We start from the raw sequence: 72,089 nt of genomic DNA on the forward strand, positions 1-72,089 counted from the left end.
TTGTTTTGTTTCACATGCAGGTATTTAAATTTTTTATTAAAGGTATTATGCATAGTCTGTGTTTTAATTTGTTAATTAAACATATTCTGTGTTTTGATTTGCTTATTCAATACTATATTTTTAAGATCCCTTCATGGTGCCCTGTATATATTTAATCAATTACATCTAACTGGAGCATAATGTTCTCTTTAATACAGCTGCCACAATTTGCCTATTTATTCTCACAAGGATATTTTACTGGTTGCTTCCAAATTCCCATCACCACAATAACTAAATAACAAGCATTCATTTGCAAATCCCTTTAGATTGTGAGAATTTGTATGTGTGTGTGTACAATGTTTATACATATAAATACATACACATATGTGTATAATGTATGTTTTTATGTATACATGTGTTATATATACATACATGTGTGTATAAATATAACTATCTCCTAAAAGCTGTATTGCTGGGTCACAGGAAACTCACATGTTTAATTTGACTAAGTAGTGCAAAAATGCTCTCCAAAATAGCTGAACCTATCTCCTCTCCTACCAGAAGCATATGAGAATATCTATATGCCAATGTCCTCACCAACACTTGGCATTACTTACCTTCCAAATTTTTAGCTGTCTAGCCATGTAAAATGGTATTTTGTTTTTTATTTTGCATTTCTCTGATTACTGATATATTTAAGAATCACTTTACATACTTCTCAGCCTTTTGGGCGTTCTTCTTTTCTGTATCACTGTGCATTCTTATTGGATTGCTGTTTTTTGTTAATGTTGATGATTTTCAGGACTTCCTTGTGTACCTTATATATGAAGAAATTTCCAGAGTTAGACATTTGTAATATATTCTCCCATTTTGCCACATGTCCATTACCTAATCCATTAAGTCCCTTACTGAACAGAAATACTTATTTTGATATAAAACAATCAAGTTTACCTTATAGTTTGTACTTTTTGAAGCTTTGTTTACAAAGTTCTTCCCCACTTCTTCTCTTAATCAAAAAGATATTCTCTTATATTTTTATTTTACCAACTTCCAGATTTGTCTTTCATATTTTGGTATTTAATTCATCTGGACTCTACCATTGTATGTGGCAATAGGTAGGAATCCAGTTTTATTTTTTTCTCCATATAGTGAATCAATTTTCCCAGGTCATTTTCTAAACGACTAGTTTTTTCCCATTATTTATGGTGCCTTGTTTATTATAAGTACATACACAAACCTGTGCGAGCTTTTTATTATATCTTATTGTGTGTGTGTGTGTGTCTTAACTGTTATTATTCATCATGTCAATCTCTATATCCTGGGAATCTGATGGAATGCCTAGAATTATTGTGTAGAATAAATGACAATGACCCATTTATACTAAAGCCTTTTTAACCAGTGTTCACTTAACATAATTGTCAAATCAAACAGAGCTCTCTTCCCACTTTAAACATAGCCTGATGCTCATAGTCTCTAAACACTCACCGCTGAAATCTCACTTGCTCTTGAATTTTTGTATCCACCAGCCAAATTGTATTCTTTCTTTCTTTCGATTTTTTTTTTTTTTTTTTTTTTCTGAGAAAGAGTCTCGCTCTGTCACCAGGATGGAGTGCAGTGGCACGATCTCTGCTCACTGCAACCTCTGCCTCCCGGGTTCACACGATTCTCCTGCCTCAGCCTCCTGAGTAGCTGGGACTACAGGCACGTGCCACCATGCCCAGCTAATTTTTGTATTTTTAGTAGAGACTGGGTTTCACCATGTTGACCAGGATGGTCTCAGTCTCTTGACCTCGTGATCCACCTGCCTCAGCCTCCCAAGTGCTGGGATTAAAGGCGTGAGCCACCGTGCCCAGCCCAAACCGTATTCTTATAAGCATTAGGTATCTTAGTTCCCAAAGTGTTTATGCCCACTGTACTTATTGTAACTATACAATTTAAATATTACATAAACAAATGAAATGGGAGTGAAAAGAGGGGGTTGTTTCAATAAAAGCTATTTTTGAAGTATTGCAGAAAGGAGAATTGTTAAATGATTATTGCGAAAGAGGTGTGGACTAGGCAACTGAATGATTGGGACAAAAGGATGTAAATAATAAAGATACAGAAGAATTCTTCACTTAGATGGCTTTACATTCTTGTCCACCTGAGAGTAACCAAAACTGGAAAACACAGATGATGTCTCAACGGACATGTTCTATGTAATTCAGGTGAATTACAATTATAAACAAGGTATCTGCATCCCAAAATAATGGCCTCTAATCAAAAGATTGACACAAGAATATATATATATATATATACACACACACACATACATGTACACATATATACACACACACATTGAAAGAACATGTATGTATGTGTCATTATTATAATCATTTTTATGATTTTTATGATTCCTTGTTTTAATCAACTTTTGCAATTTACTAATTAATTATGAGATTGGATAAGAGACCATCTGTAAGGCAACTGCGTAAAGGGAGTCACAGGTTCTAAATAAGCACACATTCAAAATTTGGGAACACATTTAGAAAACTATTCTCCAAGAATTTATTTAAATCATTTAACTTTTTTCCCCTTTGATTATTAAAATTAGAGGTACTAGGGTAAAGATTATATTAACATGAGGACAGAGCACATACATCCATCTTTCCTACTACCTAATTTATTTTTATTTTCTTTTTTGAGACAGGGTCCTGCTCTGTTGGTCAGGCTAGAGTGCAGTGGTGCTATCAAGGCTCACTGCAGCTTCAACCTACTGGGCTCAAGTGATCCTCCCACCTCAGCCTCCCAAGTAGCTGGAACTACAGGTGTGTGCCACCATACTCAGTTAATTTTCGCATTTTTTTTGTAGAGATGGGGTTTTGTCATGTTGCCCAGGCTGGTCTCAAACTGCTGGGCTCCAGAGATCCTCCTGCCTTGGCCTCCCAAAGTGCTGAGATTACAGGCATGAGCCACCACACCCAGTCTACTACTTAAATTTTTTAGAGGAACAAATCCAGAACAGCAGTTACAAGCAGAAAGAATACCACCAGTTCCTGGGAAATTTTGAGGAATTCTTGAAAGATGGGAGCAGATGGAGTCAGAATGTCAGAGAAGCAAAAGTGGAGAAAACAACGGCCAAAACACACAGATGAGAAAACTACTTTTAAAGGCAATTTCACTTATAATCAAAACTTGGAATAAAAAATCAAGAGGAGCTTAGGAAGTACGGTAACTGAAGTACCATATTTTGATTAACCAGGCCAATTTCACCCATCTTGTGCCCACTTATGTTAAACAACAGGCAGTAGCTATGAGTCTCCCAAATATCCTTTTTTAAAACTATCTCCAAAGAAAACCTAGGTCTTTAATAATGTGAGTGATCTTCAAAGATAAGGTTCTTCACACTACCGATGGCAGTATAGAAAAAAACAGAGTAAGGCCTAAAAAAAACTTCACCCTCCATAAGGAAACTGGAGAAAGAAAGAGAGAGACAGAGAGGGAGAGAAAAGAGGAAGAAGAAAGAAGAAAGAAGAAGAAGAAGAAGGAGAAGGAGAAGGAGAAGGGGAAGAAGAAGGGGAAGAAGAAGAGAAAAAGAAAGAAAGAGAAAGAAAGAAAGAAGAAAGAAAGAAGAAAGAAAAAGAAGAAAGAAAGAAAGAAAGAAAGAAAGAAAGAAAGAAAGAAAGAAAGAAAGAGAGAGAAAGAAAGAAAGGAGCAATGGACTTCAGCTTGCGCATGCTAAAGCCATAACTACGTTAGTTCCTGAAGTGTGTATTTTTGGCATAAAAGGCTCCCAGAATAAATATTAGGCTTTGAAAAGTAGGAAAGTACCCCAACTAATTTAAGACTACTGAATTAGCAGAGAGCTCCCACACTCTGAAAGAATCTTCACAAGCTGGCAGACCACATTCTTGTCCTTCCATATAATTTTCAGAGAAGCCTACTTTAATCAGAACATATGTTCACAAACAATTAAACATTGATTATCGTATGCAAATATGAACCATCAACAATCACTGAGGATTTGAGTAAAAGCAGCACCAGATCAAAGATGCCCCATATTCACCAAATAACGGAATGCCCAATGCAGTGGAGTGAGAAGAACAAACAGAAGACAACTAACATACAGGTACAATTTCTATCTCAGACAGGTTTTAGGTGACAGTGCATTTATAAGACAAGAAAAGGATTTCATGAAAAAGAAGCAGAGATCTTGGAAAAACATGCTCACAGAAGTTAAAAATAAAAGCAATTCAATAAATGTGCTGAGTGGTACATTGGGAATAGCAGAAGACAGAATGAATAAGCTAGAATATCTCCCTGAGGGATATAGTTGGAATGCATGAGCAAAGGACAAAGAAATGAAACACATGTAAGAAAAGTTGAGAGATCTTTACACTATGTATATGCATTTATATCTATTTTCATTTGATCATTATAGCCACCTCGTAAGGTGGATTAAATTACTAATGTTCACTTGGCAGATGGGGGAAACAGTGTCGCAGTGTCACACAGTATCCTACAGCAAGTCAATAGTAGGGCTCAGTCTAGGATTTGAGTCTCTTAAGCCCCAGACCAAGTTCTTTCTGTCTTTGACAGTATGTGAATGACTATTGAGCTCAGATAACCAGTAAATTCCTGTTTTTTACATTATAGTACTAGGACATCCAAAAGGAGAGCATCAAGATGCTGGATCGGGCAAAGTTAAGGAGGCTGAAGCCCAGAGAAGGCTGCTGGATTTGGCAACTGACAAACTTTCAGAAAGGTTTTATCAGGGCTGTGGTTCTCGTAAGTCAGTAGCTTTATTGGGAACTTATGAACCTGCTGAATTCTGGGCCTAATCTTCAGAAATTACAATTCAGGTAGTGTAGATGGCTTCAGAATCTCCAGTTTAATAGATACCCCAGATAATTCAGAAGCAAGTTCAGAAATGAAAGCACAGAGTGGAGGATTTGGAGAGGTCAAGGTGGCTAGAATTCCCAGGATGGAGGGCCAGAAAGGAGAGAGAGTTCTGAAGACATAGAGTTTTCCTTAAGTCTTCAGCTAAAAACTGTCAGCACATGATTGTGAGCAAATGACTGCAGTCTTAGGGAAAAAAATGCTGAAGCAATTGGAACAATTTCTGGAGATTACCCAAGACCAGAAGTAGTTCATGTCACACTTGCCAGAGTGAAATATTTTTGTAATACAAAGGGCACTAATAGAGTACTCAGAAAAGTATTGCCTCACTAGTGAAGCCAAATTAGCCCTAACTCAAAGAGCGGTCATGTACATCTGACAAAGCAAAAAAGCAAGCCTTGGAAGGATCAACATCTTTCTGAGTAATTTAACTACATCCTAAAGCAGAACTCAAGGATATTTAAAGAAATATTCCTTATTCACAAAGGACTGTAATGAGAAAAGTTAACTAGTAGAAACAGATCCAGAAATTACACGTGATAAAATTAGTAGATAAGGACATAAAAACAGTTATTATAATTATACTCCATATACTCAAAAAGGTAGAGGAAAGCATGAACATGTTAAAAGAGATGTAGAAGTATTAAAAAGACAAATAGGACTTCCAGAGCTAAAAACAATATCTAAAGACTGAGATTAACAATGGATTAAACACTAGAAAAAAAATTAGTGAATTTAAAGTCCTAGCAATGTAAATGATCAAAAAGTAAAATATAGAGAGAAAAGAGAATAAAAAAATATGAATACATCATCAGCAAACTGCAGCCCAACTTTGAGCATGTATGTGGTTTGCAGTCCCTGGGTTGAAAAAAGAGGAAAGAAATATAACTGAAGAATTATGAATAAAAAATTTCTAAATTAGATGCAAATGATCTAAAAAGCTCAATGAACTCAAACACAAAGGACTTGAAGAAATTTACGCGGAAGGCCTAAACATAAATTAAATTGCCTATAGACTGTAATAAAGAGAAAAATTTTTAATGCAGCCAGAGAAAAAAAGACGTATTACTTGCCAAGATATAAATATAAGGATGGCATGATTGGAGCTCTCATTAGAAATAATATGAATTAGAAAATAGTGGGGCAGCATCTTTAAAGTACTGTAGTAAAAATAATGAGAAGGATAAGGCCTTCCCTATCTTTGTGTCAGAGCCCAGAATACATGTCCAGAAAACAGTCTGAGTATAATAGTTCTCGATAAATAAGTGAATATGTAGGCCTTTTTTTCTCCAATCAATGGTTGGTTTAAGGGGTAGAGTTGTGTTTTTACAAATATAACAATCAAAATTCAGAATAAAATTGTAAATGTGAATACCATGTATCACCGTACACTTCTGCAATGGTATTTTGATATATGAGAAATCTTTAAAAACCATTAAATTTATTATCTATAGGGAGAAAAGTAGAAATGATGGATTAAAGCAAGAAAAAATAACGTTTTTTAAATTCTTCTCTTAAACAAAGTGTGGTTAATATCAAGTGAAAGTCCCTATATACACTCTGGCATTCAGCTAAATCCAGTCATGCTCTACCTGGAGCTGGATGCATTTCCTTTCATTTTCTCCCTTCTCTTCATTTTCCTCGCTGGGTCTATCCTCTCATAAATGTCACCAGAAAGCAGATGAATATCCATAGAAGCAAATTCCCAGAGGGTTCCAAGGTCCCGATAGCTGTTGTTACCCTTGCTCAGAGTGCAGATGGCTGGGTGCAAACTCTCACATGAAACCCAAGGCCCAGCAGTAGAGTTCAAGCTCTTATGAATAAATCATGCTCCTCCACTCAATATTCTGGCCCTGGGTACTGGGTAGCATTTGTCATTCACCTGAGTCCAAACATGTCATTATAGAATTGAAGAAATTTTTGATTATATATTCTTTATGAACCACCTACATACAACACTTGGGACTTCTTGGGCATAGGCACATCTGTGCAAAGAATTCTAAACTTGCTTTTGATATAATGGCCTTGACAGTGACAGAGTCTCCCACCTGCCCCTCAATGAAAGGATGCATTTGACTCAATAATAATTAGCATCCATTATGGGAGAGCTCTTTCTGAGGACTGAGTATGGTCCTCCCAGGCTGCAGGTGCAGAATTATCCCCGTGACCTTTTGCTCCAGGATCAGTCATCGAGGAAAGGAGCGGGAGCCGTCAGGAGGGAATCACAGGCTGTTTATTTTCTCTAAGAATCATTGTCTGGCCTCTGCTATTCATGTCAGCAGCAGCATTTTCCTCTCGGGAAACCTACGGGAGAGGCTGAGATGCCTCATCTGTGTGCTTGCTTGCTGGAGCCTTGCGAAGAGGCACCTGGTTTTATTTTCTGTGTACCTTTATGCTCATTCTCAAAGAAAGAAAATCTACTTTATTACAAGAAACAAAAACATAATAGAAAGAACACAGGTGGCTGAAGGCTGACTGACAGGCAAGCACATAAGGAATAAGATGCCAGACAAGGCCTCTGTGTTTCCAAATGGCAGCTTCTGGCTGCCAGCGTACGTGTGGAGCCTGCTGCATTTGGAGGAACGCTAACCAAAAGTGGCCAAAACCCTGACCCTTCTTCACTCACAAGTTTCAAATAATGCAGGTATTACAAGATGCTACACGGAAACTTGTCTTTTCTCTCATTTGCTTTGTGTTTTTGCTTCATATCACAAGAACAGAAAGAAAAAATCAAAAGGCAGCTGTGAACAGCTTGTTTTCTGAAGAACTGTTCTGAGAATTATATAGATTGAATGCTTTTCTGGCTCTTTGCCATTCTTGGTGATAAACAGAACTCCTGTTTAAGAACTTCTCGGTTCCCACTGATCCGTCATGGTGCTTTACAAATAATTTTGTATCATAGATTACAATGATCTGAGTACTGCCTTCCTCCCCAGCCCCAGGAGCTCCTCCAGGAGACAGTCTGCATCTGACTCATGTTTGCTTTGTCCCCCACCCTTCCTGGTGTTCCTGAGAGTAGGTGGCAGCTGGGGGAGAAAGGACTCCAGGGGCTAGGAGAACTGGGACCAGTCAATTGGAGCCTTTTAAGCTTCAGATTTCTGTCATGAAAACTGGAGCCATAAGATCCACCCATTTACTGTAGGTCTTTATTTGAAAATCACTTTCTCCATGAACTTCACCATCAGAAATTTCAACACCCCTAATATTTTATATTGCCCTCCCCTATTTTAGATTTTTTTCTTTTGTACTTAACACAGTCTGAAATACTATTTAGTTTGCTCAGTTTTCTTGTACATTGTCCACTCACTCCATTATATGGTGGCAGGGAATTCTGCCTATTCTGTTTCCTACTTTATTCAGAGTGGCTAAATAGTGCCTGGTACATAGTAGGCTCTTGATAAATATCTGCTTAGCTAATTAATTAAAGAACAGAAGCATGTAAATTCTTTGTATATTGTCGTTGTTTAAAAATTGTTTGCTTAAAAGTGACTTGGCTGAATGAATAAACCAAATTAAATTCAACAAAAATTTTCATGTATTTGTGGAAGTTCTTTGATAAGTTACATGTTTAGTAACATTATGTCTGCTAGAGTTTTCATGCATATATGTTTAAAAAGAAGTATTATTGGCCAGGTGTGGTGGCTCACGCCTGTAATCCCAGCACTTTGGGAGGCTTAGGCGGGCAGATCACGAGGTCAGGAGGTCGAGACCAACCCAGCTAACACAGTGAAACCCCATCTCTACTAAAAATAAAAAAAAAAATGATCCAGGCGTGGTGGCACATGCCTGTAGTCCTAGCTGCTCGGGAGGCTGAGACAGGAGAATTGCTTGAACCAGGGAGGCGGAAGTTGTAGTCAGCCAAGATCGCACCACTGCCCTTCAGCCTGGGCAACAGAGAATCCGTCTCAGAAAAAAAAAAAAAAAAGAAGTATTATTAACTTTAACTACTTCAGAAATTCTCAGTGTGGCATCTATATCACTAATGGCATTAGCTGAAAGGAAAACAAAGACTCAAATTAATATGCAAATTATAAATCTTTCTTATTGATTTGGTTGCAAACAGCCATAGTAAATACAGAGGTGAATACAAGAATTGAGCAAGTGTTTAAACACAATTTGATTGTCCATGGGTTCACAGCTTCCAATAACATTTAGGTTGGATTATTTTGAACTCTCAGCTTTGACCTGTTTTAATTGCATTTACTGTTTTTAGAGTAATACTTCATATTACCAAGCCTGAAATACATTGTTGAAGCAATTGTAGCAAAGTTATTCATGATTTCAAACACCTGTGGTAGGCGGAGAAATGCCCCCCTCAACCCCCTGCAAAGACATCCATCTTCTAATTCTTGAGACCTTGTGAATGTCACCTTGCATAGAAAAAGGGGAGTTTGTGGATATGATTAAGGATTTTGAAATGGGAGGATTATCCTGGATTATCCTGGATTTTCCAGGTAGGCTCAGTCTAATCACATGAAAAGTGAAGACCTTTCCCGGTCCTGATCAGAGGGAAATGCAACAATGAAAGAGTAGTGATATGGTTTGGCTGTATCCCTACCCAAATCTCACCTTGAATTGTAATATCCCCACATGTCAAGGGTGGGGCTAGGTGGAGAAAATTGAATCATGGGGGCAGTTTCCCCCATACTGTTCTCATGATGGTGAATAAGTCTCACGAAATCTGATGGTTTTATAAATGAGAGTTCTCCTGCACAAGCTCTCTTGACTGCCTCCATGTAAAATGTGACTTTGCTCCTCATTTGCCTTCCGCCATGATTGTGAGGCCTCCCCAGCCATGCTGAACTGTGAATCCATTAAACCTCTTTCCTTTATAAATTACCCAGTCTTGGGTATGCTTTATTAGCAGCGTGAGATCAGACTAATACAAGTGGTCAGAGAGATTTGAAAGTAGAAGAAGGGAAAGGGGGCCTCAAGAAAAGACAGGGAAATGGCTCTCCCTCCAGGTTCCAGAAGGAAGCACAGCCCTGCTGGCACCTTGATATTAGCTCAATAAGACCAATATCACATTTCTGACCTACAAAACTGTAAGATAACAAATTTTGGTTGTTTCATGGCACTCGGTTTGTGGTTATTTGTTACAGCAGCAATAGAAAAACTAATATTCTACCTGTTCTGATCTCACTTCCCACCATGTCCCTCTCTGCATTTTATTCTAATAGCTATATTTGTCCCCCAAAAGCATGGGACATTGAATCAAGACAAAGATTTCCATACCTTTACTCTTACTGTTCCCTCTACTGGCACCAAGTCCCCGCCTTTAAAGTGATCACCCATTATTCACAGTCCAGACTGAATCATCTCTGGGTCCCAAGCCAAATATAATCACTCCTCCTTCATTTCTTTTTCATTGAGTTCTTGCACAATTAAGTAGCATATTTTTTACTTTGCCTTGCAGTATGTTTACTTTGGTCTCCTCCACCATAGTTCCCAAAGGACAGAGCCCTGTGCTTTTTATCTTGGTATCCTTTACAGCACCTAGCTTAGAATCATACATGTAACGCCAATTTGATATATTTTTGCTCATTAAATGATTGCAGAACGGCAGATTGTCTGTTTATTTTTCTAATCTGTGGAAAGAGTTTAGGAAAGAGTATTGCTCAGTTGTGCTCTGGGTTTGGTAGATAAACAGTCTTGGATGGACATTAAAGAATGGGTAGTAAATATCTATTACCAAGTGTCAGGAAGTTAATTCAGTGTGAGATCTCATAAGTGGGTGGAAATGCTTATAGAAAACAGCCTGAATGACTCTGAACCGCTAAATAAAAACACTATATAATGTAATCAAAGACAAAAAAACTGAATAAGTAATAAAACAGGTGGTTGTGTGACACAACCCAAAGAGAAAGGGGCTATTCCCTAAAAATAAAAATTAAAGGACAAAGTGTCAAGAGATTTGCTTAAAATGAGAATGATAAAAAAAAATACACTATAAAGAAAAACATATCCAAGAAGAAAGGATGAGAACACAGCTCAGTCATAAAAATGGCAAGCATCTTAATTCCTCTCCATGCTCAGAGAGCTCACTGGCAAATAGAACATTTAACTTATTTTTTCTTTCATTCAACAAATATTATTTCCTTACCAAATATCTGTAATATATTTTGATAATTTCTGGGGATATGGAATTAAATGAATATACTTCTTGCTATAAAGTTGCTCACACATAGTAAGGGCAGAGGTGGTTTATATGGAGTAGGTCTGAAAATGGAAAAGGGAATCCACAGTTATAATTCAGTGGAATGAGTTCCAGAGTATTTCTCAATTACTCTTTCCCACGTATGTCAGTTAGGATTTTTTTGGCTATAAAAAACCTAACTCAAAATAGATTGTGGAAAGTAGAAATGTACTGACCTCTATAACTAACAAGCTCATGGGTGGAGCTAACTTCATTCATAGCTGGATTTGGGGCTCAAGTAATATCAAAAGAGCCAGATCTTTTCATCTCTGGGATCTTCTGTCTTTCAATGGTTGGCCTCATTTTCAGGTTCCAGATGGAGGCAAGATGAATTCATTTTTTCTCTGTTTTATTTCCATTGAAACTGAACGTTTATTCTTCATGAACTTCCAATAAAATGTTATTACTTTTCATTAGTTCTTATTGGGCCATTTGCTCATCTTTAACAAATTGCCATCATGAGGGGAATGTGATGCTCTAATTGACCAAACATAGCCATGTTTGGACTCTGATTCAGGGGAGCAACCAACTCTGCTTAGAGCACCGCAACTGGGAGAGAGAGAAAAGATGGTACCCAGATGAAATTCAGGGTGCAGTTACAGCCAGAAGGGGAAAAAACTACTGAGAGGCATAATAAAAGATGAATGTCCGCTAAGCGAGAGAAGCAGAGACAAAGAATAACTGAGAGAAGTAGCAAATACAATGTCAAGAAAAATTTTATTGATAAAATAATTACTGAGCTGAATTTTGGAGGACAAGGAAGAGTAAGCTAGATGAATGTGCTCCTGTCCTTACCCCAGAGGTGAAAGGTAGGTGCAAACCACCAGGTGAGGTCACCAAGATTAAAGTCATTTAGTTCTGTTTCGATATGGGTTTTCCTTTAACTGTGGATCAAAGACTGCCAGCATATATATCATGGAAGATAATTATTTTAAAATACAACTTTATCAGGTCTCACTTCATACCACCTGAATTTTGGATCCTTGGGGCTGGGGCCTAGAATCTGTACTCTAACGAAACCAAATTAGCCTAGAGGATTTTTATACATATTAAAGTTTAAGAACCACAGTTCTATATCTAAATAATTTATCCAATTTCTTAGGAGACCATGGGTACAGTATTCATCCATCCAATGAGCAGACATTTTTATCTAGCACCTAATACATGCCAGGCAGTCTTCCAGGCACTGGGAATACGTCAGTGAAATACAGTTACTGTCAACAGGACATTTCTACATAATTTGTGAGGTCTAGTGCAAAACAAAAATGTGAGGACCTCCTGTTCAGATAGTAAGAATTGTAAGAGAGAGACAGAAGAGCATTAAACCAAGTGCAACTGCACAGGTCCCATGGCCACGAAACTGGCCCTGCCTGCCAGTATAACATCTATAATCTAGCTGAGCTAAAGACCCTCAGAAATAAGAAGACTGTAAGCTCTTAAAATAAAAACTTAGAGGTTATCGAAAACACACCCCTTCCTTATTAACTTTTTGTCTCTGTTCCTCTTATCAAAGTAGATATTATCAAAACTAACTCTGACTCTTATTTCCTAGAGTGACTGATGTTTTGAAGAGCAAAAGTATCTTTGAATTTGGTATAGATCAATAGGATTAGTCTTTCCACTTTATTGTACCAGTGGTTCTCAAAATCTGGTCCTCGTAACAGCAACATTAGCATCACCTGTGAACTTGTTAGACCTGCCCCAGTCCTACTGAATCAGAACCTCTAGCGGTGGGGCCCAGCAATCTATGTTTTAACATGCCCACAGATGATTCCAATGCATGATAAGGCTTTAGAAGCACTGTATCGCACATACAACATCTGGGGCTGAGAAGTGAGGCATTTTTGGTGTATATTTCCATTAAAAACAAATTGTACTTATAATTGACTTACTATTTATTTGTTAGCAGAATCAAGAAGGTATGTCCATTTAAGTAATTAGAAAGAAATGTACCTAAAACAAAGTGATTTGGAAAGGTGAAAAACAAAAGAATAGACAAACTTTGACAAGTGAGAACTAAAGATGCAAGGATTAAAATCTTAATAGTAGAATGTAAGCTAAAAAAGAATTAACAAAGTAAATAATGGCACTTCAAAATGCTAAAGAGCATAATTGAAGGTGAAGATATGACATTCCACCATGTAATATATCATCAATATTCATGAAACATAAATTACAGGAAAAACTGGAAAAACAGATTTTTAAAAACTAATAGAAGAGATCTTTAGTTTACCTGCTTTAAGTCTCTAGCAATCACCTTAAGAAAATATAAGAATATTTATAGAAAACCTAAATTTCATAATTGAAATAGTTTATCTTATTGATAAAATTCAAACACCATCCTGAAAATGGAGAATGTTTTTTAAGAGTACATGAAACAATTATAAAATGAATAAAAATCAGAACATATGAAAACATCAATAATTTACAAAAGGATAAATAATATAGACAATATTCTTCAATTACAATGCACACAAAAAGACACAAATAACAAAACTGAAAACCAAAAGGCCCTTTCACCTGGACATTGAAAAAATTTTTCTCAGGAAAAATATAAACCGAAATCTCAGCATTTTTTGGAAACATGACAAGTAAAACACTACATAACAGAACTATGGGAAACAACAAAGAAACACTCAAAGGGAAACTTGTGGAGCTAGATAATACCTTAAGAAAAAAGAAAGAATTAAAACAAAGTCAAGCCAATAGAACAGAACAGAGAGCCCAGAAATAAGGCTGCCATCTACAACCATCTCATCCTTGGCAAAGCTGACAAAAACAAGCAATGGGGAAAAGACTCCCTATTCAATAAATGGTGCTGGGATAACTGGCTAGCCATATGCAAATGATTGAAGCTGGACCCCTTCCTTACACCATATACAAAAATCAATTCAAGATGGATTAAAGACTTAAATGTAAAACCCAAAACTATAAAAACTCTGGAAGACAACCTAGGTAATACTATCCTGGACATAGGCATGGGCAAAGATTTCATGAAAAAGACCCCAAAAGCAATCATAACAAAAGCAACAATTAACAAGTGGGATCTAATTAAACTTAAGAGCTTCTGAATCTGCACAGCAAAAGAAACTATCAACATAGTAAACAGACAACCTACAGAATGGGAAAAAAATATCTCAAACTATGTATCTGACAAAGGTCTAATATCCAGCATCTATGAAGAACTTAAACAAATTTACAAGAGAAAAACAAACAACCCCATTAAAAAGTGGGCAAAGGACATGAACAGACACTTCGCAAAAGAAGACATACATCTGACCAACCATATGAAAAAAGCTCAATATCACTGATCATTACAGAAATGCAAATCAAAACCACGAGATATCATCTCATACCAATCCCAATGGCTACTATTAAAAAGTCAAAAGATGCTAGCGAGGTTGCAGAGAAAAGGGAAAACTTACACACTGTTGGTGGGAGTGTAAATAAGTTTAACCATTGTGGAAAGCAGTATGGCAATTCTTCAAAGAGTTAAAAGAAGAACTACCATTCTACCCAGTAATCCCAGTACTGGGTATACACACCCAGAGGAATATAAAGCATTCTACCATAAAGACACATACATGCTAATGTTCATTGCAGCACTAGTCACAATAGCAAAGACATGGAATCGATCTAAATGTCCATCAATGATAGACTGGATAAAGAAAATGTGGTACATATCCACCATGGAATGTTACGCAACCATAAAAAAGAACAAGATCATGTCTTTTGCAGGAACATGGATGGACCTGGAGGCTATCATCTTTAGCAAACTACCATAGGAAAAGAAAACCAAACACCACAAATTCTCACCTACAAGTGGAAGCTAAGTGATGAGAACTTATAAACACAAAGGAAACAACAAATGCTGGGGTCTAGTTGAGGGTAGGCTTCATACTTGGGTGATGAAATAATATGTACAACACACCCCTGTGACACATTGTTTACCTATGTAACAAACCGTCACACGTACCCCCACACCTAAAATAAAAATTAAAAAATAAAATAATAAAAAGTCAAGAAAAATTCAATCTATAAAGGTTGAAAAAAATGGAAAGAAAGCAGAGGAGGGACTAAGTTATGAAAGATACAGTAAGTAACAAAAAACAGAAAATATAAAAATCATGGAACTAACAGGTAAATCTCAAGCAGGCTTACTGGAAAATCAACCAAAAATGGAGGCAAACAACAAAAACTCCCAGATAACTTAAGTCAAAAAAAGATGTGGAGGGGCAAAACTACAAATAAAATAAGAAATAAGAGGAAAATAACTGTAGAAATAGAGAATATTAGGAGATAAATATAAGATTCCTTTGTCAAACTCTATATAAAAGTTTTGGAAATCTAAATAAAATTTACTAAAATGTACCCCAGAAAAATAGAAAATCTATAGAAAAATTTCATTTGTTAGCTTTGTAAATGAAAACTTCTAAGTAAAATATCAGCAAACAGAATGCAGCAGTACATTTAAAAGAATAATTGACATGATAAATGAAGTTTATTCCAAGAATCTAAGAATGATTCAATATCTGAAATCTATTTATGTATTTTCACCACATTAAAAGATCAAAGATAAATAGCTTATTATTATCTCAATAAATGCTAAATACACATTTGAACAAAAAAATGAACAATTCTTACCTGTTTTTTTAAAAAGTAGGAAGTAGGAAGTGGCACGCTTAATGAAACAAAATGTTAGAACAGGCCCATTAAACTAGTATAGTCACTTCATAATGTGCTACTAGCTTTGTCTAAATGAACTGATTTCCCAAAATTCTCTTCCCTGTAGGTTTCCAGTTAAGGTGGGTCACAGAGAGATTCTTGTGTAAGATTTGGAGGGCAGAAATGGAGCAGCAGCCATTCTGTAGTTCATAGAGGTTGTACTGGTATACTAGCTCATCGCATTGGCATGGGACAGTAGCCAATACTGTAACTGCTCCACCTTCCCCTGATTGCCCTTCAGCTTCTCTGACTCCTGGGCAGCGATCTGTTTAGCTGTGAGGTGACGGCTTCCAGCACCTCCTGAGAATTGGCATGTGTTTTAATCCATCCTCATGAGTCCCAGATCATGCTTGTTAGTTCTAGCTTGTCCTCGCTCTCTTCTTTACATCCATCTTCGCTTCCTAACTTCCTTCTTTGTGGGCTTCTAACTCTAGCATCAGGCGCAAAGGCATTCTTAAAGACTATTTAACCAGTTCATTTGTGTATAATCTACTACAGGTTAGAAATAAGACAAAGATTTCCTTAACCTATTATTTAATATTGTACTAGAGGCACTAATCATTACTGAGAAGAGAAAGAATTTACAAGTATACAATTTTTAAAATAATTTGGTTTTCAACATACAAAGAATCTAATACAATATCTATTTGTAGATACATGACTGTATGATTGGAAAACCCAAAATGACACTATCCCTCATTTACAAAAGCAACGGAAAAAGAAAAATGCTCAGAAATAAACCTAATAAGACTTAATAACACCTATATGAATCAATATTTTAAAGCTTTGAAAGACCCCAAGGTAGATTTAAGCAAATAGAAAGGCACACTGTGTTCTTGGACAGGACACCCTTGCATTGTAAAGATACGGATTCTCCAAAAGTTAATTTCTGAATTTAATGACATATTAATAAAAATATCACCTTTTTTTGTGGGGAGAGTGTGACTAGACACGATGATTTTAAAGTTTACATAAAAAGTTAGACGAGTGGCCAGTAAAACTCTGAAAGTGAAAAACGATGAGCAGATACTAAGCCAACTAAATATTTAAATAGGTTAGAAAGAGTTACTATTTTAAACAGCTGCATACTGACACATGGGCTAAGAAAGACTAATGGGAGAGTGGTAAGCGCTGGGGGCCGCACAGGGCAGCAGGGCAGTGGGAGTGTATGTCGAACCGATGCAAACACCGAGATGCTACTCATTTCTCCAGCTCTGATCCACTCTTTTACCAGAGGTCTAATCTGGCCTCTATCTGCCTCCTTCCTGAGTAGGCTGAAGATCATCTCAACAGCCTTCCTACAGCAGCTCTGCACTCCAGGTGGCTAGACTCGCATTGTCTCCTGGGGCATTAACACAGTGGCAAGTTTACTGGTGCTAAGGCCACCATAGTTGGTGTGGCTGGTTCAGGGTATAGCATTGGAACAGTGTTTGGTTGCTTGATGATTGGCTATGCCAGGATCCATCTCCAAAGCAGCAGCTCTTTTCCCGTGCCATTCTGAGGCCATGGGTCCTTTCTGTTTGGTGGTCACTTTCCTCATCCACTTTGCCATGTGAAGCTTCATGGAGGTCGCTTACCCATTCTTGCTACTTCAACGCCAGGCCATGCCAGGTGTTGGGGTGTTTTAAGCTTTACTATTAAACACCATGCTCCTCTGAGCTATTAAAAAAAAATGCAACCAAAATAGAAGGTCCTGAAATAGACTGAAACACAAATAGTAATTAATTTTATGCTAAATGTAGCAATTCAATAAATGATACTGAGATGGTTATGTCCTTCCCACTGTACATCAGGTTCAATACCTAACACACCATAACTTGAATGTGAAAAATATTAAAGCACAAGAATACTAAAAGAAATTTTACCTCTTTATACCTCTACAGAGGTAAGGACCATTCAAATTGACTGGAAATAACCCATAAACTGCAAAAGGAAAAATTTATAAATTATATTAAATTTTGTATTACGCAAGAAAAATCTACTTTATGGACCAAAAAAGTCAAACAAACCAAACAAACAAAATCTGTTTGCTGTTCTATCACAGACTGTGTTAATCTCCAAAAAAAAAAAAAAAAAAAAAAACCACCTTCTTGAAAAAGTAAAGACCATTAGCCCAGTAGAAACTGGTCAGAGTACACTAATTTACAGAAAAGGAACTACAGTGACTCTTAAACATACAAAAAGATGCTCAACTTTAGCTGCAATTAAAGAAATAAAGGCAAAATCTACAATGTGGTACCCTTTTCACCTGTCAAGAGGGAAAGCATTTGAAATTTTGATTAGCACTTTTGGAAACGCTATCAGCAAATAAACATCCTCATTCATTACTGGTCAGATATCCTATGGAGGACAAGTAGGCAATAATTATCCATATTACAAATGCATATATTCTTAGACAAAGCAATACCATTTTCCGAAGCTATATTTGTACATGTGCAAATGACATGCATAGAAGATGACTCATTATAGCCTAAGTTCAGGTACAACCCAAATGGCCATCCACAGCACATAGGTTATACAGGTTAGGTTGCTTCCAATCAATTAAATACAAAGCAGCTGTAAAATAAAAATCAAGGCAAGTTTCTGTCATGTCATCGATACTAAATGAAAATGAAAGCTATGGAACAATGGGTATAATTTGCTATCTTTTATATAAAATAAGAAGGAAAATAAAGTCGTATGATTATTTTAAAATGACGAGCACTACACATTGCTTTTTAAAATCTTTTTATTTATATAATTCATATTTGAATACATTTTGAAAAATTCTATTTTTGTAAAAACCTAAATATTTTTAAAATACTCGTTACTATGATACATCAAGTAAGTGTGTGTTTATTTACACCCCACTCTGGCAATTTCTTGTTGTTAAGTTACCTTCTCCTACTCTTCCCCACTTACATCATAGAGCACCTTGCAAAAGGCTTTGTACATTGGAAAGACAGTATCAAGAGTAGTGATATCAATTGTAATGATTGCTAAAAGTTATAAAGTACCTGCTATTTTTAACATTTAAATTTTGAAGGCGTAAACTTGATTTAATCTTCAAAACATCTTCTTATGAGTTAAGGGAAAGAAGAATGGGAAGGTCAGGACATTATAGAAGTGGAGGAACTTCCACCCCAGAGCCTGTGCCCTTCATCCCCCTCCCCCTTTCTCTCCACCTCTTGGAAGCACTCAATCAACACTTGTTGAATGACTAAATAAATAAATATTTGCATTTCAAGGGAACAAAATTGAGATGGTGTCACTTAACAGGGCTCACAGTCCTGAGGAGACATAAAAAATACAATTATTAAGATGCTACCTTTCCTTCAGTTGCAGATCTTCTGTTTGAAAATAAACTGACTTAAGAACAAAGGGGATATGGATTCACATTATCTGAAAAGTTCCAGAGGATACATTAGTCACGGCTAGATCCAAGGTCACAAAGGATATAATCCTGACTTGATCTCTCTCGCTGTCCTCCCCGCATCACCACCACCACATGCCGTCAGTAGTTCATATTCTCTTTCTTTCCATGTCTCAACTCTGCTTTTCCCTAGGTTGACTTCATTCTCAGTCTTACTTAATTGTACCTAAGGATCACAAGCCACTTTCTAAAATCTAACTTTTCTTTCCTCTCTTCACTGTTTGGAAGTGAATTCGACTTTCTTGTGACTTCATTTTACATTTTATCTTTCTATCTCGGTGGCATGTGTTTGCAGAGGGAGAATAACATATCAGTGAATTTCTACAGAGCAGTGCCAGAGAAGAACGATAAAACAACAGCAAAACCTTAAGTTCCATATAAGAAACAGAATATTAAGAGTAATGCAATTTTCATTTTGTTTTGTTTTGAGGTGGAGTCTTGCTCTGTCACCCAGGCTGGAGTGCAGTGCTGCGATCTCAGCTCACTACAACCTCTGCCCCCCAGGTTCAAGCAATTCTACTGCTTTAGTCTCCCAAGTAGCTGGGATTATAGGTGCCCACCACCACGTCCAGCTAATTTTTGTATTTTTAGTAGAGATGGGGTTTCGCCATGTTGGCTAGGCTGGTCTTGAACCCCTGACCTCAGGTGATCCACCTGTGTCAGCCTCCCAAAGTGCTAGGATTACAGGTGTGAGCCACCACACCCGGCCACAAATGTTTACTAAAAAGGGAAGAAGAGGTCATTTTCAAAGCAAAGCACGTTTTTCTTAAGCAAACTTGCCAAAATCATAACTTTTCAATGTCACACCAGCAGTTTTACCTTTTCAGCTCATCTGTTGAGGGTACTAAAAAAGAAAATTGCAGCAAGCTAGCTGTCATCAAAAGGTAAATGGAGAGTTTGGATGGTATGAGCTTGGGCTGCCAGGTCAAAAGTTCCTCTCTTTGTGTTGTTATTTGTTTTGCTTGCTATGCCAAATTAATTTGAAATTTAAAATTAATTTAAAATCAAGTGAGAAAATATTTAGGTATAAAGACCTGATTGTGTAAACGGAATACTTCCACCACTGAGACTGAGATTTATGGTGAATTTTCTCTTCCAAGATGAAACCTTCATTTTCCCAAACATACTTATCAGAAATCCATTTGGATGGTCTGTTTTCTTTTTCTTGTAGATGCCTGAATACTACGTTATAGTGTCTCTTTCTCATTCATAGAACAGGGAATAGAACCTGAGATAAAAATACAAAGTCAATTACAAGAAACCAAAACTGTGTTCAAGGAAGAATACTGAGTGTGACCAACTCATTGTGGTTTATCTAGAATTTTCCTGGTTTTAGCTTTGAAAGTACTGAGTTCCAGGAACCCTCTTAGTCCCTGGCAAATCATTCTCTTTTAACTGTGCTTGGTGTGAGATTTGAGACAAAAATCAGAAATGGGTCGCATAAACCCTGTATTAATATTTGATGATGTTTTAGCTACTCTGGAGGAGTGGTTGTTTAAGACCGCACATTAATTTACAATGCCAAATTTTACACTGGGCCTTGGGAATTCTAAAAAGACCATGTCCAAGAGCCCACTAAAATGAGTAAATATTAAGTACTCTCATATAATATTTTTTAATGTTGCCAATTAAAGAAGCAAGAAATTTACATAAAATACACGAAGAAGAAAGTTAAGCTTTAGTAAATGGCATGGTTTATTGACTGATATATAAAAATACCACGACAAATTTCTCTAATGTTCTTTTAGAGTTCTCTGATTTTAATGCTAAGGAGCAAACAATGAAAAATCTGAGAGCCTTCTTTTTAGAGAACGCTCTGCAAGCGAAGCAGCTCAACGATGCTGACTATTCTCTGTCAACTTGATTTCAAATTGTATTGTCAAAATCTTGCCATTAGGGAAAAGAATAGATATATTCTTAATGAGTCACGCTTCATTTCTTCTGCTGTGTTTGGCAGAGAGAAATCTACTTTGACTAGAGAGTAAAATAAGAGTGGATGGAATAAAAGAAAGCTTTGTGTCCTATAGGAACACGGAAGAGACCATCCCTGGCACCAATTGTCCATATGCTTCCTGACATTTCCCAGTCTCCCTTGCAGTTAGATGTGCAGTTAGCTGAAGCTCAATGATAAGAATGTGAATGGGAGTCTGATCTGAAGCAGCTAAGAACAGATGCAAATTCTCCACTGACACCTTGGCTGGAAGTGAAGAACTCTGAAATGGAGTCGTTGGAAAACTGAAGCAGCTGGATTCCTGAGACATCACTGGAGAACCACCAAACCACTAACACCTGACCTGCATCAGATTATGATGTGAGCAAGTAGAAAAGCTTGTTCACTCAGTGGTGTTATATTAAGCTACTGAGATTCTGGGGTTAGTGTTTCTGACCTATGAAATTGCTTTCTGGAAATTATAAAAACTAAGATTTTCCATTTAAGCCCCTCTAAATTTTCTACTTTGAAAGATATATTAGGAAATATATATATTGTATACACACATATATACTTTGACTTTGACTCTGTATTACCAAGTAACAGGTGAGCATTCCATAGCATAATCAACTCTAGAATAGGTACTATAATGAACCACAAGTCAACCAAATGAGGAAATGGACTTACAGTGTTCAAAGGACAAGAACATGAGACTGACAAAGATTCTCTGCTTGGCCAAACTCCTGAACCTTTCCTAGGCTCATCTATGTACTTCTTTGTAAAATTCAGTATGAGCAAACAACTCTGTCAATTTTGAAAGAATCCTTCCCCCAACCTCAATATCTGATCATCCTCAGTGTTTAATCAGCCTTCTTATCCTCTGTCATCCTCCAGGTGATGTCTAATCACCTTGACTTATCTTCAACAAGAATCCTGTTAGTTTAGTTTAACCTGAATTATTCTTACCCCTGATGTTTCCTCTTAGTAATTTTCCATCACTGACCCCTACCTTACTGCTTGGCTATAAACTCCTACTTTGCCCAAGCTGTAATCAGATTCTAGCCCAATCTCTCTCCCCAACTGCAAAATCCCATTGCAGTGGTCTCAATATCTACCATGAAAGTCCTGAATGAAATCTGCCTTACCATGCTAAAAAAAAAAAAAAAAAAAAAAAAAAAAAGCATCATCAGCTCTTTTTGTTCTTAATAAAATTCTTAGTGGGAAAAAAACTGTGTGTTCAGAATGTTGCAACTGGATCACCCAGTTTGTGGTACAAGGACGTTACAAATATTTTCCTTGCACGAGACAACTAGTCTGAATGACCACTTGTTTTTTCCTTTTCCCCCTCAGCTCGTCTTATCCTCTACTCTAGCCTTCATTTTTCTATTCAACATTATAGACTGTCATGTTGCATTCAAATGGATATGTTGATTATTTACTCAAATGAATATAGTGGTAGTAAAACAGGCGAAGATGCAGCAGAGTCTTAGTAAAATGTTTTCCCTTGACTATAATCCTGTCCTGCACTGTTCACACAGTAAGTCACTGCAGCTGTGGTGTTAAGTACAGATTCACACAATGTGGAGTCAAGCCTGTGCTCCACTACTTACTAGCTCTGTGACCTTAGAAAAGTTACTGAACTACTTTAAATACTAGTTTTTGATCCGTAAAATAAAAACAATGAGATCTACCTCTAAGCTATTTTAAGAGATATAAACAAGATAATGCTTGTGGAAGTGTGTCCAGCAATACCTGGCATGCAGTGAGTGCTAAGTAAATATGTGTTGAATGTTCATGAATTCATACAAAGAGAAACCATAAAACAATTGAAGTACGCACATTATTTATCAGAGCTATGCACAGTGGTGTGCTGGTAAATATGAACAATTTGCCCTCCTGCGGTGGGGGACAATTTCAAGCAACAAGGGAAAGCCATTAAATGTAGAGTTGCACATCATTATATGGTTTTTCCACCCAATAGACATTAATAACCTCAAGAACACAAATAATGGTAACATGGAGAAAAATAATGGGGGACTTATAAGTTTTGAATTTTATTACCTTTTAAAAATATAATTTATTAAATTTTAAGTTTATAGAATTTAATTTTTATTAATGTCTGTGTATAACAACTGGCACTTGAAAATTTAACTATCAGCTCTTCTAAGCTGGTACAAGCCCCTATTGTGTGTGTCTACTTACATTTGCTTAAATTAACTGTTTGTGAACTGCACATAATTTATTCCACTATGTGACTCAGTCTTGGCATGGTGGGAGGTCATATGCTCCAGTAGGGACAATGAGCTGAATCCCAGCTCTGAGACATGTTAGCTCTGGGACCTTAGACAAGTGACAACATTTCCAAAGCTCATTTTCTTTATTGTTAGAGTTGAAGATTGGGGCTAAAAATAATACTTAACCCATAAAATTTTTATACATTAAAAAACCTGACATGATGCTTTACATGACATGAATTCAGTAATGTTGGTACCATCCTCCATTTCTCCCAATCTGTTTTGACTTCACAATGTCTAGAGGTAAAACAAACAAACCAAGGAACCAAATAACGATACCCTTTTGGGCCTGATTTTTTAAAAAGTCCTTGAACCAAGTAACCCCACCTAGATTGTGCCTTTGTGTGTTTTTGTGTCTTTGTTCTCCAGTCAAAAGCAAGTAACTAGAATTATCTGGAATTGGTGCCACACAGAAGTAATTACCATTTACACGAAGCCGTGCTTACATCAATGTGCAGATAAGAAACAACTTTCCCTGGCTCTTTTGAAAGAACTGGGTCCTGAATTTGGGTCAAGTGAGATGTTACGTCTGGGTTGTAGATGTGTACAAAAAAGAAACAAACAAACAAACAAAAAAAGCCTTGAAAATGCTAATGGCAAAAGAGAATTCAAGACCCAAAAGAAAATATCTTTTATACATTCATTCCTGACTTTTACTAATTTCAAGCATAAGAGATTGAAATTTAACATATATTTCTAAATTTTACAAAAATGTGAATTTATGCTGTGTGGAAAAAATCACTATTAATTGAATATTATACCCTTTTCTTTTTCATATTTTAATAAAGGGCTAATTCTAATCCTCAAAAATAACATAAAATCATAAGAGTTATGCATTGACATCTACTGCACCAGCTGCTCAAATATTATGAAGAATTTCTATTTAAAGAAAACCTCCAGTGCATTCATTTTAGCCTTACCCACAGGAATGTTTTCAAAGAATGAAAATATCCTTTTCAGATGACAATTTTACCTTTGTGTTTTGTTTTCACTCCAGCTGGAACCCAACTAAATATCATCAACATATTCCATCACCAAAACAAACTACCTGGAAGCAAGTTGCAAGTTACTTAATCATATTTCTCTTTTAAAATACACTACCGGATACTGCCAGATCCCAAATCCAATTTCTAAATATATCACTAACTATAAGTAAATAATACAAATAGTTGGGTACAGAAATAACTAAAATTTATAATTATATGTGATATTTTTCAGTGACCCCCTTTTCTTCTTCTCCTAGTTGACTTGGTTATTTTACTGAACATTGGTCAGCACCAAACTTTGAACCTGGGAAATTGGAAAAGTTAAAATTCCAAAGAGTCAATATTTCAATTTATTAATAACACTTTTCTAAAAATTTGATTAAAACAGTAGTTTACAATATTTTATAAAACTGGGTATTGGCAGCACACCAACATGGCACATATGTACAAATGTACATATGTTACATACATACATACAAATGTACGTACATTTAGTATGTACATATATTACATGCATACATGTATTTATGTACATTTATTATGTACATATATTACATATGTATGTACATTTATTATATACATATATTACATAGTACATACAAATGTACATACATACAAATGCACATACATATGTTACATACGTACATATGTACGTATGTAACACGTGCACATGTGTTACATATGTAGTACATATGGAACACATCTGCACATTGTGCACATGTACCCTAAAACTTAAAGTATAATAATAATAATAATAATAAACTGGGTATTGGAGAGCTTAATAGTTTCTTTCTAGCCAGACTTATGAAAAGATTGCTCAAGGTGGGTTTAGTTTTTACCAAGTTACCCCTCTCTATGCCTGTGCACCTGCATCTGTGTATCTGCGCCTGTCCTTGTGCCTGTCCTTGTGTAGGTGTTAGAGCATGTGGGTGTGTCTGGGCTCCTGACTCTTGAGAGTCGAGGATGTGTTTTGGATTCAAGGATGAAGAGTAAACCCAATAGACCATGACTCATTTTGAATCTCACAGGCCAGAAATAGTGATGTCAACTCAAAAGATACATTTGCGGAGTTCCTATTATACTCTAGTCCTACTTCTGGGTTCTGAATCCTGGGTCACAAAGATGAATAAAACATAAAATCTGCTCTCATGAGGTTTATAACCTATTGAAAACAAATATGCATATATATGTATTTTTAATACAATCTGCTCTTCTACTCAAAAAGAAATTGACACACTTTTGTTTTAGTGACACGTACTAAGGCGATTAGAGGGCCCTTTTATTTTTAAAGGACACTTGTCTGCTGAATAAGTGAACAATTCTCTCTGATTCATTAAAGAAAAGAAATAATTTGTTTCGCTAGTATTAACAGAGCAGAAGGGGGCGTAGAAAGGATCAGAAGATGAATTTCCTAGTGCATCAGAAGTTGAATACCAATGTTCTTTGACACACACACACACATACACACACACACACACGGGCACAAAGGATGTGGAAGGGAGAGAGGAAGACCAAGCCTGCAGAGCCTCTTAGAGGAGTTTCCATTTGTCATAAAAGTAAAAACTCCTCTCAGAGGAGTTTCCATTTGTCATAAAAGTAAAGTAAGAGCTCAACAAGCAAAGAAGGGGAAAAGAGGGTAAAGAACTTCCCAGACAGAGGGACAAAGCCCCAAGGAAAAGTGAAGAAAGTACAGAGTCCTTAGGAGACAGACAGTGGCCTGCAACACTGGAAACAAGGTGTGCATGGGGAAACTGGAAGGAGAAGGCTGGAAGACTGATTGCACGTACTTGGTTGCTTCTTTGAACACAGGGCCAGGGGTTAGATTTGATTCCTGAAATCTGTGGGAGGTTTGAGGAATGGCACAGTCGGGTCTGTGCTCCTGTGTTGCATGGACAGCAGTGTGGAGGACGGGTGGACGGGCAAGATGCTGCGGTGAGGGAAGTGGGGTAGGAAGTCCTTCGGAACCTGAAGTGAGGTGGTAACCATGGGATTATCGAAAAGAAGTCTTTTGAGAAAATACGTGTCAAAATTGACAGAAGTTGGAGATCTTTTGGATGTGGGTGTGTGAACAAAACCCAAGATGGGAACCAACCCAAGATGCTGCAGGGGCCTCTGGCTCAAATGGACACTGCTAGACTTAGTCCAGATGGGGAGCTAGGAGAAGCAGGTGTATGAGGAGAAGGCTGGGTTTGGTTTTGATGATAAAGCAGTTTAAACACAACAGCATCCATGAGATGGAAAAATAGATGTAAAGTCATGCTGTGCAAGTCGGCAGCCACTAGCATACTGAGCATTGAAATATGCCTACTCTGTGCTGAGATGTGTGTAAGAGTAAAATATACACCAGATTGTAAGGCTTGATATAGATTAAAAGAATGTACAATACTTCTTTTATCATTTTCATGGTGATTACGTATGGAAATGGTAACATTTTGGATGTAATAGGCTAAACCATATATGTTAATCAAATTAAATTCACCTCTTATTTTTACTTGTTTAATGTGGCTACTAGAAACTATTAAATTTGCACATATATCTCATATTTCTATTGGACAGTGCTGATGCAAGTGGTACTACTAAGACTAGAATCCATCTTGGCCATGCTATAAAACCTATACTTTTTTATTTTGTTTATTAAAACATGTTTTCTTTTTTTTTTGAGATGGAGTCTCGCTCTGTCGCCCAGGCTGGAGTGCAGCGGCGCAATCTCAACTCACTGCAACCTCCACCTCTCGGGTTCACGCCATTCTCTTGCCTCAGCCTCCCCAGTAACTGGGACTACAGACGCCTGCCACCATGCCCGGTTAAGTTTTTTGTATTTTTAGTACAGATGGGGTTTCACTGTTTTAGCCAGGATGACCTCCATCTCCTGACCTCGTGATCTGCCCACCTAGGCCTCCCGAAGTGCTGGGATTACAGGCGTGAGCCACCGCCCCGGCCAAACCATAGAGGACTTTCAATGCTAGACTGAAAGAAATAGAACTTAACCTCTAGGTTATCAACTCTCCCCACCCGCAACCCCCACACCCAGAAAGCATTTGGCAATCTCTGGAGATATTTTTGCTTGTCACAACTAGATGAGAGGGGTTTGCTTGTGGCACCTAGGGGTAGAGACCAAAGATGCTGCTAAATAAACAGCCTACATAGCCCCCTAAAGCAAAAAAAAAAAAAAAAAAATTTCTGGCCCAGAGTGCCAATAGTGCTATGGTTGAGAAACCTGGCTCTAGGTAATGAGGAGTGATTCCAGATTGATGATCCACATGCAGATTGCATTTCTTTGCATTCCCAGCTATGTGTAATATATGTGCATTTTAATCAAGAGAGCTGAACAATTTACACTGTGTTCTCCATTCTTGCATAGTCCATGGTTACAAATATGCCTATTTCCTTTTTTTGGGTGGGGGGGGTTCTGTCCATTTTTTTTGTTTTGTTTTTTATTTTATTTTATTTTACTTTAAGTTCTGGGATACATGTGCAGAATGTGCAGGTTTGTTACATAGGTACATGTGCCTATTTGATACATGTGCCATGGTGGTTTGCTGTATCTATCAACCCATCATCTAGGTTTCAAGCCCCACATACATTAGGTATTTGTCCTAATGCTCTCTCTCCCCTTGCCCTCAACCTGCCAACAGGCCCCAGTGTGTGATGTTCCCCTCCCTGTGTCCATGTGTTCTCACTATTCTACTCCCACTTATAAATGAGAACATGCAGTGTTTGGTTTTCTGTTCCTGTGTTAGTTTGCTGAGAATGGTGGTTTCCACCTTCACCCATGTCCTTGCAAAGGACATGAACTCATTCTTTTTTATGGCTGCATGGTATTCCATGATTTATATGTGCCGCATTTTATTTATCCAGTCTATCATTGATGGGCATTTGAGTTGATTCCAAGTCTTTGCTATTGTAGATAGTGCTGCAATAAACATATGTGTGCATGCGTCTTTATAGTAGAATGATTTATAATCCTTTGGGTATATACCCAGTAATGGGATTGCTGAGTCAAATGGTATTTCTGGTTCTAGATCCTTGAGGAATCGCCACACTGTCTTCCACAATGGTTGAACTAATTTACACTCCCAACAGTGTAAAAGTGTTCTTATTTCTCCACAGCTTCACCAGCATCTGTTGTTTCCTGACTTTTTAATAATCACCATTCTGTCATAAGATGGTATCTCACTGTGGTTTTAATTTGCATTTCTCTAATGACCAGTGACGATGAGCTTTTTTTGCATGGCTGTTATTCTTCAGGTTGATGCTTCGTGGAATTTTACTGAGCCTTGGAAAGAGAACACCAATTAGTGGAATGAACCACCCTGTTCCAATAAATAGAACACTGATTTAGAAGTGACCTAAAAGTGAACTCATGAAAGTCAGGAATGTGTTTGCACTAATGTGGAATTTTATTTTCAATTTTTCTCTGATATGAGAGATGTTGAAATAGCAAGAGACAGACACTGTCCTTATTGAATTTCCATCTGAAAGTAAAAAAATAATAGAAATACTAGAGTAACTCCCTCCCAATTTTGCAAATTCAGAAACAGAGCCCTGGAATGAACTATTGTTTGTAAAATCACTGGCACATAGTAGGTATTTAATAAATGTAATTTATTCTCTTTGCTTTACCCATTCCAAGAAAAATGTGCCTGGGTAAAATGATTCTGACTTCTTGAAGCAGACACACATTTTACAGGATTTTTGCTTTTCAAAACTAGGCCCAGGATATCATTTTTAACTAACAAAATTCTCCATTTCCTAATTACTTCAAGCTAAAGGTAGGATCAGGACAATGGATCAAAATGCTATCAAGAAATATACAAAAAGCATATGCCCCACAACCTAAAACTCTTTCTAGCAAAAACAGTCCAGCAAATAAAGAAGCCACCTGAGCAGTGACAGATGGGATAGAGAAAAAAAAAAAAAGTTCTCTTGATGATTTTGTTCTATCTAACGGCATTAAACCTCACTTGTATGTTGGTAACTATGAGATTTTTATCTCCGGCCTAGACCCCACCCCTGAATTCTGAGCTCATATAGTCCCCTACCTTGTTGGCATGTCTAGTTCAATGGCCACATGATATCTCAAACCTTCTACGTACAAACCAAACTGCTAATTTCCAACCCTAAACATGCTTCTCTAGTGGCAACCCCATTTGAGTTGATGGAAATTCCAAACTTCTAGCTCTTTAAGCCATAATCCTTCACTGCATTAACTTCAAAAATATATCCAGGGAACTAATCCTTATTGTTATCACCTCATTTTCATCCTTACTACTCTATGATGATCTCTCTCCTCTGCATCACTGTAATCACGATCTAAATCAGAGGTGTCCAATCTTTTGGATTCCCTGGGCCACATTGGAAGAAAAAGATTTGCCTTGGGCCACACATGAAATACACTAACATTAACAATAGCTGATGAGCTAAAAAAAAAAAAAAAAAAAAAAAATCACAAAAAAATCTCACATTTTAAGAAAGTTTATGAATTCGTGTTGGGCCACATTCAAAACTGTCCTGAGCTTCCACTCCTGCTTCTGAGTCCATTCCCATCACAGCCACCAGGATTTTGCTTCTAAAACGTAAGTTAGAGTAAGTTACTCTCACCATTGTCATTACGTTTCACTCAGCATAAAAGTTAAAGTCCTTGAAACAGCATTCGATGGCCAACATCAGGAACCTCAAGTTTGTTTGTAAAGGGCCAGAGAGTAAATATATCAGGCTTTGTGGACCAGATGGTCTGTGTTTCAACTATTTAACTTGAAGCAGCTAATGAGAAAAGTGTAAATGAATGACTGAGGCTATGTTCCAATAAAACTTTATTTATAAAACCAGGCAACAGGCCAGATGTGGTCAGTTGGCCATAGTTTGCTGACTCCTGCTTAATATTCCCGTTTCCTGCTTTATTTTTCTTCGTTACACTTAATGTCACCTGGCATACTGCTTATTTACTTGTTTATGTCTTTTCTAATTAGAATATAAGCTACAGGAAAGAAGACGCATCATCTCTTTACGCAGTATCTTCAGTACGTAAAACAATGCCTGGCACATAGTAGGCATTCAATAAATATTTGTTAAATGAATGAGTGAAGATTAAGATGCAGTCATGCAGAAAATCACTGGTCTTCTGGCTGGTATATCACTGTACATGCAACTAAAATGTACAGTCCACTGAAAATACCACCGTGCATCTATGTCATTACATTAGGGAAGTATTTTCTGACACCATCATCTAGATTTCTTGATCGTAAGGGTACATAAGGAAAACTGTAAATTAGAATAACAGAGAAGAATTTCTTATGTTCCTATAAAAAACATGTTTGAAAACCACTTTCAATATCTATCATCTCATTTTACCTTGATAGTATTCATATATATATATATATAAAATATATATATGAAGCCCTTTATCCACATTTACTAATTAAAGAGAAAACAAAAAGGTTAAAAAGCTTTCTGAGAGTCAAAGAATTAATTACACCCTCATAGAGCCAAGCCTAGAGCTTATGTCTAAGGTTGTTTCCACTGTGCAATTACTTTGCCATGAGGTATTTTTCTCTTATGGTACATTTGATTCTCGGTAGTTAAGGTTTTATGTTGTACATTAAAAGAGGAATATATTCAGGGGGAAAAATGAGAAGAACTTTGTCCCCTGAACTACTTTGCAAAGTTGTGGGAGAGAGCAAGGCAGTTAAATTTACCCATCCTTGAAAATAATAACTTTCTCTCTAGGCTTTAATAAGAGAATTATTGGGTGCTAAATGACAATTTGCTAGTGAGAATGAAGAATTAAGGCAATATTTACTGGGAAGGTAGTAAAAACTTTAAAAAATAACCAAACCTTTAAACTTCTACGACCTCTGTTTCTCTAGAGACTTTTCCATTGGGTTTTGGCAAGGGCACTCATGGTCTTGAAAACTCTTCTCAGAGTTCTTCCAGCTTCTTTCTTCATCATGGGTTTGGGGAGCCAGTATCTGTTTTCCTAATGTCAAAGAGGCAGGCGGTGCGATTTCTGAATTCCTGTGTCTGAGGTCAGTCATATCCTAAGGGAGAAATAGATATGTGAAACAGTACTTTTTCAGTATGACATTCTGATTTATGACATTTGGTGTGTTATGGCATTGCTTCTTTTGGAGACAGAATGAATGTAAATTTAATGCAAATATGCCTTATGTTTTCCAAACTAACAGCTGAAACATGTAACCTCTCAACACCTGAAATGCAACTTACATATAAAAGGACATTTCAACATTTTCTGGCTTCCACATTGGGGATCCTCCCTTCTATCGGTCATCTACAACTATATGATCAAAAAAATCTGTATTATCAACAATTCAGCAGTCAAAAATTTATAATGGTATCCTAGAGAATAAACTCCTAATTTGAAATGACTCCTTGAGCAATGGATTGAGAGAGAATTGGAGCTGCCTCTGGGCTCAGTGGGAATAGAGAGGTGGTATGGTTGTGGAAGGGGGAGGTAGAGACACAGTGCCATAGTTTTGTCTTTCCAGAAGCTCTGTCTTACAATCTTAACCTTTTCTCTCAACATCCCCTTTCAGCTCAGGCTCCCTCCTGCTGCCAAGGCATTCTATGGTCATGCTTCCCCTGGTTTAAAAGGCTGCTCGTTCTGATCTTTTCCTAAAATGCCGTCCCTCCAGTGCTCTAGGACCCTGCCCAAGTTCTACCCTCTCCCTAATTACTCTAACCTCTCCCACCTTCAGACCCCAGTGCACATTTTGGTCTTTGCCATTCAATTTAGTGCTTCTTGTTACTTCCTAATACTTAAATATTTCATATATGATCATCTCCCCTCTTTTAACTTCAAGCCAAGTCTGAGTATTTGAATTTATTTAAATCCTTCAATAGTGGATTCCACATAGTGAAGGTGCATAAAACAAATGACTTTTAACTTTCTTGTATATGGTAATTTCCCTTGCATTTTTTGGGTTTGTAGTTGCTGTGAAATGAAATCCAAATTTTTTAGCATGACATGCAAAGTCCTTTCTGGTCTGCAGCTAGCCTACCCCTCCAGGCTCATTTTGCACTGTTTTCAAGGCTGCCACCTCCCCTCCTTACGTTACCATCCCACAACACACACACACACACACACACACACACACACACACACACACACACATGCATCTTGTAGATTACAGCAGTGCTGAACTACTTGGCACTCCTCAAGTTTGCCTTGTTTTGCTTTATATATATATATGTATCATACTCTAATAATAAAATTTACTTGTCTATAAGTCTTTTTCTCCCAAAAACAGCTTCTTTTTAAGAATGAGTTTCTTAGTGTCTGTCTCTTCTTCATCATCAGTTAGAAGCATTTAATAAATATGGATCACTGTATAAAATTTCAAAGGGAACTTTTTAAAATTAAAAATGTAGAAGCAAGGGTTTCCCCTCAGAGAGTTCAGGAGGTCGAGGCTGCAGTGAGTTGTGTTCGTGTCACTGCACTCTAGCCTGGGTGACAGAGTGAGATCCTGTTGCAAAAAAAAAAAAATTGAATTTGACTAGTAAAATGTGGTTAACAACTTAAAAAGACTCAAAGAGAACTCTAAGCAGCCAAGAATATGCAGCTGCAAAAAAATCAGCTACTACCTCCAGGCTTAAGGAAAGTACATAATAAAGAGACCGGAGACTTAGGAAAGGGTTTCCCCAAGACTGAGATTCAGATCTCTTCAAAGAGGGTGCAGTCTAAGGGCTCAACCGAAGCTACCACAGACCCTAGAGCTTCTCAGAAGCTGCCTGTGATTGGGGAAAACCTGACCTGAAAATGCGGCGGAAGTTGATTTAAAAAATAGGAAACCAGAACCAGTCTTCTATTGACGAAGCCAAATGTCATGCCCACTGACAAAGGAGAACAGTTTACAGGGTCCAGTTCCATTTTCATAAAGCAGAACAGGAAAGCACGTATTTGGAGCTGAAAGACAATACATTTAAAACTGACACAAGCTTCAGTGTAAAATTAAGATATATATATAAAGTATATATATATAAAATATATATATGTAAAAATAAATAGGATTGATATGGGCAAAGTTAATCTATCATATTTCATCCCTGAAAGAAGATTATAAATGTTTTTGGATATTTTTATAAGTTAACAAAAATTTTAATACACAACAATGCAAAAGTAATACTGCCTGGGTTAAATTGGTTACAGGTTTTTAAACCCCAGGAGTTGAACCTAATTTTTTAAAGTTATAGTATCAAAAATTTTACAGAAAGGTAGACTTATGTAACCTGAAATGATGAGTTTGAAGTAACTGAAATACTGTCAGGATTCTCCCAGACTGTCTTAGCCAGAACCTGCAATAGAAACTGTTTTTCACAGAAGAAAGTTATATCTTTCTTCTGCTTTGGAGAAGATAGAAGGCTAAAAACAATAATGGAAAATAAAAACATATCAATTTGTTTATTTTTTGACAGCTAAGCAATTATAATTTTATTTAATAGAATGAATAAAACAAATTTTGTTCATAAAAAGAGATAAATCAAACTTATCTATTAGATACTGTCTACAGGATAGAGTACTAGGGGACCATAGAATCACAGCTTAGGTTTATTCCCTTGAAATATATATAGAATAAAATATGTCTATTCAGTATCTGTTGTGTTTTCCCTAAATTGTTCCGTTACCCATGGATTTAGATTTTGTGAGTGCAGTTCGGCATATTGTGTGTGTCATTTTCAGGATGTGTAATCTAGAAACATAAAATCAATTATGAAGACAAATATTGCATTACTGAATTCAGAAGACCTAAAGAATGCTAAGAAATTTGTGGAATTGACAACTTGAGAGAACTTTCTTAATGCAACTCATATTGAAAACCAAAGTTTCTTAAATATAAACAAAAATATTGTCAGACTAATACTTGTTTCCATTTGACATGAAAGAGCTTGAGACCTGACCGGCTATGGATATTAGAGCACTGGCATGAGGGACATTAACTGTTGGTTGTATTTTTTCCATAGAGGCATTTATAGCAAGGGCTATAACTGACTGTGACAGGCTTAGCTTGGTTAGGTTTCTCTTCAGTTTAAAATCAAGACCATGTATCTTCACTGTGTTCTTTCTTCTTCATCTCTCCAACATCAGAAAATTTCTTTCTTTTGTTTGCCTTGAATGACCTCCAGACACAGGCCACTGGTTTTTACTGAGGGATAGGACAGAACCCATTAGAAATGCTTATTTGTTTTTCTGACAAAAATGGCACCCATGATGCTTTGCTGCTTCTCAGAGAGCTAACTAACCGCTGTGCATATGCCATAGGACTCATCTTGAAAGGGCAGGTTGTCCTTGTTGAAAGAAAGTTGTTCTTTCCCTTTGGAGGACATCTGGGAGTAATATTCCCTGTATCAACTCTGTTAGCTCCTGTCTCACCCACACCAAGACACCTGGCTGCCAGATACACACACTGGCTTGTCAAATTCCATCAGTTCATTGGCAGCACAGAGAGTCTTGGATTCGGGTGGCCCAAGGGTGTAATGCTTACCAGAGAAAATATCACATTTTATCTTTTCTCACTGAACAACAATTATCAGAGAAAGTTGATCAGCCACCCCTTGTTATTTTTGTGTCTGGTAAACACTCATCTGACCCCCTTATCCACTTTGTTGAGCATCTATTGCGAAAGTGAACTCAGATCAAATTTCTGAAGTACTTATCAGACTTTCATGAGCACCCAGATGTGTTTTTCTCAAGGTAAGTGTAGTCAGCCTTTATTCATTTCTGAGCATGAATATTCTTGCTGTTTTTGATAAGATTCATTATATAACTTAAGAAGGATTGTCTGTATGCTTAGATAGGGTACTGAAGATTTATAATGAGGCTCAGGTACTTCAGCTGTTTCCAAAGAATTCACTATGATTTAAATTCAAACCAGACTGAACTCATCAACACGTTTCTTTGATGAATTATTATTTATGTGAACTGACAAAGCCGTGTGATTTTTCTATCAGTCGTCAAATCTGCCCCTTCACAGTTGGCAATAAATCTTTATTCTTTTCAGTAAGAATGCTCTTAATATGCTTGCAACCTGCTGTTTGTTGTGATTTTTGAGGTGGATAATGTTAATCCATTTTTTAAAAAAATCTGATTCGAACATTATCTAGCTCTTCATCGGGTTCAAAACTAGAAAGGGCACCTTTCTGCAAATTTACTTGTATGATAAATGCTCACCAAGGACTTAATAATGTTGGATTGCTTTATCTTAACAGCTACTCAAGGCTCAAACACACTATGAAGGAAATTAAAGAAGATAAGAAAATAGAATATCTTTGCCAATGATGGAAACAAGACGTAATAGATCACCTCTCAATGAACATGACTGTACAGGATACCTGTCAAATAATCAGGCAAATGTGTCAAATATTTGCTCTCGAGTGATAAGACATTGCTGTTTTCTGATAAAGTGGAAACTTAGGGATTATATCTTTTTATCTCTTTGTACCTTATTGATCCATCATTACATATTTCTTAATGAACAGCTTTGTAGTTTGCCGCATTTTAGAACTAGTGAGAAGTATAAAGATTTTCAGATTGCAAATTTGTCATCTAGACTGGATAAATCTAAAGAAAGGTTTCTCAACCTTGGCACTGTTGACATTTTGGGTCACATAATTCTTTGTTGTGTGAAATTATCCTGTTCATTGGAGTATGTGTAGCAGCATTCCTGCTGTCTACCCACTAAATGCAGGTAGTATTTTGTCTCCCCTGGTTGTGACAAATAAAAATGTTTCCAGAAATTGCCAAATGTCCCTTAGGACATTTTCTTTCCCCTGGGCGGAAAAATCATTCTAGAGCATCTGATTCAGAGTAAGATCTCCATTATACATCAAATGGAGAAAAAAAAAATTGAAGCATGAAACATTCACAAGTAGGCATTCCTCCAAAAGCAGACACTGAGACAGGGATGTGAATGCAAATAGTTTATTTGGGAGATGATTTCAGGAAGTGTCAATAAGGGAATGGAGATGATACAGTGATGGGAAGAAAGCCAATAAAAAGATGAGTTGTCAAGTTGGGTACCTCAAGGGTAATTAGGGCTCATTGTAGCTTAGAATACAGTGCTAAACACTTTTCGAAATTATTCAAACTATGGGGAAGGGAACAAGAGTATTTTTATCCTAGGTCTGTCTCCAAGAGTCATTAACTCTTCCATCTTTCTAGCCTTCCCTGCAATGGGCTGCAGAAGTTCTGGCAACTACAGAAAGCCTCAGGCACAGAATTTCAGAGCTTACATTTGGAAATTGTAGGGGTTGCTTGCCCAGAAATGGTGAGAGCCTAAGGGAAAGTCACCTGCATCTATCTTGATTACTCTTAACTCTCTGACTGCTCTGCACTCTCATCTGTCTCTGACCTCATGCATTCTCCATGGAGGCAATATCCCTTCAAGGGAGCAAAACTTACCTTTTTTACACTGTTCCTTTCATCTAAGAAAGTCCTTACTTTTTCTTTCCTCTTCCACTCCCCTCTCAAAATTTTATAATCTATCAAGGTCTAGCTCAAATGCCACTTACTTCTTCAAGGTTCCCTATGCTCTTACTCTAAGAGGTCACTTCCTGGCCCCACCTTTGAACTTCTAACCAACCTCTACTGCTTACCCTCATTCTACCTGGAATTAAAGTTACTTTTGGGCCCCTTCACATCCACTAGTTAAGTTCCTGGAGAAAAAAGATTGAGTCTTATACAATGCCATACTTCCCAGGTGGTCTAACATAGTGCTTTGAACATAGTAAGTGCTCAAAGTTATGAATTGGAAGAAAAAATATTTTTATCCTTCAACTCTTTTTTCTTTTTTTTTTTTTTCTGAGACGGAGTCTCGCTCTGTCACCCAGGCTGGAGTGCTGTGGCGCAATCTCGGCTCACTGCAAGCTCCGCCTCCTGGGTTCACGCCATTCTCCTGCTTCAGCCTCTCCCAGTAGCTGGGACTACAAGCGCCCGCCACCACGCCCGGCTAATTTTTTTTGTATTTTTAGTAGAGACGGGGTTTCACCGTGGTCTCGATCTTCTGACCTCGTGATCCGCCCGCCTCGGCCTCCCAAAGTGCTGGGATTACAAGCGTGAGCCACCGCGCCTGGCCCAACTCTTTTTTCTTTAGAAGAAAATTTACTTTTTGTCACAGCTCAATTCCTGGGTCAATGTGGGGCATAGTGGGAGCACTTCGTGAACTCTGGCTTCCTCAGAAGTGGTGAAGACCACAAACTATCAATCTGGGGAAACTCCACAATCCCTCTATAGGCATTGCTCCAGAAAGATTCCTCGTACTTTTTTAATCAGTGCTAGTTATTCATTATATTATTATGGGTATGCAAAATAATATACAGTTGGCCCTGTCTGAAGAATTACAAAGGATTGCCTAGGCCCTTTTGGTTATCCAGGTGTTTTCTATTTTTTTCCACTGCCAGGGTGGCTTGTGTTAAATCTGGAAAGACAGATGCCTTACCAAATGCAGATCAACTCCTGAATGCATTGATGACGACAGTATGGTAATGATTTCTTAACTTCCTTTGCTTAGTGATACTTTCCTGAATAGTTTCAGTAAAGGAGCTAGCATACCAGGGAAGTTTTTCTGCAGCAGATAAACACCGAGTATATTCTACATTCTGAATCAGTGTTAGTGTTGTTGGTCAATGATTCAGGAGGAAGAAATAATTCTCCCTTCTGCTATCTAAAGAATCTAAAGTTTGGAGGAATAGAGATAGCATTTTTTTAAGCCTAGTCAAAATTGCACAACTTGTAAGTGGCAGAGTTGGAATGCGAATCCATGCCCATCTGATTTTAGAAATGGACAATTGTTGGCCATGCTGCCCACACATAACCCTCTCCTACCAATGTCTTCACTCCATTCTACCACTCCTTTTTTCCAACAGGCAGCCCTTGTTGGTCACAAGTCAAAGTATGCATTTTGCCAGCAGGGAAAACACAAAGGGCATGGATGGGTCCTAAGCTTCTAAGGACAGTCACCAGCCCTGAAAAATCCTCTAAATTACTATATTGACTACTCCTAACCATGAGAAAAGAAATAAATGTAATATTTTTCATTGATATTATTGTTTCATTAACCGAAGCTGTCAAATTATAGAATGATTTTTCCAGGAGAGTGAGTCCAGCATTATCTTCAGTTACTGGACCAGTGTCCGTGGGTCCTCAGTGGTCTGAATGGATTAAGAAAAGAGCATCAAGATGGAGACCTTCTGCCATCATGTTTTGTCATTCATGTTTAATTGTATTCATTTTATTTTCAAATGGCTGATTACACCTATAATTATTTCCAAAATTATTTGCATCCTCAATATAATTTAGTTAACTTATAATTTATTTTTTACATTCATAAAACTAGTTCCAAAATTAACTTTATTGAAATATATAATTAACATGACACAAACTTGTTAATCCACTTCACCCATTGTATATGTTTGTATCTTGATTGTAGTCGTTCAGGAAAAGAAAATTTTTTAACTTTGTAGGAGATGGCATATGTAAATCCCCAAAAAACTGCCTTTGTTCTTCACTGCTGGAACATGATTCCCTCCCCAGTTTCCTGTGATAGGAAAACAAAATGGGATCAAACATGTGGTGTTTTGTTTTTGTTAATAGTATTAGGTCATCAGCTCTTCCCTGTTTCACAGATTGATACTTGGAAAAGGATGTAATGAATTATCTATTCCTAATGTTTTCTTCAAGAAGCTTCTAGAAACAGAGACTTGAGACTTTTAGAGAAATGGAAGCAGCAAGAGGAAGTTAACGTTTATATGCATGGGCCATAAGAAATATATCCTTCTTTATTTCAAATTGGCAACAAAACAAAAAGAATAAGAATTTATATATATGTAGACCACATACTGTTTTATTTAATTTACACAGAACATAGCATATCATATGCACCTCTGTTTAATATTTTAAACCTCTAATTATTTAGAATTGAAATCAGAATGTAAATGTCCAAAGGATTAGTTTTCTCCCAGCTCTCACCAATGATTCATTATCTGGAACAACTGCAGAATCTGTGTAGATCTCAGCCTAAGATCTATTTATATTACACACACACAAACACCCCTACATATATTATATATTATATACATTATGCATGTTACCTGTAATATACATGATTTATACCTAATATTAGTGATAACTCAGTTAAAATATTTAGTTAACCATACTACTCCATTTACTAAGCATTCTAGAGAATAGAATTTGGCTTCTAATAATGTTCTTCAAATTTAAATTATATTTTACTAAAAGATTTATGGTATCTCTCACTTGACCAGCAGAAAACCTGAATAAGTGGGTACTTCTGTTTTTACCCAACAGACCATAAAAAACTCCTATATATGAAAGAGAGGGATTGGGAGAATGGCTGGTTTGTTTGCTTGTTTGTCTGAATCTTGGATTCTTTGCCTCACCTCTGTCCAGAGAAGATTTGAGAAGACTGAACAACTATAACAAAAAAAAGTAAAAGGCTAAATAAAATTATAGTCCTAGAAATATATCTAAGAATGGATATTTAAGGCCACATTGGGATAAACTTCACAAATATGGGAGCTCTAAACGTCTATGTAGTTTAATGGTTAAATTTTAATTCCTTGTAGCATTCTTGTTGTATTTTGTTTTTGTTTTTTTTTGGCAGTGGAAGTAACAAGAGATGAAATGTTACATCATCTTTTTTTATAATAAGGAAAATATTGATGTGTACTTTCCAACCCCCCCAATCTTGAAAGAATTTTGCTCCCTGAGTTTTAAATTGGTGAAATCCATAACAGTGTGATCTGTCAGTTGTGACAGAAATAATACATATCTTTGATATATATATATATATATATATATATATATATATATATATATATGCCATTGAAGCTGGCAGTTTTATCCAGCACTGTCCTGGGAAGAAAAAGAAAAATTTGTTTTTTTGAATGAAAAAGAAATGCATGTTTTCTGGCTGGAATAATGTACTGGGTCCTAGGTTCTGTAAGAAATTTCTCTTTAAATTATTCATCCCTCTTGGCTCTGCTTCTTATGTTTCCTCAGCAAATCTAAATATGGCAGGAAAAGCAGACCCCAGATGGAGGACATTGGCATTCCAGATTACGAGTCAGACTCTGAGGAGCTTGATAAGAGTGAGTCAGCCTCCCTGAGTCTGATCAATTTGGGAATGCTGACGACCCTGTGATAATTTTAGTAGAAAGACATATTGCCTGCCCCTGGAGACATCCAACCCCATCCTCACCATCCACAACTATTCTTATCATTAGAGAAAAAGCAACAAATCACTTCAAGCAAGATTGTCTTTTGTAGTGCAAATTCTGTAAGAAATTTATCAGGTAAGATTTTGCATCGGATATTCTGGCTTAAGTAGTAGATGACACCTGGAAACACAGGCAGAGGGCTGGTGGTTTTCACAGTATCCTTTGATAAGAACTGAGGGCTGCCATTAGAACCTGAAGAAAAATACTTCTAAATAAGGCCAAGATAATGTATTCCAAGTGGTACCATGTTTTCAGTGATCTGGACTAATGCATAAATGAAACTTTGAGTGCCTAGGGAATTGCCTTCCAAAAATCCTCCAGATGGTCACTTCCTCAGGAAGAGAGCCTAGAGGCAACCCAGGATTACATTCTCTATGAAGAGACCGGAATCTATAAGGAGAATTTAGTCTAGAGGAAGGGCCTGAGATCCTTATCCTGAGTTTGTTTGTTGAGGGAGCGTCCTACACTTTGGGATTTGGGAAAGCGGAAACTTACTCAATTTCAGATCCTTGTTTGGAAATAAACAATCCTAACCAAGACCCTGGCCTCAAAGGAGAACTGCTCAGCTTCTACGGAGAGTGACTAAACAGATTAACTGATGGAAAAATAAAAATTTTTCTCAAACAGTTGTATTTATTCTCTTGTAGCAGATAAGCAAATGGCTGACTCAGCCTCTGAAGATCACCACTATGATGAGTTTTACCTGGGAGGCTTCTAAAGCAGAAGTTGCCATGAGCATCTGTTCATTGTGCCTATGGAGACACAGCCAGGAAACATATTAAAGGATAGTAATTTAGATGAATAAAATGTATTTAGTTGAATAAATATTATAATTTTATATTGAAATTACTTTTATATGATTGTGTTTTATGCACTGACTTCATCAAGCAATCTCACTAGTTACTATGAACAAGCTGCATTTTATTATAATGGCAGTGGACATTATAAATTAATATAAAATTCTTCCAATTCTCTTACAGCCTTTATTTGATGATGCCCTTTGTTCAGTAGAAATGTGGTTGCTCCTGAGGGAGTTAGCAACATGATAGCTAATTTCTTAGAAAGGTGAAAGCAATTTAAAATTATTTTATTATGCAGTTCAGTTATGCTTATTATAACTATGATAAAATGCTGACAAGAATAAAATGTCAAGTCACCCATAATCGCAACACCCAAAGATAATATTTTGGTATGCAACTTTATCCTCCAGTTTATAAAAAATATATTTTGTAAAATATATCAAGAAAGAGAAAGAGAGCTTGTTGGTTTCCAGGAATAATGAAGAGCAACGCAGTCCCCAAAGCCGGCTGTCTGATACTGACTAGCTAAGTGAACTGGCACACGTTGTTCAACTTCTCTATGCCTTCACTGTCTCATCTCTAAAACAGATGCGTATTGTCTGGTAGAAATGGTCTCTATCCCCAGATCCCATTTCACCAGACCAAGTATTAAGTAACTGATAAAAGGAATAAAATGCTAGTATCTCTCTAATGCCTATTTTCTTCTTATTTATCCTACCTGTATTATTTCTTACTTCCTTCCATTCCTCCTTCTCTCCTGGATTTGTAAAATGTATATCAATTAACTAAACTTACTTTCCTGACAATAAGGTTTCTTGACAACAAAGGTTTGTGTAGCCCAAACCCTTTTGGAATTTAATGTAAGTTTTAACTCTCTTTTCAGGAAAAAAAAAAAATAGTATATGGGATAATACAGGCAGGTATCTGAATAATATTTCAGGCCCTTCATAGCTCATACTCAATTCCCTAAAGAAGCTAGAACTCCTATTCCAGCTTTCCTCCTTTCCTCTGCTCTCTAGTTGGATTTTCTTGTCTGACATTACTCTCAATAACACATTAGAACCTTTCCTTTTCTGGGGCCAAGGGAGAGCTTTCCCCTTGGTCCTCTCAAGTTTCTATGAAAAATCAACTTGCAAAAGGTAGATTAATTGGGGAAAAGGTTTACAAATTTATTTAACGTGCATATGCAGGAGCCTTCAGAATAGAAACCCAAAGATACAGAAGAAATTGTTCATTTTATGCTTAGGTTAAATGAAGTATGGATGATTGTGTAGAAATATGATTGGACAAGAAGGGTATGATCTCATGCTAATAGATTGAGTGAGGAAAGCCAGCAAGGCCTGTCTGTCTGTATTCTTCTTGGCCCCTTTGAGCATGTATTCCTTCCTTCTAGGTATGAGGCAGGACCCTCTCTGGAATGGGGGTCTTATGACCTACAGTCAAACAAGACATATCAGATAAATTATGGCCAGTTTTTACACAGAAAGATGTCAGGAGGAAGTTAAAGTAATATCTTTAGGTTTTTATGGCTGACTTTGGGAAAAAGGCGTTCTGGTTTCCATGACTTGCCTTGCAGAAAAGAGATTCTAGTTTCTATGATAGTCCTCCAGGGAGAGTGGGACTATGAAACAGGAGGGCAGGAGAAGGTCAGAGAAAAACTTTTGCTTCTGAGGCTGCTTCTGAAGCCTTCATTTGGGGTATTGTTTTCTGAGTCCCAACACCCCTCAATCCACTGGTAGTACAGACTTTCCATTTGCTTCTGCAGCTTACAGTCAGCAGTTACAGGGCTAGTGGGCAGGGATGGGGGTGTGGTGTTTGATATGGGAGAGAAAGGGGAATATACATCACCCAGTTGCTTCTCACAACCTGCTGGACCTGCAGGTGACCAGTTTAGTCACCTATGTACAGTCAGTGATAAATGTGACAAAAATACTTGTGACTCCCAAACATGTGGGGAAATAAAGAGAAAAAGGTATAGTGTAAAAGAACGAGAGAAGAGCCTCAAAACTAGCAGAAGGTTCCACATAATATAGGAAAGTCTGTGGGCTCTGGCTACCAGATGCTTGCTATTCAAAGATTTCATTACTGTGCAATTCATAGGCATCTAAAATACCAGGAAATATACTAATAGCATTTGCAGTCCATCCCAAACCAGGAAGATTTCAAGAGTAATCCATGTGAGCTCAGCCTTTTGCTTTGTTCATAAAGCAATATGATCACTTGCTTAAGAGAGAAAATAGACTGTTTTTTAACCTTGCCTTGAAATTGTGAAATTCCTGTCATAAAAATAAGAAATAGTATATGAAGCCTTGGGGTCAGATCACCCACTGGTTTTCAGGAGTTCTCAATAGTTTTTAGGCTTTGAAGCAACAAGGTGAAGGGAGATTATGGTTTCATACTAGTATTTGAATTTCCTGAGATTTGTTTGCTTGAGAAAGACCCTTATTATTGTTGAAATGTTTAAAGAATTGAAAGAGCTGTTTTCTTGTTTGCAAATCCACTTTTTGAAATAGAAACCTCTAGGATGGAATGGAACAGCCACTGAACTTAAAACTGCATTTTATGTGTTTTTTTCTTACCTGATAAAAATACCAATCCCAGGATTCAATTTTTATAATTCTTCTATCATACTCCAATACCATCCTTAAATATTGGAAAATCTTTACTTTGTGAGGGAGGGGAAAGAAAACAATAACAGATCCTCTACCACATGATAAACCATGATATTTTCCTCAGTTGTTAGTCACATTGTACTTTTGGCCATGCCCCAGAAACCACAACCCTCAATTACATTTGCTTTCAGACATGTGGAAGAAACACATGCTAAAGTAATTAACAAAATTTTGACATTTACATTTTTCCCGTCAGTCCCTGTGATTCTTCAGCACATGATTCTATGTGAACCAAAACAATCATACATCAAGCTGACCACAATTATCCTTATCTAGTGCTTTGAAAATGTCAAAAAGTAAAACAGAAGAAAACAGTTTTTTCATAGACTTAGCACACTCTACTCCCTGTTTGGCAATGAGAACCACATGTGACAATGGCAGGAAGGTAAAGCATCATGTATTATCCCAAAGTCATTGCACTCCGCAGACAGCCAACTGAGTTTGATGACTAGTGGCTCTGAGCTGTCTCATTTGCCCTGCATTTGCTGTTCCTCCTTCTCTGTTGATAGATTCTAGTGCTCATTAAATGGAACGTGTAGTACAACCTGAAACTAATGAACTTTAAGTAGAAAATGAAACTAGAACATCAAATTTTCATAGTATCAGGAGATTTGTTGTAGCAATGGTAAGTGTATCTTCTAACTCTATCAGCCAATATGTAATAGAACATTTTAGAGAGCAGTGAGAGTGTTGTGCATTTGCTTATTACCCAATTTACTTACAGGACTTTGATAATTGTTCACCATCGACTTCATATCTTCATAATCCCACAAGCATTCATTAATCGTCTACTGTGGGCCAAGCACACAGAGACTGCATGTATAAAGATGAATAAGGCATGGCCCTTGCTCTCAGGATGCCCACAAATAGCGGAATGACAGACATATATGTTAATGATATTGCATAATGGGATAGAGTTATAACCAAGCTAACTAAAACACTCTATGAAGCACAGATAAAGAGACTTCATCTGTGAGTCACAACGGAAGCTGTGACCCTGACCACAGCCAAGAAATATGTCTTTAGTAATCATACTACCTATCTTTTTGTTTGCCTTTCTAGATCTCCTCTCTACCTTTCTCCACCCTGTTCTTGCCCCATGAAGCTGACCTCTGAGGACTGGACCAACGGGCTCTTTTGCCCTCTTGGCAAGAGATAAGAGGATTAAAGGAAGAGATTAGGCTATTTGTTCCCCTCTACTTCCCTGCCTAGTTTCCATGGACTGGTGGCATCTTTCTACCAAAGGCTATAGTTCCTGTCAGAGCCCTTTCCACACAACTCCCCTCTCCAGATTCCCAGTCCCACTCTCCCCTTCCCCTTTTCAGCCTAGGAGAAATAACGATCCTTTGTTGGCTTCCTACACTCTGCCCACACCTAAATAAAAAAATAACCCTTTATTAAACTCTCTTCAGTTACCCAGTTTGAAAATTTTGTCTGCTTCTTGCCAGGACTCTGACTAATGCAATAACCCTCTAGGAATTTAAGGTAGTCAATAATTTCAGTGTTACTCATAGAGAATCCAGCTTGGGAGCATACAACTAGGGTCTCACCAGTCACTGAGCAAACCCATCACAAATGTCCTCAAAAGATAACCCTCCTAATAATTCCAGTTCTTACCTAGGAGAGCCACTTATTCTAGAACAGGTCCTACCTCATCAATCCTGCCATAGGCAAATTGAAATAACAACAGAGTTCAGGACATGCTACACCAAAATATGGCACCCTAGCATGTGAGGAAACAGCAGAAGTAGGATATAGAAAGAATTTCACTTGTACCGTTTTTCCTGAAGCAGGCCATAAAACCTCCCCTGAAAATATGTCATAAAACTCTCATTCCCGAGGAGTCCTCTGTATTCCTGGAAAAAGGAAAGTCACAGAGATATTAAGAAGCATTGGGACAAAGAGGCCTTCTTAAGTCCCCCCAGTTTATTACCATTAGAGCATACTCTTTTGTTCTGTAATCATACCTCTCTGCGTGACTGTCCATAAAAATACAGTTTTCCCTGTTTCTTTGGGTCTTTACTTCTGAAGGCTACCATGTCACATAAAATTTGTATTAAATAAATATATATGCTTTTCTCTTGTTAATCTGTCTTTTGTTATAGAGGTCTCAGCCATAAACCTTGTGATGGATGAGGAAAAACTATTACCTTTTTTTTCTACACTAACACCCACCATTCTGCAGTGAGGTCAGGGGGTAGACAGAATTCTAAGAGACCTCCAAGCTTCCCAACCCCTGACACACACACATTTTTCCCAGTAATTTAATCGAATGCTAATCTAGTTGCTGCTATGAAAGAATTTTGGAGATGTGACTAGGATCCCAAATAAGCTGTCCTTAAATTAGAGCTATTATCTGGTGAGCCTGATCTAATCCCATGAGCATTTCAAAGCCAGAGAGTTTTCTCCAGCTGATCGAAGGAGTGCAAGTCAGAGGTATATGCTCTGGCTGACCTGGAAGACAGCAGGCATCCATACTATGAACTGCCTACGGAGGCCATGTAGTAAGGAACTGAGGGTGGGCTCTGGGAGCTGAGAGAGGTCCTTGGCCAACAACTAGCAAGAAAATAGGGCCTCAGTCCTGCAACTCTGTGGAAATGGATAGGTCCAACAATTATTGAACTTAGCAGAGGACTCCAGGACTCAAATGAGAACCACAGCCCGAGCTGACACCTTCATTCAGCCTGCTGAGACCCTGAGCAGAGAATTTGGCTACGTCATGCCAAGATTCTGCCCAACAGAAACTATGAGATTATAAATTTGTGATATTTTATAGCTACTAAGCTTGCAATAAATTGTCAGGCAGCAATAGGGAACTAATACAGGCTACATGGTAGCTTTGCTTTGCCTTTGGGAAATGAATTAACTTAAACACAAGTTTCTTCAAAAAAATAAAACATATTCTTTTCAATGCAAACACCTGGATATGTTAATATATTATCCATTTATTTGCCTTATTATATAGTATTTAGTGTACTGCCTGATATTGAAAGCATCTAATAAATAGTTGCTGAATGAAATATACAGGAATCATTTGACATTTTCTTCATTACTCAGATATTTAGTAATTCTAAAAGCATCCATTATTTACTAGGCTCTGTGAAAGACTGGATTACTCATGACCAATATCCACTGTCTTTCATTAGGAGAGGGTTATATTTTCCTGTACCTTTGAAGTAAGGCTTGGCATGTGATTTACAGCAGCTAATAGTAAGCAGAAGCAATATGACCACCACCACACAGAAGCCTTAAGAGTCCTTTTGCTCTTTGCCCCGCATTTTCCATGCTCTCATAACTAGCATGTTTCCAGGTAGGGGATGCTCTACCTGAGGTTTTGGGCCACAATGATGCAGAGCAGAGCCCCAGTCAATCCACAACTGCCATGCAGTGTGACCAAGAAATAAACCTTTGCTGTTTCAAGGCATTGAGACATTGGGGTATTTTGGAACTATGGCATAATCTAGCCCATGTTAACTGATACAGATTCCAATAATACTGATGCCTTCAAGAGTTATTAAGAAGTATATGATCTCAGGCCAGGTGCGGTGTCTCTCATGCTTGTAATCCCAGCACTTAGAGAGGCCGAGGCAGGTGGATCAAGAGGTCAGGAGTTCGAGACCAGGCTGTCCAACATGGTGAAACCCCATCTGTACTAAAGATGCAAAAATTAGCTGGGCGTGGTGGCAGGTGCCTATAATCCTCGCTACTCTGGAGGCTGAAGCAGGAGAATCTCTTGAACCTGGGAGGTGGAGGTTGCAGTGAGCCAAGATCATGCCACTGCATTCCAGCCTAGGTGACAGAGCCAGCCTCTGTCTCAAAAAAAAAAAAAAAAAAAAGTACATGATCTCACTTATATGCAGAATCTAAAAAAGTCCAATATATAGAAGCAGAGAGTAGGACAGTGGTTACCATGGGCAAGGAGGTGAGAAAAAAGGAGAAATGCTGATCAAAGGGTACAAAGTTGCAGTTACATAGGATGAATATGTCCAGAAGCATGAGGATAATAATAATACTGTGTTTTATACTGAAAATCTGCTAAAAGATTAGATCTCAGATGTTCTTACCACATACACAAACAGGAAAGTCAACTCTGTGAGAAGATGGATATTCCAATTTGCTTTTCTGTAGTTGTTATTATTATTATTATTATTATTTGAGATAGAGTCTCGCGCTGTCGCCAGGCTGGAGTGCAGTGGTGCGATCTCGGCTCACTGCAAACTCTGCCTCCCGGGTTCAAGAGATTCTCCTGCCTCAGCCTCCCAAGTAGCTGGGACTATAGGTGCACACCACCATGTCCAGCTAATTTTTGTATTTTTAGTAGAGACGGGGTTTCACTATGTTGGCCAGGATGATCTCAATCTCTTGACCTCGTGATCCACCTGCCTCAGCCTCCCAAAGTGCTGGGATTACAGGCATGAGCCGCTGCGCCCAGCCTTCTGTAGTAACTATTTTGCTATGTATATATATGTATGTCAAAATATTATGTTGTACACCTTAAATATATTCAATTTCTATGAGAACAAAAGTGGATATTCATTTTCCCTTAGCACTAACTACCTCTTTGCCTGGTATAATTTTTGCTTCCTTCCTGTTGCATCATCTCTAAACATATCCTTTTAATATACATGCTTCTTTTAACTGATTTCATTTCATATACAGTGTCAGGCTTAGGATCCTGAAAAAGGCTCTATGCAAAACAAAAACGTGCATAGGTTTTGTAAGAATGTTTTCTCACTTACAGATTATTCTCATTTGCTTTTGGAAGCATGGTCATATTTCAGGATTTAAATGGAAGGGTGCTTTCCATGTGGGTGAGTCATTAATTATAACAATTATAACTTGTATGTTTTTTAAACTACGTGTAAAATAAAAAAGTTTTGGCTCTAAAACGGCTTAGTCTCAAGAACTCATCATAGAGTAACTGTCTCTTCTCAGGAGGCGTTAAATGCCTGTGAGCACCACAATTTAGTATGACTTCAGGCACTTAGACTCTTACCTCCACACCTCACTTTGTTTGCTTACTGAACTGCTAATGTTGACTAGCTACTGGGTATCCATCATATTCTCCCTGTTGATGGGGAGGTCTATGCATACTTGGTTAACCATTAACATGCAAGATGGTGTAGGAATTCAAAGAAAATGTAGTCTTTGCCCTTCATAAATTTGTAGTTTTGTAAGCTTCAATTTTTCAGCTTGAAAACTTGTAGAGTGTAAGGAAAGGCAGAAAAAAACTTTGCCTAATGAGATAAACGGCCATTAAGAATTCCCTTTCCCTCACTGCTGTGCGTTCCAGTGTCTACTGTCTAAAATGGTCCACAGTGTTGAGGAACACAGAAGCAATATTAGGCAGCTCTCCATGAATAGTTTTGAAAAACTGTCTTCCTTATATTCCTCAAACATCTATTTCTCCATATGTCCTGACTTTCCTTTTTCCTCCTAGAAAATAAAAAAAAAAATTTTGTTTCACTCTACCATTTAATTTTGCCATAATGCTTTCCTTCTCAGAACCCCCTAAAGACTTCCAATGTGCTTCCAAATCAGATAAAAATTGGCTAGCAGCTGTTATAAGATTCTTCGTCAAATGACCACAGTGCTCTCTTGTTCAAGTAGAAGATGAGATTTCTGGTTCAATTCATGATCCCAGAAGAACTACTCAGCCTCCATGAGGGACCAAGAGTAGGATTCTAGCACTTGTAGGGTTCAAGGGACAGGTTCTTGGACCTCTGAAGATTCAATGAAAAATCAACTCACAAAAGGTAGATTAATTGGAGAAAAGGCGTACAAATTTATTTAACATGTACACACGGAAGCCTTCAGAATGAAGAGCCAAAAATAAAAGAAAAACTGTCAATTTTTATGCTTAGGTTAAACAAAGTATGAACAGCAGTGTAGAAATATAATTGGGCAAAAAGTTATGATTGAATGTTAATTAGATCATTTTCTCTTGTGGGAAAATGCAGAAGGGCCTGTTTGTTTAGATTCTTCTTGATCTCTCTTAAGTGTACATTCCTTCCTTCTTGGAGGTGGGGCAGGACTCTCTCTGGAATGAATGTCTTATGACCTAAACAAGATCCATAAAATAATTTCTTTACGGCCAGTTTTTACACAGAAAGGAGTAATATTTTTAGGTTTTATGGCTGTCTTGGGGGGAGAAAAGGGATTCTAGTTTCTGTGACCTGCCTGGGGGACAACAGGGATGCTAGTTCCTACGGCTAGCCTTGGAGGAGAATGGGACTGAGAGAGCGGGCAGAAGAAGGTCAGAGAAAAACTTTTGCTTCTGAGGCCTTCATTTTGGGGTATTGTTTTGTGGGCATTAACACCCTGTAGTACCAGGTCAGGAGACTGATCTTATTTTATGAAATATGGCCCAACTGACATCTTAACATCAAAGACCTCATAATCTTGCTTTTCTCATTCAGTCTTTTTTAATACAATTCAATACAGACAGCCTGGTTTCTTTACATTGCCCTCAAAACTCCCACCTGAGTACATTTATTTAATTTGTTTCTCTCACGTGGAATACCTTTCATCTTTCTCCTTCATTTTTTCAAAGCCTTTTTCCCAACCTCAAGTCCCTTGCATGTAACCCCCAGAGACTTTCTCTGCTCTGAATGCTCTGTGGTTGAATTGACAACTGTGGTCATAAAGCACAGAGTTATCTGTGTCTACAATGTGCCAAGAGCTAGGGCTTGAAAGAACAGCAGGACAATCCTTGCAAGGCTTCCCATGCTATCAGGGAGAATGAGATGGATATTTAAGAAGATAAATATCAATATATTCCATCAGCATATGCCACCTTGTCTCTATCCACAAAGCACTGTGATATGACAGAGTGTTCTGTGTCACTCATTTGACACTTAGTATTTGTAAAACTACATACATGATGTCTTCCACCAAACACTGAGGTGTTAGCTGAGATGTAGCGATATAAAAAAGCCTCTCTTCAATAATATACAAGCTTTGTGAGGTCACACCGCTCTGTGACCCTTCTCATTCCAAGATCAATACAACACACATGGCCCCATGTCATAATGAAGACTGCAGACTCTGGAGGCAGAAGTCCTCCGTCTGAATATAGCTGAGCCACTTCCTACGTGTGTGTTCTCGAGCAAATTTCTCTGTGACTGAGTTTTCTTATCTGTAAAATGGGGCAATAAATTTACCTACCTCATAGAGGATTTGAGAAAATCAAATGAGATAATGTAAGTAAAGCACTTTGCACACTGTTTGGCACATGGCAAGTCAATAAATGTTAGATATTTTTGTATTATCTCAACATATCTAATGCAAGTGACTGGCAGTCTAATGATACAGTTTCGCTGCCTCTAAGGAGTTAGGGGTGCAGCTGTAAGTAACCCTTTCTGCATGATGGATCCTCTCTGAGTGAAATAAAATGAAATAGAAATTTCATGCCTAAAATCTCGTCTTAAATATAATATTTTTTAAAGCTTCATTCCCTGTTGCCCGAGGGACCTATAGCAGGATTCTGGTATAAGCCGTCCCCACCCTGACCAGTGGGCTAGAAACTTTCTACTGGGCACCCACCTTCAGTCTTGGCTCTGCTGGCATGAGCAAGGCAGGGTTAGGGACAGGACAAGCACACATCCTAGTTCGCCTAAGACCCTTACATGTTAGGCTTGTTGTCCCAGTGTTTTTATTAACAGCACTTCCACTTGTTCCTTAGACATGTCTTGGTTTGGACAATAAATTACCCAGCCACCCTAGTTATAGAGTCTGCTATTCTGTCCCGCATTAAAGAGCAGAGTATAAAAGGGAAACATGGGCTGAGCTTAAACCCAGCTTTGACGCTGCTGCTCGTTAGCCACAGGTCCTCGGGCAATTGCTGAATTTGGCTGATTGGTAAATATCTTAGTCCATTCAGGCTGCCCTAACAAAACACCATAGACCGAGTGGCTTACAAAAAACAGAAATTTATTTCTGTTAGTTTTGGAGACTGAGAAGCCCAGAATCAAAATGCCGGCAGATTGAGGGATGGTGAGGGTCCACTTTCTGGTTTACAGATGGCATCTTCCAGCCATGTCCTCACATGGTGGAAGAGGAAAGGCCTTCTGGAACCTCTTTCATCAGGGCACTAACCCCATTCATGGGACCTCTGCCCTAATGACCTCATCACCTCCCAAAGATCCCACTGCCTAATACGTTAACATTGGTGATTAGGTTTCAACATATGAATTTTGGGAAGACACAAAAACTCAGACCATAGCAGTAAATTTTGCTCATTAGTAAAATGAAAATAATCGTACCTACCTACCTCATATGGCTATGAAAATCACATGAATACACAAGTAGATGTCCAGATATGTGAATTCTTTTGCCTTTCCTTTCTACCCTGCATACGTGAACAGAAAACAGTCCCAACCTTTTGAGATTAGGCTGCATCTGCAGGGCACCTGCTTTTGAGGTTAGGCTGCATCTGCAGAGCGCCAGCATGGCCTGTGCACGGTATGTGTGTTTCCCAGGCAATGGGGAGGGACAAGGCCCTCCTGGGTCTGTGTCCCAGAGCAGTTAGGGGAAAGAGAGAGACCCTATGGCTACTGATTACAGGCTTTAACTGTAATCATTCAATTACATGCTTTTATGTTCTATTTTACTGCATCTGAAAGAGACAAGGATATCTGGGTATCTAATAGCTACATTTACTGGGAGGTGAGCTACTAAAAATTGTCCCACAATCTGTGGGCAGGTTTCCAGGAAATGCTGGACTTGTTAGAGCAGAACTGCAAAGAGTCTGTTAATCAAGCCCTTCATCTGAATCACTTGCTCATGCTGCTTGCCCAGGGCTGAAGGCTTAGCTCTTGCTCATAGCAAGTGAGATAGTATAGCAGAATCTTAAAGGAATATAGGCAATTAAAGGGGAGTTGACGATTAATACTGAAACATGTATGGGGATTGTACAGGAGTGACTTTAAGCCAATTTAAAGTATCACACCACTAAAACTACCAGGACCAAATGTAATTCATTATTTTAATTCCCTCTGGATAAGATTGTCTCTAGAATTCCAAGTCTTTAATGACGATAATGTGTTTTCATTTGTGGATCCTCTCATACCTCAAAGCTGGAGAGGCAGAGGGCCCATGCCCTTTTTAAAAATCAAAAGTAAATATGATGAAGTCTTTTAACTTCACAGATGGATGCTACTGGCGATATTTCAGAATATTTAACATAGAAGGTATTCCAGTTTTCTTGCAGTTCTTACAAAGGGCAGAGACAAAGCCTGATTAGAATGAGTTTGCATTGTCAGAATTTTTGAGTCTGGCATTTTCCTTGAGTTTAAATGCTATATTAATAAATTCTGAATATAGTTTAATGCCACTACTTTTTCTAACTTGAAGTCAATTATTAAAAGGTCAAAAATTATTAATGTGTTTTAAGGAAGAATACTGTGGAAATGAAATATGACACACACATAGTAAGCACCTTTTAAAAAAAAAGTTAGTACTTAGCATTAAAAAATAAATGATAAAAATACAAAATTGAATTACTAATTTATTTTGAACTTTAATAAAATAAATTAAAATACAATACCATTTGAATTTAAGGGTAACTAATCATCTGCTAGAAACAAAAAATTAAGGTTTTTTAAAAAATTAATTGGACCATTAATTCAGGATGCACTTTAACACATTTTGTAAAGAATTTTTCATGCTCCATCTTTGACAAAACAAATGGTGGATTTAGGTAAAGGGATACAAAGGGCAGTAAATCCATAACAAATGTTTTGTCAGGAGGAAATAAACACCTTTACATGTAGTAGACAACACTATTTTGAAGTGGGAATTGATTCCACCTTATACTTCAGTTTTGTTTCAAATTGTTTATTTCTGTTAAGAGATGGGGGGAGTTCCCGACAAAAATCTTTCAGTCGGCTATTAATGAGTCACTTGTGGTCAGGTTCACAGACAAAAGCCTTTTTATTGACTGAGCTGGGTCAGATTTCCAGATTTTTCCTACCCTTTTTCATACCATGAAGACAAAACAAGGCAGAGGAGGAGTGTTGTGGGGAGGCCCGTCATGTCAAGTTTTTGAAATAGGGGCAGCCATCAAGAAAGTTGCTTCAAGGATGGGATCTTTTTCTGGGTTTGCTGTGAACACTGAGACATTCTGGTTCAATCTTTGTATGTTCAGGGCACAACATTCTCTTTCTGCAAGTGATGTCATATTTGGGGGCATAGTTGTAAGTGAACAGGGCTAGGCCCGGGACTGTTCTGTCTTTGTTCTAGTTCTGCCCTCAGTAGCCATGTGGCATTAGCCATGTCTTTCAACCTTGTTATCTGTCAAATGATTGGCGATCAGGCCTCTTCTCAGGTCCCTTCCTACTAATTACTAATTCTATCTATATTTCCTGTTGTTTATAATCAACATATAATATGTGTATGTGTGTATGTGTGTGTGTGTGTGTGTGTGTGTTTGTGTGTGTGTGTGTATGTGTATAGTTTAGGTTAGATAACTACTCATATATTGGTAAAAATAAAGAAGTATTTTGTTTATAATAATGCAGTTTCAAAATTCGAAACAAACTTTTTACTTGATTCTTGGTCTTGTGATAGTTTAAAAAAATCACCTTTTACCACCTTTTTTGCGGCTCCAGTCTTAATTTTAATCACAAAGAAAGTGGTAATTTGTTAGGCCAAATAACAGAAAATAATAAAAATAGTTAAAAAAAATGTGAGGAGAAACAAAAGGCAGACCAGGGTCAAGAAAGTCATTTCTTTTCTTAAGCAACATCATGATATGTGGTAAATTAGGAAGTGTGTTGATAACACACTGTGTATTTGTGTATATGTAGAAGAGGAGGTGGTATGTTGCTAAAGGAGAGTCCAAGAGATGATTAAAGGTCCGATGTCAAACATTTGGCTGTGGTTTTTATGTGCCTTTTACATTTATTGCTCCCCCATAAAAGTAAAATGTGACTAGTTAAATAAGTGTTGCTAAAACAGGATATTGAAGTTGTAATAATGGGAAAGCATTGCAAAGAACCCTTAGAGAAATTCAAGTCATTTCACATATTAATTTCTTAAAATTGATTTTTTTTCTTTCAGGTTTTTAAGAAAAAATTCTCTTACAAATAATAAGGACTTCTACATTTAGAGCCTATACATATAGTGGCTTTAAAAAAAAAAAAAAAACAGTTTGAAATAGAAAACTGTCCTCAGATCCTTTGGTATGCAAAAGCATTGCATTGGAAGGGAAATCTGCGGCTGAGCATGCTGTGATTTTAATTTTATGTTTTAAGTTATTGTAATAAAATACCAGACACTGATAGTCACACAGTTTTAAAAAATCAGCCTAAGACCTTTGCTCACATCTGTCATAGCTCCTCTCCTGGGGAAAGACAACGTGGCAGGGCCTTGCTTCAAGAGCCCAGAGAACTGGCTTCTTGTTCCCGGTCTACCACTTACTGAGCTGCTGCAAATTTGATTCTTTCTCAGTCTTCCTGGTTTCTAATTACCATGTCTGTAAACCAGGAATAAACAAACTTCACTAAAAACAGAGGATCTGATCAAATGTCACTTGACTTCACTTCCAGGTTTAAGATCCAGTGAATGTGTCAACTCATGACTAAAAATGAACTGAAAGGGGGGAAAAAAATAAGAAAAGCAAACCACTCCTGGCATTCGCTGAAATAGTCAGCAGAGATTCCACTCTCTCACTCTCACTTTCCACCACACTCTGCTCCCTGGTTCTCCCCCATTCTCCCACTATCACTGCCTAGCTTACTGGTCCAGGGGCTTATCAGCTAACACCAATGGTCTCCTGGCTGTGTCCTCCTGCCCCTCAACTCCCTCTCCCACACAGCACTCGCTCTTCCTGAAAACAGTTGAGATCATCATGTCCCTATCTCAAATCTTATGTTAGAAAATTCAGATTTTGTCTGCCACTGAAAGCCCTCCATAGTCCAGCTACAATTTTCCTTTTTAGATCTAGAGCTCTTCATTCCTTGACCCACAGAAATTCTTGGCTTCAAACAAATGATATTATTAATTTGGCCCGGAATTAAAGTAATCATATTCTGTTGCAGAAATTTTTCCCAAACCATTCTTTCCCTCAGATGCAATGAATTGGAGGGATTATCTTAGTCGGAGAGAACTTCTCCAACTTCTCCAATGAAGATCATCTCAGCTATGCTTCAATTTCAGATTCAAATCCTGCCACTGCTAAAAGGTTCTCTTTCTCTCTTTCCTCTGAACTTCATTAATTAATCATATCTTTATTACTCATCTGGCTTTTTGCACTTACTCTTTTTGTTAATAGTTTTACTGCCCATAGACCCATGTTTCTTTCCCGAACTGGGCTATAAAGTCCTTGAAGGATGGACCCTAGGCTTGTCTTTCTCTGTCTCCTGCACAAGTCTGCTATAGGACTTCCTGAGTAATATAAAAACAATGATAAAAATGTCTATGTTATGCTTACATTTAAAATCAAGTTGTCCATTTCTGTGAGTATTCCTTATTCCTTGACTAGAACTGTAATCAGATGAACTATATACTCACTTGGTAAAGTATGAAATGTATAGAAAACTAAACATGCTTACATTATTTATTCTTAAATGTCAACAGCCTTTCAAGTTCTTATGTTTAGAAAGATCAATGGCAAATGATAAGCAAAATTATTAAAGTGTTTTTTCAATTTCTTTTAAATATATCAAATAGAATTCTAATATTTAGTCATAGCATTTATTACAAATACTTTCAGTGCCAAAAATTGAACACCTTCCCCTTGTCTTATGTTCTCTTGGAACCAGTGTTCTCAAATTAAAAAAAAAAAAGATAATGATTGTATCATAGCCAAAATATGCTTCTTGGTGATTCAGAATTAAAATGTACTACTTGCAATCTTTTATATCACTAACATCTGAAAAAGCATAAGACAAAGCCTAAGTGGTTTTAAGAATGACATTATTCAGATATGATTATTGTAGGAAATGGTCACAACTTGAGCTAATTGAAAACTGTAAGGGCTAGTTTCTGTATTACCTTAATTTTCCCCATAATAAAGTGAAAGGCCTATTTCAAAGAAGTCTAAAGGTCTCTTATATTATAGGAATTAGTTACATACCTAGATCATGCTTTGCTATAATTCACCTTGTTTTTACATTATGTTTTATGACCTTCAAGGGGAAAAAATAGAAAACTATAATGAGAAACTAGAGAGGTTGAAAATGTAGGTGATTTTCCTGGCTTGTTCTCCAGTGAATTTCTGGTTGTGTACCCAAGGCCTTTAAAACTGTCTAATGGGGAACATTGTCTTTAACTGAGGCTTCTTGCTAAAGGGACCATGGAGAGGGTTCCTCAGCCTCCCTTGGTGTCCCTAGCTGGAATTATCACTCTTTCTTTAAACCCAGCAGTGTGTATGCCTCTCAAAATCCCATCCTTAGAGATGGGCAATGAAGATGCCTGTGGAATTCTCCCTCCTGTATTAGTTTAAAAAGCACGTTTGCCAGATTTTCTTTAGGCTTCTTAATCATCATTGCTTTTTCATTAAAATTTCTTAATGAACTTCCACTTCATTTGCCTTTTGACACCATCAAGTTCTGCTCCTTTGAGGCCTAAAGCTGTGCTTGGAAATTCCCCAGCAGGTGAGTCTTGAGCCCAGGCTGGCAGACAGCACCTGTGGAAAAGTCTTTCGAGCGAAGCGCCAAGAGGAACTTAGAAATTCCACATCTCAGCCCTGAAGGTATATGCACCAGCATGGAGTGCTGGAAATGTCAGGGGTTCTCATGAAGAAAGACTGACTTCTATGTAGAGAGATAATTCCTAAATACAGCTACCTAACATCAGGCTAATTCCTCTCTTCTGATGTCACTGTCTGGAAATATCCTCAAGCCATCTTCTATGTTCCCTAAATCTCTTAAGGAGGAGGCAGGAAGTTCTTCAGACCAATTATATCCGTTTTGGCTTAAAAGCTTGATTTTCTAGGGAGCTGTTATGAACACAAAACAAGAATTTCATATTTAAGAGGCATTTGTTCTAGATAAGTTTTTGGAAACCATTTAATTTAAACCAAAATCACTTTTAGACTTTGCCATGAAGAGTCCCATTGGTGTTTGTTTAGTGATTTCCATGTGTAAATGTGGCTCTTCTGTTAGTTGTCTTCATCCTGCAATCTGCCTGGATGAGTCACTCTTATTAAGTGGCTCTCCAATGAGCTGGTCCACAGTTTTCACAGTGGTTTCACTGGCCCTATAAATGACCCCATAGGAAAAGAAGACTGTGTATGAGCTACCTCCCCCAACTGAGGAATTCACAGAACCTGTTAGCTTAGTAAAGTCTTTCAGCAGTGCAGAAATGTGATTGGCTTCATGTAACAGTGCTTCCAAACTTATTTGGCCATGAAACTGAAAATGTGGATTCTGGTTTTCATCCAGAAAAATTGGCATTTCTCAGGACACACTTTAGTACACATTGGGTTAAGCATCTTGCCTTACAAAAAAAAAAAAAAAAAAAAGGAAAGACATGAAGTTTTTTCCAACACAAAATATAACAAATAAACAATTATTCCATTTTTATCCTACAATCATTTTCCATTGTCTAACCACAGGTTTCTCACTATCGTTTCAGATGGTGTGATCTCAGGTACTGTAAGTACACACCGCTCATTTTAGTCCAGTTTTGAGGAATGTGTGTTTCAAATGTGACTTTAAAAATGTGTCTGGGGGCTGGGTGCAGTGGCTTACACCTATAATCCCAGCACTTTGGGAGGTTGAGGTGAGCAGATCATGAGGTCAGGAGATCGAGACCATCCTGGCTAATATGGTGAAACCCTGTCTCTACTAAAAATACAAAACAATTAGCCGGGCGTGGTGGCGGGCGCCTGTAGTCCCAGGGAGGTGGAGCTTGCAGTGAGCCAAGATAGCACCACTGCACTCCAGCCTGAGTGACAGAGCGAGACTCCATCTCAAAAAAAAAAAAAAGTGTCTGGGGATTCCCATTGCTGTCTGGAACTGAGAAGGGTGGCAAACAACTTGGGCTTCCACACACACGCACATACTCTGTCCCATTTCAACTTTTTTGCTACATTGATAGTGGGGCAACGGGACAGATAGCCTGGATAAGTTTCTTAAACATCAATGGAATTTCTAATGAGATGATTGAAACTACACTCTATTAAATATCTAAGGCCTAAAACATGATTAGAAAATGGGATCATCTACACAAAAACTGTGAAGGTGGAATTTCTAATTAAAAAAAAAAAAATCAGAAGGAAGAACTCTAGGCTCAGTGGTACTTTCTTCATTAATGTATTCTGGAATACTAATAACTTCTAGTTATATAAGGCATAGGACAAAAAGCACACAATGCTAATGATCTGAGTGCCTTAAAAACACTAAATGAGAGGTGGAAACTGTCCTCTGAAGGGACTGCAGAAGACAGAGGAGAAGAAGGAGCTGAGTGTTCCCAAGACCCATGATCTTGTAATTTCACCAATGTCAACCTATGGCCAGAAAATGATGAATCATTCCTCTGCAATGTAGCAATGACCCTAAAATCCCCTGGTCTACTTGAATTCTCAATAAACTTATCTCTTTTATAGCCAGTAATTTTTTCAACACTAAGGTTTTATTTTCAGAGGGTTAACTGTGGAGGAATCAGAGGAAAACAACAGGATACATTTTTTTTTAAATCATAGTTTACACGCTACCTTGTCCCAAAACTGTATTGTCCCTCTAGTTGCCCACGAGCCTACCATGAACCTGGACCGAAGCATGGGTTCCCCAAATCAGGCCTTATTTATTTGCTTTGCAAGGAGAAATAATGGTGAAGGTTGGCCTGTGAATTTCATTTCCTTCTTCCCTCCTTGCACTTACTTACATTTTTCTAGATGGACATCCCTGACACCCAGATTGCTTTCTCAGGCTATCACAATCCAACCATTAGCCTAATTGCCATGCCAGGATAGTGTCTGATACTCCGCAGAGTGCAGCAACAGAAAGAAGTGCAGGGCAAAAGGGAGCAGGACCGAAATACAGAGAAAGAGCATCTGGGGAGTCTTGGGCAAGAAAGCCTAGAAACTGCTGATTTGATTTGGGTCAGGCCCATGGTACATAACAATGAGGGAATACATTTTAAATAATACAAACAAATCTCATACCTTAAAAAAAGAGAAAGGCCATGAATAAGACAGACTTTTCTTTGAGCCATATTTCATATGAACTGAAGAAACAGAAAGGATGGAGCCTCATGGAAAGGGATCCCCCACATAAGTGGGTGGAGAATTGTACCCTTCAGTGCTTATCACGAGTGCCTGAAGAAGCAGGAAAGTGGCTTGCTTGGAACTGCAGAAAGTCAGAGTCTTCCATAAACATGAGAGACAGGTCTGGGGTCTCAAGTCTGCAAGGTAGCAATGTGGGTTAAAATACAAGGCAAAAGTCCAGATTTATACAGAGTAGTAAAATGTATTAATTAAAATGGTCAATACTTATTTGGTGCTTTACATTTTAAAACTATCCTCCACCTTCATTGCCTCATTTGATCCTCAGAACTCCACCATGAGGGAGGTTCTATACTAAATTCATTCAAAGTTGTCTAGTGGAATCTTTGCTTTAAATATCCTAAACCATTTCTATTAGATTCACTTGAATTGTAGCCCCAAGTCAAGCATTATAAGACCCAATCTCTAGGAGCTAGTTTGAGTCTCATACCTGAAACTCCCGTAGAAACCTTGGTCAGACTCTATGTCCCAATTTTGCATTCATAAAATATTTTCTCATTTCACAGTTGAGAGTACTAGAGCCCAGAGACATCAGATTTTTTGCCCAAAATAACATGTCCTGAAATACAAACAGAGGTCTTTTGATTCTGGAACTATCTTTTGTCCCTTGCACCAGGCTTTCTCTTATGGCATGCTTGCAGATTCTATTTGGCTACAGTGAAAGTTCCTGGTACAAGGCCTTACTCTCTGAAAGCAACCACAGAATATGTGCTGAATTAGTTAAAATGAAGGAAAGCTTTCAGCAGTTTCTCAGGGTCCTACTTGAGTCATCTGTAAGGTCAGAAATGAGGCACTCCTACATGTCCTGAGTCTATGGGCCTGAAATGGGGTTCAGCAGGCACTTAAAACACCACCACGTGAGAAAAGTAACAATTTCCATTAATTTTGACCCAACTGTTTCCCTGGCTTATGGTATCATGATGCAGACATGGTTAGGCTAACAATTAAAATAATAACCCAAATTTGCCCTCCCCACACACATCCCAGTGAAGCTCCTGTAAAGTCTCCCCAGGATATTTCTGGGAGTCTGAGGAGCTGTCTTAGGTGTTTCCCTTCGATGGCTGTGAGCTCTAGGGCTTTCCTTCTTCACCAACACAACATTCTGCCACCAATGCTCATAGAGCCTTCAGTGCCACCTGAAACAGACCTTGACACACCAACACTACCAGCCACAGTGTACTAGGGCACGCTCTTCTCCCCACAGAGGCAAAGAGATCATTCTGCTCCACACTGCGTCACACTGAGTTACTGCAGATCCCTTTACCCCTGCCTCGCATGATCTCACAGAGACCTTCCAGCTTTTCCTATCTCACCCCAATGCCTTAGTCCATGTATCCTAGAAAACAGGGAGGTTAAGGAAACGCATCACTACATGAAAACTCCAATGTGAAAATCTCTACCCTCCCGTTAAGCAAGCCTGGTGGCCCACCAACTTCTCAACCTCATTAGGCAAGCCCAGATATGTCTCAGTGTCTTCTAGGCCCAACCTGGACCCTCCCTCCTGGATCCTCAAACAGTTACAAATGCAATGGCTGAGGCTAAAGTTCTCTCACTCCCTGAGCCACACATTGCTAACTGGGATATCCATTCCCTTGTTGCTCCACTTTAAGCCTGACCTTGATATTCATCTTACCTACAGTTCTCTGAAAATTTTGGAGCACTCTGCTATAAGTTGTTCTCTGCCCCAGGTAGAAACTTCCTCCAGAGATGGACCTGCCCTTGATTAGAGGGCTCTAAACTGCTGCAGGCCCCACTCTCAACCAGGACTTCCAAAATTTGGAGTGCATTCAGAGAGATGTTGAAGGACCATTAAATATTTAAAGCACTGAGAATATTGGAGGAAAACAAAAGGCTCTGGGGTCACTGGCAGCATCCTGCAAGAGAATGACCATGAGTTTTATAATCAGAGAGACCTACCTTTAAATCCCAGATTTATCTTAACAGTTGTGTGACCATGAGCGTTTACTTTGCTTTTCTGAGTTCCAGTTTTCTCACATCTGAGATGAAAATTAAATGTACTTTTTTGATTCTCCATGTTGCCTAATATCTAATGAGAGATATAAGAAACAATGGGAATTTTTTAAGTGTGTATAATAGAAGCCCATTTATTCTTGCTCACAATTAAAGGAGTGTTGACTTTAGAAATTTGGAAAATAGGGGAACTAACATTCTTGTTTTATAGTAATGATAGAGAAAATGCTCTACCCTCCACCCAAACATAGGCCTATCACTATGTGGGAACCCCTGAACTGAAAGATTTCTCAGAGTCTTGAAATACAGAAATGTTCAGATTTGTCAAATCAACTGTCCTATACCAAATAGTTCCTCCCCTCCACCTTCTAGTAGCTTCAAGATGTGAATCTATGTGAAAATATATAATGATCCTGCATTTTAGGATAATGTTTAACAATTTTAAGATTAGCAAATAAATTCAATTTCAGATTAGCAAGCGAAGTTTTAAATTAAGCATAGGCTGAGTGCAGTGGCTCATGCCTGTAATCCCAGCACTTTGGAAGATTGAGGCGGGCGGATCATGAGGAAAGGAGTTCAAGACCAGCCTGACCTACATAGCGAAACCCTGTCTCTACTAAAAATAAAAAATAAATAAATCAGCCGGGCGTGGTGGCGAACTCCTGTAATCCCAACTTCTGGGGAGGCAGAGGCAGGAGAATTACTAGAACCCGGGAAGTGGAGGTTGCAATGAACTGAGATCATGCCACTGCACTCCAGCCTGGGTGACAGAGCAACACTCCATCTCAAAAAAATAAAATAAAATAAAAATAAAACTTAACAAGCATTCCTTTCTGTATTCTGAATTTAAGTCTATCTTATTTTTACCACTATAGGACAGAGGAAAAAAGACTATACATGTGTATGTATGTGTATATGTATGTTATGCATGTGTGTATGTGTATATATATATATATATACATACATGCATATATATACACACATACACAGATACATATGTAATACACATACATTTGTGTGTGTACATAGGTGTGTGTCCTGGTAGTCACAATTTATATTAAGATAGAAAGAAAATCCCATTATAGTTGATCAGTACTTTTCTTGAGGTTTCCTTTGAAGTAAATGGCTTTGTTGTACAAACTTACTTTTTTATTTATTTGCAAGGTACACTTTGTATATGAAAGACCATACAAAAGAAACTCTCATAAAGATGAAACAATATTCTTGCTATAGGAATAAAATTTTGCTTGAATTATTTTTATATTATTTTATAATTATATATGAAACAAATAAAATATAAAATAAATATTTTGCATTTGCTTGAATTATTATATTATTATATTATAAGTAAATAAATATAGCAAATTATATTATAGGGAATGAATAATATTGGAAACTGGTAAATTGTCCTGAGTTGTGATAAGTTAATAAGATGCATATTGGTGGTCATATTAAGATGCTGCCTGCTGTTAGAATAAATGAGTTAGACATCCCACAACAACCTCCAGTACTTCTCCACCCTTTACCCTGGGGGGATCAGCTGAAGCGATGTGCCAGGAGAAACACACACTAGATGTGCTCCGAAGTTCCCTCTGTACACTAACCACTTTACTATTTGGGGGTCATAGAGCTATTTAAGCTAGGATAAATATGCCAGGTATAAATAAATATGATTTAAGATATACATGGCATTGATTCTACTCCAAACTCATAAATTTTGTAATTTTCTTTCTCTCCATAAAGGAGAGGCTAACCAGTTTCAGACATAGGTTTTAAGGAAGAAGTGAGGTTTTCTTTTCTAAAGGTCTTCAACACTATTGTGGTTATGATATAAATTTTAAACTGAAAATTGAAAGAATTCATAATCCATAAAACGCCCATGGCATTTCCAGGAACACTTTTAAATTGCTACAGTATAAGTTGAATATGTATTTATGCATTTCTCAGGGGACTATTCTCCCTTGTTAACTAGACTGAGAAAAGGCAATAAAGTATTCAGCTGCCTAGTGAAGGCTTTCTGATGAAGAATTCAGCTATAACAGCTACTCGACCAACAAATGTCTTCTTCAGGGACAACTTTAGAAACTCTCTGCTCACAAATTGTTAATAAAAATTTATCTACTAAAGAATTGGAAATGAATGAAAATGGAAACATCTCAAATTTGTCTAAATAATCAAAGACCAGGGTTTCATTGTCGTTTTCAGTAGAGAAGCTTTTATTAACCAGCTCCCTTTGTTCAGCATTTACTTTGCATTCTCTCAAGTCATGAGATTTCTCTTTTGGAAATTTTATTAGTTTAGACCAACAGAGTCTGATAGTGCTGCTTGAAGATTTCATAACCATCTGAAAGAGCCCACGTAGCTTTGAAAGGCAGCTCTTAGAAGAGGGCTGGGCATCTTACTAAAGAGCTGTGAACAAAAGCCCATGGTACCTTCCAAAAACTTGCCTGATAAACGGTAGTAAATCAGGACTCAATGCACAATTATGTTGATCTCAGGTGATACCAGGAGTACAAATACTAAAAATCACCAGATAACCTCAAAATATTGCTTGGATAATTGGTTTTGAGTTTCTCTCTTTCCAAGACTTTTTTTTAGAGCTGCTAAACGTTCTAATAAAATAAAAGTAAAATAATAAAATAATCTAAGTGGTTAAGTTGAGCTTCTCTTCATATCTGAATTACTGAAAGGAAAAAGAGGACAACGTATGTGAAAAGGAGAAAAAAGGAACTAGATAATCCGTATCTAAAATGAAGCTATGAATAATTTGAAAAAGATGAAGGTAAAACTGAACATAGGACTGGGCATGATTTTTTTTCTTATACAAATCTTAATATTCAATGATGTAAAAACACTGTATCCTATAGCTCACTATCTTAAAATTTAAAGCCTGTTAGTTATGTTAATTGTTGCTAATTGAATGGAGGTCAACTTTTGATCTCACAATACTTTGCCAAAAAATAAATAAATAAATACTTAGTTCCATTATATTCAGAAAACCATTTGTTCCAGCCTCACTACAACTCCAGTGGTTTTACATATTTTGGCAAATGTGAGTGAACATCACAGTCATCCCTCTGTGCTTCTGAAGTCATCAGTTCTGAAGTTATCCTTTATTTAACACTTTGCACACATTGTTACTTTGTAATTTTTCTTATAAATTGTTTCTGTCAGGGCACAGTGGCTCATGCCTGTAATCCCAACACTTTGGGAGGCCAAGGCAGGCAGATCACTTGAGGTCAGGAGTTCAAGACCATCCTGGCCAACATGGTGAAACTCTGTCTCTACTAAAAATACAAATATCAGCCAGGTGTGGTGACACATGCCTGTAATCCCAACAACCTGAGAGGCTGAGGCAGGAGAATCGCCGGAATTTGGGAGGCGGAGGTTGCAGTGAGCCTCTGAAATTGCACCACTGCACTCCACCCTGGCTGACAGGGTGAGACCCCATCTCAAAACAAAACAAAACAAACCAAAACAAAAAACCATAAACATTGTTTGATTTTCCTTGTATATATATCATGCCTTCCTAAATATCGTTCAAGCTTTTCAAGATCAAAAGTAGAGTCTTGTTATATCCCAAGCACATAGACCTAAGTGTCCTCCAAAGGCTAGGGTTCCATATGTGTGGAACAGAGAAACTCAAGGTCATTTCTCAAGGGGATCCCATTTCAGAGCTCCTGAAACAACATCGGCCTACCAAGATGCTCTCAGGTGAGCCCAAGGAAGAGAGCGCAGTGGACTCTGAATGTTGACCTTAAACCTCCTGTTTTGTTTTCTACTTCTAATGCATTACTTCTAATATCATTTCCCAGGCCACGGTACCTAGGAAAGTCAAATAAGAAAGTGGGCTCAGACGTCCCTGCAGCGTCTTCTTGGCCACTTCCCACATGCTCTGGTGTCTGGTGGTGCATGGATTATACAGGTAAGGAAACTGAGCGTATATTTCATGCTTTTCTTTTCTTCTCTCACCCCATTATCAATTTTCATATTAACAAGGTCATCATGTGCTTCTCACTAAAGGAAGAGTTCAGGAATGGAACTGGAAATACGCAAGTGAATTCATTTCTTCAGTTATCAATGAATTGTGGAATCCTCCTATGTATTAGGTAGAGTTCCAGGCATTAAGATTGCAATAAGGAACATAGCAAACAAGGTTCCTGCTCCCATGAATCTTCTGTTCTAGCAGGGAGTGGCTGACATGGCAGAAAACAAAAAATAAGCGAGCACAAAAAATGAACAAGAGATAGTGCTTAATAACCATATATGTTCCAAATAAAATAAAACAGAATGATGTAGTAAAAATAAGGAGTGTTGATGTGTGTGCTAATGTAGGCCAAGAGGCCTGGTAAGACCTTGCGAGAAATAAACATTTAGATGGACGTCGGACTGATGTGAAGGAGCCAGCCCCAGGGGTTCATGGAGCAGAGAATACGCTGCTGAAGAAAGGGAAAGTGCCTGACTGGCTTTGGATATAAAGAACAGAGAGAAAGCCCATGTAGCTGTAACATGCTGAGCAATGGGCAGAGTGTACGGGATGAAGTCAAAGAAGACAAGCAAGGGGATGCAGGGCCTCACACCCTCGGAAATAAATTGGGATTTTATCCTAAGTATGGTAGAAATCCAGTGGAAGGTATAGCACAGTTGTGACATACATAGATTTAACTTTTTTAAAACTTTTTTAAAAGATCACTCTGGCTGCTATGTGGAAATGATCTGGGTTGAGACAGGGACCAATGTGGAAACTGGGATATGCCATCCCAACAGTCAACCTGGCTTGAACTAAAGTGAACATCGAGATAAAGAAGAGTTGGTGATTTCAGAATACGTTTTGCAGGTGATGCTGGAGAATGGAAGACAGAGTAAATGGCAAAAAGAATCAAGGATAGCTTTTGAGGTTTGCACTGAGAAACTGGTATTGAAATGGGGAAGAAACAGACTTGGGACAGGTAGAGGTAGAAAGCCGTGTGGCTGTGCCAAGTTTCAGGTGATTGTTACACTTCTGAGCAAAACTTTCAAGTCCAGAGAGTCAGTTCAGAGACTGATAAAATGATTTCAGTGATCAGCATTTTCATCTTTGGGACAATAGTCATGGAGGGGGCAGAAATAAACCACGTTCCCTTCCTTGAGGAGCTAACAGAACATTGGAGAGACAGACATGACCATAGCTCAGTGTTTTAGTTAACATTTTCTGGCAAATGCTCTAATAGGCCCCAAGGAAAGCACTTTGGGAACATTAAAAGGAAGTTACTTACTTGGTTCATGTTGCCTTTAATATCCCACTGCTAAGCTGTTCTGCTCTGCTCATCCTTAAAACATCTCTACCTTCAACTTTGGTTCTTTTGGGCCAGAGTCTGTAACTCTTCCAGGCTCATCATTTTGAAAAGGCCACTAGAAGAAATTGAAATTATTTTTCCATGACTAATTCTTCAAGGTCATCAACATTTAATGGAGTCAAAACTGTCTGTGACAGGGTTGTTGGATCGAGCTTCTTCCATGGGCCTCCAGATTTTATGTTTTAGAGGCTTTCAAATACTTTTATAGGTCAAATACTAAAGCACAGCCTTAAATAAATTGTAGCAGCTTTTAACACAACCGTAATACTATTCTGTTTAAAGTATAAGTGTCTAGGACCATATAATCTTTGGTGCTTAAATTCTTAAAGCACCCTACAGCTCCTGATGTAACATTTTTGTACACAATTTCTTTATTCAATGAATGCTTTACAAGTATTCAAAAAAGTGAGAGGTGGTGAAACAAATTACAAAAAATAAAGTTTATCTTAATGCAAAACCATTTTCAATTCCTCTTGCTTTTTTTAACATAAGGTTTAACTGTGCCTTAATATATGTAATGATAACCATTACAGACTCTGAAGTCAAGAGTCTAGAAACTCATTGGTAAAAATGTACATCATGGGTCGGGCACGGTTTGCTCACACCTGTAATCCCAGGACTTTGGGAGGCTGAGGCAGGTGGATAACAAAGTCAGGAGATGGAGACCATCCTGGCCAGCCTGGTAAAACTCCATCTTTACTAAAACTACAAAAATTAGCTGGGCGTGGTGGTGCATGCCTGTAATCCCAGCTACTCAGGAGGCTGAGGCAGGAGAATCGCTTGAACCTGGGAGTCAGAGGTCACAGCGAGCTGAGATGGTGCCACTGCACTCCAGCCTGGTGACAGAGCGAGACTCCATCTCAAAAACAACAACAACAACAACAAAAAACTTACATCGTGAGTGGACAGGCTTTAGAAAGAGCTGCAACAGGATACTGAGCAAATACACACACATACACAAACACACCCATACAATGTAAACACATGCCAAACTGTGGATGGTACATACTTATAAATAATAAGTCTAAAAGAACATGTCTGATTGATAGATAAATAAGTATAGATTCCAATCAAAAATAATTTTTCAAGGAGCTGTTTTTTTGTTGTTTTTTTGTTTTTTTTTTTTTCAGTAAAAAACTGAGTTTTGCTAAGGCTCAGTGCCATTTCCAAACCCCTTGCCAGCCCCATGCTCTTGTGTTCTGCCTCATCTCAGGGGTCATCCTTTATTAGAGCATCCTAGGATGTCAGGCCTAGAAAGAACCTCAGAGATTATCCAAGTTGGCCACCACATCCACCCATACGCATGTACTTACTCTATTCACACTCTTCATTCTCCTAGGAGCTGTTGCTGTGGTTCATTGGGTGAGTTTGGCTCCAGGATGTGCTTCCTCGGGGGACTACCCTCAGTGAAGCCAAGGGAAATCCAATCCACAGGAAGCCATACTCTGCCCCAGCCCCATCCTGTGAAAGCGTGTGGCCCTGCCATTGGGGAGCTGGGGGATGACACGAAGTTCTGAAGGGCAAATATGGCCAACTCCTTTTCTCAGCCTCTACCAAAACAAGCCTCCACTCTTCATTTATTTCTCAGAATCTGGAAGTCAGCTCAAGAAACAGAGGCATCTGCTCCCACTTAAAAACAAGTTAGAGTATTAGATTCGACTTTTTTTTTTTAAGAGCTTTAAATTTGGAGAAAAGCCTTTGTTTAATCACATCAAGTCTGTGTCACAGGCTGAAAAATGCCAGGAAATTCCAAGCTAAAGGCAGATACTTCATCTATAACTCATGCCACGGGGTTTTTTTTTTATTCTTTCATATGCTTGCAAAGGCTGAAGCATCAGAAAAACTGATTTTTTTTTTTTTTTGGTCTTGTCAGTTCATGTCATAACCTTGGCATTACTCTCTGTCTTTTTTTAACTTAATAAGAATATGAGATTATACTGATCCTGTTCTCCTATTTCTTGTTAGTGCTGAACAAGCACTTCTGGCGCTCACAATTCAAATTCCTGCCATGTTGCTCTGTGCCTTAGTATGTTTGGCTATGAAGTAAAGCGTCTTGACCTATCATCTATCTTTAAGGCCTGAGAAAGAAATTATTTTAGCATTCCTGCTCTCAGCTCATATATATAAATCTGTGATCAATGACACATCTGCAGCTCTAAAGTTAGCACAAAACTATGAAGAACAAAAAGAGCAGAGGGATGGAGTGGGATAAGGTAGGGGTGGGTGGAGGGGGCAGTAAAAATCAACAAAACCCACCAGCAGAAGAGTATTAAATCTCCTGCTTTATGCCCAACCATGGGTTCTGGATTTTATAAATGGGATGAAGAATGTATGTAACTCGAAAAATATGTAAGTCTTTCTCCTTTAAATGTGGAAAGTGTTCATTTTTCAATCTAAGTGCCCTGAATTTCTGTATTGCTTTTAGAGTTGTGTGGTACATAATAAAAATATTGAGCCTGCCCCAGACATAGCACAGCTCACGTTTTCAGGGATTTGAAAGCTTGATCACTCTGTCTGTGAATAAAAGGGAAAACATGAAGCATTAACGCCAGGCATAGCCTTTCCTGATTATGATCGTCAGTCATTATAACAGAAGAAAAAAATATGCTAGAGAACAGTGTCAGGAAGATGGCTTTAGTGAAATAAAGAGTGCTCTGTAACAAATTAAATGTTAAGATCAGTTTCCAATCAATTAGTAAGTACTTATGAAGGATAAACCAACTAACTACATGTTTCATTTAGTCTAAATAGAAACTGTAAGATCTGCTTTCAATGAGCTTTCAACCTAGTTTCAGTATGACAGTATAGAATATGGAATATAGAATATAGGGTACAGGATAGTGCATATGTAGCCACCAGGACTTGGAATCCATGTATAGGAACCATTCACGAAAACACCACAACCACTCCTGCAGTAGTACATCTGTGACTTCCATGGTACAGGCTTGGTTTTAAATCTCACTTTAACTCACTCTTTCAATGATATTTACTGTGTGCCCTGCTGCATGTCAGTTTCTGTGGTGTACACAAGTGATGCAGCAGTGGAAGCGAAATAGATACAACCCGTCCCCTCACTGAGCTTTACAGGATAGCACATGACACATATATGATCAATCACACAAGTTTACAATCCCAAATTGTTATACAAATATGAGGCGATGAAGACAGTACTGTCTAATGAGGACCCAATTTAGACTGGAGGCTCAGGCAAGGGATCTGTAAGACGGAAGCCAGGGAAAATATCATCAGGCCTGCTAGATAGTCACAGGGCACAGGAGTGATCAGAGGCGAAGAACCTGACTTACAGGCCAAAAAAAAAAAAAAAAAAAAAAAAGGTGCAACACTTTGGATTGAAATGATCTTGACCATGTATCAACCTGCCTGAGGCCCAATCTTCTCATTAGTGGAGGTGAATATATCAATACCTCCCATAGATTTCTATTAGAAAATAAATAACAACTAATATCTTTACTAATACAGCAGAATATCCTGGGAAAAATTACTGAAATTATACCAAAGCCATCAATGCCTATTGAGGAGCACCACAGACACAATAGGGGAAAATATATAAAATATTTAATAAGGAAGAAACAATCCTAAAGAGGAAAGAAAAGATGTGATGTCTGCAGTGGGAGATAATTAATGGTGAGGCCCATAGGGGTCAGCACTTTTTTTTTTTTTTTAGGTTCAATAAAGTACTGGATTTATGAGGCAGTGGATTCAAAAGTTCACATAACTAAATACACAGACTGGCTTGTTTGTTTTGGATCGTTCAGTGTCTGAGAGTGAATTATTCATGCAAGCATTAATAAATTAAAAATTTTCAATTTGGCAGTTGAGAAAATTTACTTAAGGAAATAAAAGAGATATCTACCAAGTTTGGACTGGCTTATGCATTTTTTTAAAGCTGGCTCAAATCTTGAAGAGTAAAAGAAAGTTAAGTCATTTATTCATGTTAGTCTTTTACTCTACTGATTTAGTGTACATGTAAAAACAAATCCTGAGATTGGCTGGAACTAAAGTATGAAGACAGCAAGAATTTGCCTGCATTTTATCTAACCCGGTTGTAACACTGACTATGATAGGCGAGAGAACCTGCTATAAGAAGAAAACTGATGCAATTTTCCTTTATCATGGAATAACTTTTAATGACATCCCCATCCCTTTGAAAATGTCACTTCTGTATGTTTTTTCCCTGGCTTAAATATACTTTTAAAAAATTCTCTACTGAAATATGTTTTGATGACTTCAAACTTCTGAAAACAATTACAGTTTTGGCATATTTTATCTAGAGACAATAGAAAAATGTCATTCTATCAATCGCTTCACACATATACAAAAAATCCCCCGATAAATGATATGTAGTTAAAAAAAAAAATCTCCTGATAGGTGATATGTAGTCAAAAGTCCATTAGAGTTCAAATTTTT

The 72,089-nt window shown here is 37.8% G+C and overlaps 1 long non-coding RNA gene across 1 annotated transcript; it reads right to left on the reverse strand.

Annotated features, from left to right (window-relative positions):
- Window positions 1–28,532: 28,532 nt before the first annotated feature.
- LOC131381778 (uncharacterized) lies at window positions 28,533–45,982 on the reverse strand. Its single transcript, XR_009210718.1, has 4 exons — window positions 45,900–45,982; window positions 33,171–33,323; window positions 31,236–31,437; window positions 28,533–28,676 (listed from the first exon to the last, which is right to left on the reverse strand). It is a non-coding gene; the product is annotated as an uncharacterized LOC131381778 (long non-coding RNA).
- Between the last annotated feature and the right edge of the window lie 26,107 nt (window positions 45,983–72,089).

The sequence above is a fragment of the Hylobates moloch genome, unplaced genomic scaffold, assembly GCF_009828535.3.
Source record: "Hylobates moloch isolate HMO894 unplaced genomic scaffold, HMol_V3 SCAFFOLD_2, whole genome shotgun sequence".
NCBI classification, from domain to species: Eukaryota; Metazoa; Chordata; class Mammalia; order Primates; family Hylobatidae; genus Hylobates; species Hylobates moloch.